The sequence below is a fragment of the Hypanus sabinus genome, chromosome 1 (assembly GCF_030144855.1).
Source record: "Hypanus sabinus isolate sHypSab1 chromosome 1, sHypSab1.hap1, whole genome shotgun sequence".
Lineage (NCBI taxonomy): Eukaryota > Metazoa > Chordata > Chondrichthyes > Myliobatiformes > Dasyatidae > Hypanus > Hypanus sabinus.
In genome coordinates this window covers 10,995,136-11,067,224 of record NC_082706.1, presented here as the reverse complement: position 1 = coordinate 11,067,224, position 72,089 = coordinate 10,995,136, and the positions used below count along the sequence as shown (strand labels likewise).

General features: G+C 42.1%; 1 protein-coding gene across 1 annotated transcript; it reads right to left on the bottom strand.

Annotated features, from left to right (window-relative positions):
• Window positions 1-22,658: 22,658 nt before the first annotated feature.
• LOC132402780 (cytoskeleton-associated protein 2-like) lies at window positions 22,659-64,761 on the bottom strand. Its single transcript, XM_059986148.1, has 9 exons — window positions 64,690-64,761; window positions 56,875-56,947; window positions 51,856-51,922; window positions 49,233-50,473; window positions 39,902-40,103; window positions 35,248-35,406; window positions 35,065-35,137; window positions 28,061-28,205; window positions 22,659-25,295 (listed from the first exon to the last, which is right to left on the bottom strand). The coding sequence occupies exons 1-9, from the start codon at window positions 64,733-64,735 to the stop codon at window positions 25,076-25,078; spliced, it is 2,226 nt and encodes a 741-aa protein (XP_059842131.1). The 5' UTR covers window positions 64,736-64,761; the 3' UTR covers window positions 22,659-25,075.
• Window positions 64,762-72,089: the final 7,328 nt, after the last annotated feature.

Here is a 72,089-nt window from a genome sequence, read left to right as displayed (position 1 = left end):
GCATCAGTCTTCACAGTGGAAGACATCTGCAGTATATCGGACATTCAAGAGTGTCAGGGAAATGAAGAACGTGCAGTGAAAATTACGACTGAGAAGGTGCTCAGAAAGCTTAATGGTCTGAGGGTGGATAAATCTGGACCTGATGGAATGTACCCGTGGGTTCTGAAAAAAGTAGCTGGACAGATTGCAGAGGTATTAACAGTGATCTTTCAAGCATCAATAGATTCTGGCATTGTACTGGGTGACTGGAAAATTGCAAATGTTACTCCACTATTTAAAAAGGATGGGGGCAGCAGAAAGGAAACTATAGACCTGTTAGCCTGACAGATTTCATTTGTTAGATTTGATTGTTAGGGATGAGATTACAGAGTACCTGGAGGCACATGACAAGTTAGGCCAAAACCAGCATGGTTTTCTGAAAGGAAAGTCCTGCCTGACAAACCTACTGCAACTTTTTGAGGAAATTACAAACAGGGTAGACATGGAGATGCAGTAGATGTGGTGTACTTGGATTTTAACAAGGTGCTGCACATGGTGCTGCTTAGCAAGATAAGGGCTGATATAATTACAGGGAAGTTACTAGCATGGGTGGAGCATTGGTTGAATGGTAGAAAACAGAGATTGGGAATAAAGGGATCCTATTCTGGCTGGCTGCCGTTTACCAGCGGAGTTCCACAGGGGTTGGTGTTGGGACCACTGCTTTTTACAATGTATGTCAATAATTTGGACTATGAGATAATGGATTTATGACTAAATTTGCCAATGATACAAAGATAGACGGAGGAGTGGGTAGTGTTGAGGAAACAGAGCCTGCAGAGAGATAGTTTTGGAGAATGGGCAAAGAAGTGGCAAATGAAATACAATGTTGGAAAATGTATGGTCATGAACTTTGGTGATAGAAATAAAAGAGTAGACTATTATTTAGATAGGGAGAGAATTCAAAATGCAGAGATGCAAAGGGACTTGGGAGTCCTTGTGCAGGATACCCTAAGTTTAACTTCCAGGTTGAGTTAGTGGTGAAGAAGGTGAATGCAATGTTGGCATTCATTTCTAGACATATAGAATATAAGAGCAGGGATGTGATGTTGAGGCTCTATAAGGCACTCGTGAGACCACACTTGGAGTATTGTGTGCTGTTTTAGCCTCCTTATTTTAGAACGGATATACTGACATTGGAGAGGGTTCAGAGAAGATTCACGAGAATGGCTAAAGAAACCAGGGGTTCCCAAACAATCTTTTTTATTCCATGGAGCCTTACCATTAACTGAAGGGTCTGTGGAACGCAGTTTGGGAACCCCTGCTCTAAACCTTTACTATCTTGTACCTGTTTAAATGTCCCTTAAAAGTTTTCATTGTATTCACCTCTACCACTTTCTCTGACAGCATATTCCATATATTCACCACCCTCTGTGTGAAAACCTTGTCCCTCAGGTCTGTTTTAAAATCTATTCCCTCTCATTTAAAATCTCCATCCCCTAGTTTTGGACTCCCCTTACTTACTGCCCATTACACCACTGGCATTTAGGGCAGCAATGAAGTTCCTCCATCTCTGGTTGTTTTCTTTCATCACGTCAGTAGCTTTCTGTCAGTCTTCACTACTGTCAGTCATGCAAGTCCTGGGTAGAGATTCGGTAATACCATCGCACTTATATATAGAAGGATTTTTCATTGCTGTTTCCAATACCATTTTGTTTTACCATTCAGGGTTGTTAGCCCTGAGCTGATCCTCCAAACTTGGAGGGCTGGTGGACCACTCTTAGTCTGTCCTCTACCTTTTGACCTGTTTAACATGGGTGACTCTACCAAGAGTCAAAGCATAAAACCGTGACTCCAGCCAACATAGCTCTCTGGGTGATTGAGGCACACAAGCCTCCAAGCACAATGACAAGGTTGTGGTCCTCTTGAGGTTAGACTCCCCTACAGTGGAAAAAAGATTGATCCTTCTTAAGGATCCTCATTCTCCTTCGCTCCATGGAAAACAGTCCCAGTTTGTTCATATAATTCAAGCCCTCAGTAAGCCAGGGCTGGCATGAGTTCCACCTTCACATTATTAGAGTGCTGCTGGGTTTTTAGCCTTCATGCTTAAAGATAAATGATGCATTTCAGGATGTTGACAAATGTTCCTAGTCAGCATTTTCCTCCATAATTTAGCCTATTTGTTAGCAAAAAACAAGCCATTTTAATTGTTTGATTATCACTTCCTGCTGCTTTTGACATAGCATCATATAAGCAGTGTTCTCAAAATAAACATTGGAAGCACTACATACAAAAGATGACCCAAACAGATTCACAGCTGAAGCATTGCCTCACCTGGAAGGACTGTTTGGGACCTGAATGGAGGAAAAGGTGAAGGTGAATAAGCAGACAAGGCACTTTGGCCACTTGCAAGGATAAACGCTGGGAGAGAGATTATTGTAGAAGGAGAATGGACCAGGGAATCATGGAGGGACTGATTCCTGTGGAAAGCAGAGAATGGCTACATAGATCGATAAGGTGGTTATGAAGGCTTATGGAATGCTTGCTTTTATTAGTCGAGGTATTGAGTTCAAAATTCAAGAGGTTGTGTTGCAACTTTATATAACTTTGGTTAGGCCACATCTGGAGTATTGCATAGAATTCTAGTTGCCCTACTATAGGAAAGATGTTGAGGCTTTGGAGAAGGTGCAGAATTTGTTTACCAGGATGCTGCCTGGTTTAGAGGGCATGTGCTATCATGAGAGGCTGGATAAATGTGCCGGAGGCTGAAGAGAGGACTGATGGACATTACAAGATAATGAGAAGTAGAGTAGACAGAGAGTATCTTTTAACCAGGTTTGAATGTCTAATACCAGAGAGCACTCATTGAAGGTGAGAAGGGATAGGTTCAAGGGAGATGTGAGGGGTAAGTTTTTTACTCAGAGAGTGGTGGGTGCCTGGGATGTTCTGACTGGTATGGTGGTAGAGGCAAAAACATTGGAGGCTTTTAAGAGATGTTTGGATATGCACATGGATGTGAGGAAGATGGAGAGGTATGGACATGGTGTAGGTAGGAGGGATTAATTTGGGTGATTTTGATTTGCTTTTTAGCTGCTTCGGTACAACATTGTGGGGAGAATGGCCTGTTCCTGTGTTCTATGTTTTTAACGTGTAGTCATTGTATGGTCTATTTAAATAAGATTATAAAGATTAACATGCCAGGACCACCAGACACAAAAATAGTTGCTTTCCCCAAGCAGTAAGGCTGATCAACACCTCCACCCAGTAATCTACTCCTCCACTGCTCCAAACACCACTACTTTGTCAGTTCCTGTCAAAGTTACATTATGTACAAATATTCCTGTGCCTGTGTCACTTCATGGACATTCAAACAATCTAAGATTCTAGTTTGTTTAATGTCATCTCCTTTACACTTATATTCTGGAAATGACATTAAACAAACTAGAATCTTGAATCTTCATTAGCTTTATTAGTCACATGTGCATTGAAACATCCAGCAGGTTTACACGTGATTTGTATCAAATCAAAGCAGCGATGGACAGCCTGCAAGTTTCACCATGCCAACAGAGTATGCTCACAACTCACTAATCCTGACCTGTATGCCTTTGGAGTGTGGGAAGAGGCCCACAAGATTATGAGGAGAGTGCACAAGTTCCTTATAGACAATATTGAATACCACTGGAAAGTGTTGCAACTCTACCACACCACCCCTACATTACTGCGCCAACCTTACACCACTGTTCACTATCTGCTGGGGTCGTCATTTGTAGGCGGTGTTCCCGATGCAGCCTACTGCGCGTTGGTGGGACTGCTTCGATCGGGACCTCCACTCCATTTGCCAAAAGCAGAACTTCCCAGTGGCCCAGCATCTTAATTCCAAATCCCATTCCTATTCCTACATGGTGCTCCATGGCCTCCTCTCGTGCCATGATGAGGCCACTGTCAAGGTATATTCTGTCTGGGCAACCTCCAACCTGATGGCATAAATTTCAATTTCTCTTTCTGTTTAAAAAAATATTCCCTCCCCCACCCCTCTTCTTCTATTACCCACTTTGTCTTCTCACCTCTTCTCACTTGTCTTTCACCTCCCCCTGGTGCCCCTCCTCTTCTTTTCTCCTTTGGTGCTTTTTCCTTTCCTATCAGATTTCTTCATCTCTAGCCCTTTCTCCTTCTAGCTATCCTCTTTTCCCTCCCCCATGTTTTTATTCTGGTATCTTCTCCCTTCCTTTCCAGTCCTGAAGAAGTGTCTCGTCCTGAAATGTCGACTGTTTTTAATGTCCGTTCAGAAATAGTGTGACAGAGGGGAAGAAGCTGTTTCTGTATTGTTGAGAGTGTGCCTTCAGGCTTCTGTACCTCCTCCCCGATGGTAGCGATGAGAACGGGGCATGTCTTGGGAGGTGGGAGTCCTTAATGACGGACGACACTTTTTTGAGACATCGCTCCTCGAAGATAACCTGGATACGATGGAGGCTGACCTGGATAATATGGAGTGCCCGTGAACTCTGCAGTGTACCTCGATTATGTGCAGTAGCCTACCACATCACTTCCCCCACCCCATGAATGCTCTTGGGGTGCTCTCCAGGGTACATTGTAGAATTTTTCATGTGGTTTAGCCTGAAACTCCTAACGGAATATAGCCGCTGACTTGCCTTCTTTATAGCTACATCGACTTGTTATAAATAAATAAACAAACAAACAAACAAACAAACAAACAGACAAAGAACATAAATTACACACAATTTTTACAGTACGTACTCGTTCAGGTACAGAATACATATGAGTGCAGGTGATACTTGTTCGGCCCGTTCCTAAAAATTTAACAGGCTTATATTATTGTCTTAAATTACGAAATTAGCTTCTTTCCTTAGATCGAGACTTGATGTGAGGTTATGAAAAGGTGAAGTGTGAGGATAATCCGTCTTGCCAATAGCAATGAGTAGTAACATCTTCAAATTAGAGATATTTCGCAACAGGAAATGTATAAGCGTCTCGGCACTATAAAGGGAGCAGAAATCAGGGGTCTGGCATTCGTAAGCCTGCGAACAAGACCATTCCACCAAAACTCAATACTCGTGGAAAACTTGTGAGTATATGATTGCTGCGCAAAAAAAAAATAACTTGTGTTGTACTGAATTGGGTTAATGTTGCAAATCGATGCATTAGCTGGAAAGCCCCATCAGAAAGTCGAATTTAGCTGCTCTCAGTGTTTTAATTTTGTGTCCCATTTATATATGATATCGTAGCGTTGCTTCAGAACATTATGCAGTCTAATCCGTTAGTGCTACCTTCCTGCAGGTTGCTGGTTCCGCTGAATGAATTTGATACTCCTCCAGAGAGAAATAAAATGTATTTTCTTTTTTGCTTCGGTTACAATATCTAGAGTGCTCAGTCTTATTTAAGAACGGCTTCTGCCGTTTTTATTTGCTGTGCATTGAGTGAGTGGGTCCTTTGTGAAATGGGGGTCTTTTAGGAACAAGAATGCTCTCAAGCAGTTCAAGATAACCGGCTGAGCAGAGTTATCAAACTCGGTAAAATAAACGGCATTGCCTCACAGTGCTAGAGATCCGGATTTAATCCTGACTGCGGACATGTTAAATTTTCTTCTCATAAACTCCAGGACAGAGGGCACAGCCTCAGAATACAAGGACATCCCTTTAGAACAGGGGTGTCAAACTCATTTTAGGTCACGGGCCGGATTGGGCAAAATGCAGCTTCATGCGGGCCGGATCAGTCGGGCGCGGGCGAACGCAGCTTTCATTGCCTCCGTTTTTTCAGCCTCTTCTCATGTGTCTCAGTCTCTGCTATAACTACAAAGTGTTTCACTTCACAAATTCCGTTTCTTATGAAGAAGACTGCTGAGCAAGCATTATTTTTATGATTGGTATTAACTTACAATCATAGGCTTCATATCGCCGGGCCATTAATAATTAAAATAATAGATCTATCTAAAATGATCTCGCGGGCCGGATATAATTGTACGCCGGGCTGGATATTGAGTTTGACAACTATGCTTTAGAAGAAGAGAGATGAGGAGGAATTTCTTTAGCCAGAGGGTGGTGAATCTGGAATTAATTGCTACAGACGACTGTGGAGGCTAAGTCATTGTGTATATTTAAAGCGGAGGTTGACAAGTTCCTCGTTAGTAAGCATAAACAAAGTTTTGGGGAGAAGGCAGGAGAATGGTGTTGAGAGGGACAAATTAGCCACCATGGAATAGCAGAGCAGACTCGATGGGACGAAGTCGCACAGATGAAGGGTCTGGGCCAGAAACGTGACTCTTTATTCCTCTGGGTAGACGCTGCCTAATCTGCTAAGTTCCTCCAGCATTTTGTGTGAGTTGCTCTGAAGCTTGCACCTTCACTCTGTCACTATGTAGGTTTCCTTTGGTTATTCCCATTTCTTCCCACATCCAAAACACACTATGAAGAATCTGAAGGGTTCATAGTACCCTGCAAAGTTCTTGGCACACGGGCGCGCGCGCGCGCACACACACACACACACACACACACACACACACACACACACACACACACACACACACACACACACACACACACACACACACACACACACACACACACACACACACACACACAGCTAGGATGCCTAAGCAACTTCTATGTGTATTGCATTGAAATGCTGGGACAAAACAAGTTTCACAAAGTATGTCAGTCCTGACCAGAGAATGGAACCATTGCCTTAATGGTATTGTTCAGGAAGGAGAGCTACTTTTTATGTGCCGTCCAGGCAGATCAAGAAGCCTCAGACACATGAAAATCAACAAAACATTTTTAGCTTAGTTGAACCATTGCAAAACAGCAGCATTGGCAGTTAAACACATTATATTCAATAAAAAAATTCTTGTTTCTCCAAATTTCCACGTGATGCAAGTAGTTAGAAACTATAATTGTGTTCAGATTCAAGTGGACTAGCCTAAAAAATTCTGAGGAAGTAACATTTTTGAAACAAAAGCTGTCCAATGTAATTTATACTGAAGTAGTAAGGATTAAAACAAAGCGGAGAATGCAGTATTGCAGTTACAGAAAAAGTGCAACCATAGAAATGTAAGAACCATGACAAGGTAAACTGGAACATCAAGAGTTCAAGAGGGCAGCATGGTGACATAGCGGTAAACATAACACAGTAACGGTGCCAGCGACCTGGGTTCAATTCCCGCCATTGGCTGTAAGGCATTTGTACATTCCTTCTGTGTTCATATGGTTTTATCCGGTTGTTCTGGTTTCCTTGCACATTCCAAAGATATATGGGTTAGCTGGTTAATTGGTCACTTGGATGTAATTTGGCAGCATGTTCTTATTGGAAAGGAAAGGTCTGTTAATGTGCTAGAGGTATAAATCAGTAAATAAATAGAACATAAAAATGTTGGAGGAACTCAGCAGGCCAGATAGCATCTATGGAAAAGAGTAGTCATTTCCAGTCCTGAAGAAGGGTCTCTGCTCGAAACATTTACTGTTTACTGTTTTCCATAGATGCTGCCTGACCTGCTGAGTTCCTCCTGCATTTTATGTGTGAAGCTCACTCAACTATTCTCATAAGATATGTTCTCTAATCCAGGCAGCATCCCAGTAAATCTCCTCTGCATCCCCTCTAAAGCTTCCACATCCTTCCTACAATGAGCTGACCAAACGTAAACACCATACTGCAAATACTGGGGTACTCTGGATACACCCTAGTATTGTAGCTGCATGGGGAGAAAATGGGTAGCTGGTTTTGCAGCATTTAACTTCAGCACAGTAGCCAAGGGTTTGCCTGAGGTGGTGCAAACCGTCTTTATTTTCAGCAGGAGATTTTGTTGTAAACTGAAAATTTAAAATGTAAGTAGAAGCATAGAGAGTACAATGTAGGCAAAGGTGTTACAAATGCTAGCTCTGTGCTTCTTTTGAATTCTCAAGAAAATGCAACTGATGACCACAGTGGTAATATTTTTTTCAGGTAGAAACGATGACAGCGAATGAAGAGTGTATCATTTATACATCAGATAACAAGATTCTGAGCATATACAAGATCTCTCAAAACAAGTTCAAGCTGAAACCCATAGATAGTCATAGCAAACATGGTAAGTCCTAGATTGTTGGTTATGTACACATTCTCAGCTGGCGCATGCAAGGTGGTGCCAACAAGTTATAAATTATAACTGGAAAAATCAGAGGCAAAATTTACAACCACTGTAATAAATAGTTGAGCAATTCTAAATAGAAAAGTCAGAAAGAAACAAATCATGGCCTCTGATGAAAGAACTTGAGGACTTAGAATTTTCTCCAGTGATAAAAGTGCAACATACAGGTAAGAAAGTGGTTGAGGTAATAGAACACAGATGAGCACAGCACAGGAACAGGCCTTTCAGCCCACAATGTTGTGTTGAACCAGCTAAAAAGTAAATCAAAACGCCCCCAGAAACTAATACCTCATACCTACACTATGTCCATATCCCTCCATCTTCACGTGCCTATCTAAACATCTCTTAAAAGCCTTTAATATATTTGCCTCTATTACCACTCCTGGCAGTGCATTCCAGGCATCCACCACTCTCTAAATAAAAAAAACTTACCTTTCACATCCTATTTGAGCCTACCCACCCCCACCTTGAATTCACGCCCTCACATTTCTATCCTGCAAAACAGATACTCCCTGTCTACTCTATCTATGCCTCTCATAACCTTATAAACTTCTGTCAAATCTCCCCTCAGGCTTCGCCACTCCAAAGAAAACTGCCCAAGTTTGTCCAGTCTCTCATGTTAGCACATGCCCTCAAAACCAGGCAGCGTTCTGATAAACCTCTTCTACTCCCTCTCCAAAGCCTTCCTATAGTAGGGCGTCAGGAACTCTATGCAATACTCCAGATGTGGCCTAACCAGAGTTCTATAAAGTTACAACATAATCTCTTGATTTTTGAACTCAATGCCTTGACTAATAAAAGCAAGCATTCCAAATAATTATAAATGGGCAAACTCAACAATATTAGTGATACAACCAACCCCTGGTTGTCTCAGTCTTTAAAAGTCCAGGGATATTGAAATCCCTTGGTGACATCTGCAACAACTCATTGCAGCAGACATTTGAAACTGGCACCAAGGTCAGTCACTCTGCAGGCTGTCCGTCGGTACCTAATACCTAACACCTGTTCATAGGACAGAAGTTCCTATAATGTCCAACATACATACTTACAAACACTCATTCCTATAAACTTCATAACTAGAACAAAGAAATTTACAGCACATTACAGGCCCTTCGGCCCACAATGTTGTGCTGACCATGTAACCTACTCTAGAGACGGTCTAGAATTTTACCTTTCCCTCTCATTTTGTCCTCTCATTCTAGTAATTGTTCTTGTCAGGCTTACAGATCGAGCGGACAGCAAAGGACTTTTCCCCAGGGCAGAAACAGCTAATTTTAAGGTGATTGGAGGAGAACTTAGGTGGTGGGGTGAAGTCAGAGGTAGTTTTTTTTACAGAGTGGTGGGTGCATGTAATGCCCTGCCAGGGGTGGCGGTAGAGGCAGATACATTAGGGACATTCGAGGGACTCTCAGATAGGCACATGGGGAGCAATGTGGGATGGAAGGGTTAGATCAGTCTTGGAGTAGATTAAAAATCAGCACAACATCATTGGCTGAATGGCCTGTACTGTCCTTTAGTATTCTATGTTCCATGTTCTAGTCAAGAGTGCTTTTGTTGCCATTCATTACAATATTATGGAGGGATGGCTACAATATTGTAAGGGTATGGCTGGCTGGTGGTGTAGCACCGGACTTCGAGGCAAACGGTCCTGGGTTCAAATCTAGCTGGCTCCTTGCACACCTTCAGTCTGTGTTGGGTTGAGTGTCAAGCTAACAACTTGGCCCTGTTAAAAAAAACAGTCAAATATAATGGAAGTTGCTAAAATGCCAACTGATGAGCCAGAAGGTGCAAAAAGGAACAATGGCTACAATATTGGGTAATTTTTGTGTAAGATCTGACAGAGGAACAATATTGATTTGTAGAGGACTGTAAAAGCAAAACGCTGAGACGAGTCTCTGAGCAGTGACTAACTACAGCTGTTGCCATTCTGCTGCCAATGACAAGCCAGCACCAAGATTTCATCTCTGTCTTGCAACACACACACAATGCTGGAAGAACTCAGCAGGCTAGGCAAAGAGTAAACATTCTGGGCTGAGACCCTTCATCAGGTCACTTCATCGTTCCATGCACCCGCCACTATGTGTAAAAGGGTCTCAGCTTGTTTCGACTGTTTACTCTTTTCCCTAGATGCTGCCTGGCCTGCTGAGTTCCTCCAACATTTTGAGTGTGTTGCTTGGATTTCCAGCATCTGTGGATTTTCTCTTAATTGTTATCTCTTTCTTGTTTGCTTTCCAGTCTTGGCACGCATCAAGACACACAAAGATGGGACTAAGTCTTTGCTTTATATCAGAGAAGGCAAGAAGTTCTCATGCTGCTGCGACAAGGTGGGACAGAAACTAACACTCAAACTGGTAAATGCACTTTTGTTCTAAATTTGTCTGACATATAGAGATATAAACCTTGATCTACTTTCCAAACCTTTCCCTTCCCCGCATCACTCCTGAAGTCTATTGTCTGGTGCAGCAATTTTACATATCATGCCTTTCTTGAATTTTAACCAGCTCATTTTGAGAAAGTCGCTTGAAGCCCAGAGAGGTAAAATAAAAGACCAACTATTCAGAGCGATTGACTGGGATAATATTCATAGAGAGGCGTGTATCCAAACTGTCCACTGGCAAAGTACTGAAGCTAAAAGCATTAAAAAGCACTTTTTCATGACCTAAACTGTGCCAAGAGGATTTCAATGTTAACTGAAGCCATCACTTTTAGATAAAGAATGAACCACAATGTACTCTTAACAGAGATCGGGTACAACAACATATTCTAAAGATAGAGGCAAAGGATTAGCTTTATCTGTCACATGTACATCAGAATCAGATTTAATATCACTGGTATATGTCGTGAACTTTGTTGTCTTTGCAGCAGCAATACAATGCAAAACACAATAATGGAGAAAATGTGAATTTTACTATACATGTATATATAAACCATCGTTACATTTATTAAGTACTGTAAAAATAGAAATAAAAAAGTAGTGAGGTAGTGTTCATGGGTTCAATGTCCATTCAGAAATCAGACGGAAGAGGAGAAGAAGCTGTTCCTGTATGGTTGAGAGTGTGCCTTCAGGCTTCTGTACCTCTTCCCTGATGGTAGCAATGAGAACAAGGGTGATGAGGGTCCTTAATGATGGATGCCACCTTTTTGAGGCATCACTTCTTGAAAATGTCTTGGATACTATGGAGGCTGGTGCCCATGATGCAGCTGACTGAATTTACAACTCTCTGCAACTTATCTTGATCACGTGCAGTAGAACCTCTATAGGACTGGAAAGGAAAGCAAAAGAAGCCAGAAGGAGAAGGCGGGGGGGGGGGGGTACAGAAGGAGTAAAAGCTGGCAGGTGACAGGTGAAACAAAACACACAAGATGCCAGAGGAACTCAGCATGCCAGGCAGCATCTACGCTGCCTGGCCAGCTGAGTTCCACCAACATTTTGTGTGTGTTGCTCCGATTTCCAGCATCTACAGATTTTCTCTTGTTTGTGAGATGATAGGTGAAGCCTGGTGTTGGGGAATGTGGATGGAAAAGGTGTGGGAAATGAGAGAGAAGCTGGAAGGTGATAGGTGGAAAAGATAAAGGGTTGAGGAAGGAATGGAGAAAACATTGGACCATGGGAGAAAGGGATAGAGGAAGGGCATGGGAGAGACGTTAGGCAGGTGAGAAAAGATCTGAGGGGAGCAAGAATCGAGAATGGTAAAAAAGGAGAAAAGAGGAGAAATGACCAGAAATTGATGACATTGATCAGAAATATTGGGAGGATCTGATAGACATAGCCATAGGGTACTACAGCAGAAAAACAGGTCCTTCTGCCCATCTAGTGTGTGCTGAACTATTATTCTGCCTAGACCCATTGACCTGTACCTGAAACGTAACCCTCCGTACCCATTCCATTGATGTACTTAAATGCTGCAATCAAATCTGCACCCAATACTTCTGCTGGCTTGTTCATAACCTAGAAATGATAAGCAGCAGTCACTTCTTAATCCTTCGTTATGCCCGGCGAGATTATTTCACTATAGCCCAACTCTTTGAATTACCTCTCCTTTGCCTGAAGGAACACATCAAAATCTTTTGCCCAATATATTAATTCTCCTGTTTAGACTGGTCCACTTGTTACAGTAGGTTACTCCTGTAAAGACCAAGTCATTGGGTATATTTATTTATTTAATGCTTATGAGATGCACCATTGCCTGTATTGTAAAGTATTGTGCTAATAACTATGCTACAGTGCTGCCCAAAGTGGAGGTTAAACTCCTTGATTATGTCAACGGTTACAGGGAGTTCTAACTGCTGCACTAATATGGAACCACTTTTCTACTGTAAATGATTTCCAAACATTTGGAAATAAGCTGTCAAAGCAGCAGAAACACTAATGACAGAAGGGAATCTGTCGAGACATCTGCCAGAGTATATCTGCATGTTCTACAAGTACAGTAAACAGGTGTTGATTCCTTCATTTTCTTCATTCCAGTGCAACAATAAACAGAAGAACTTTGACAGGAGCTTACGTTTCTTTCAGAAGGTGGGGTCAGATCAGCGGACCCGCTTTGAGTCATGTGTCATGCAAGGTTGGTTTATTCACAGTGAAAACAACAAGGTGACAATCAATAACAATGACATTGAAATGGAAGCCAAATATTTTAAAATTAAAGAAATCGGACAGTCGAAGTAGAAGATTGCCTGCCACTCTCCAAATACCATTATTGTTGAGACTGCAATCTGCCTTGCTCATTGTTCAGTGACTAGTGTGAAAAAGTGCCGTGCCATCTGTGTTTCATTTACATTTTTATTAATTTGAATCCATGTACTCTTTTACTAGCTACATCACTCTGTTTAAGGCATTGTTTTAAATCAGACTTTCCCATTCTTAGACTATAAATAATAGGACCAGAATTAGACCATTCAATCCATTAAGTCTTCTCTGCCATTCAGTCATGGCTGACTTATTTTTTCTTTTCTCAACCCCATTCTCTCCCCCATTCTCTCACCTTTTCCCCATTTCACTTATTTTAAGAGATTGAGATTACCACATAATTCCACACCCCACCTCCTGCCCTGTACCAATAAGCCTCTACCTTAAATGCGCTCAGTGACAGCTTCCACTGCTCTCTATGGTAGTGAATTCTTCAGGTTCACTACTCTCTGGTTGGAAAAAATTCCTCCTTATGTCAGTTTGAAACAAATACCCTTTATTCTGAGGCTTTGCCCATGGGTCCTGGAAACGAAAAGGTTAATGTATGAAGAGTGTTTTGATTACTCTGTGCCTGTACTTGCTGGAGTTTAGAAGAATAAGGAAGGCTCTCATTTAAACTACTGAATATTGAAATGCTTAGGTAGAGTGGGCATTGAGAGGATGCTTCCAATAGTGGGATGTCTAGGTCCAGAGGGCACAGCCTCAGAATACAAGGACGTCCCTTTAGAACAGAGATGAAAAGGAATTTCTTTAGCCAGAGGGTGGTCAGTCTGTGGAATTCATTGGCACAGACAGCTACAGAGACCATGTCATTGGGTGTATTTAAAATGGAGATTAAATAAGTTCTTGATTAGTGAGTATATCAAAGGTTACCAGGTGAAGACAGGGGAATGGGGCTGGGAGCCATAATAAATGATGGAATGGCAGAGCAGTCTCGATACATTCTGCTCTTAGGTCTTATGGTCTAATATGCATTTTAGTAATCGGTATAACATACTCAAAACTTACAACCTGAATTCATTGACAATTGTTATTGAAGCTTGGAACTGTTGCAACTTGCTATCGGTAATTTTCCTGATGTTGGTCAAATAGAATGGAAGGTCATGAAAAGCACAAATTGAAAGCCTAGAAGTCCTCCAAAATGTGGGAATAGATTTTATTTTGCTGTGTAAATAAATTGGACAGTGACCATTGTCATTGCATCTTCTGCTCAATTAGGCAGTTAGCATTAACTTTTTTGGAGCTTATTGGAACAGTCAGTTAATTAGTCACCTGATTAGAAAATTACTAATGCACTCTGTATTACTTATATTAAAACTGAAAGTTGATCTGACTTGTAATATTTTGTATTAATAACTTGTTAATAAAGATGTTGTTTGTACATCTATCTGTGCTGTTTGGTTGTTGTTAATTGAGTTTAGCAGACTTGATAATATTCCTTAGTGTTGATTCCCTTAAAATTCTTGAAGCCTTGAAATTATACTTCATAGTGGAACCTTATGGTCCTTAAGCATGGAATTTCGTCACATCCTCAATCACACTTACATACTTGAGGAGAGTCTTCAATGGGTAGGCATAGATGTCTTTAAATTGGTATGTTATGTAAAAGTGTGACTGGTGTCACTAATGAGTTTTCAACAAATACATGGTTCACAACCAGGTCTTGAATTCAAGTATGGGGAAGGCTAGGTATGTTATAAGAAAGTTGTTCCTGTCTGGGTATATTCTTTGTTAATATTCCACTTCATTTTTCCAGGATAACCCTTAGTCATCTTTCAGGATAAGTTCTCTATATATATGACCACCCTCCCACATAAATCTTTGCACCAGGCAATATAACTAAAGCCAACATATCAAAGACTACACTCGCACCAGATATTCTGCATCCCCCCCTTCCCATCAGGTGGAAGATTCCCCTGAAAGCACATATCACATCCCCTATTATAAGACTATTGACCATTCCCCTTGTACAATAACATGTTCTATTCACCTCACAACTTACCTCATTGTGGTAGTTAATTGCAGTATTCCTATGCCATTCGGTTAGCCGCTCCCACATGGGAGAGTTCACATATTGTACACAAAACACAAAAACATATTGTACAAGCAGCATTGTCAATATAGTTCATTCGAACACCCTGCATACTGGTGGTGTCCTTGTGTGCTCTGCACTCTCTCAATATCAAGCACAACAGCCTGCACTGCACTTTCTCTGTAACCCTATATTCTGCATTATTATTGCTTTCCTTTGTACTACCTCATTTCCCTGATCCGAGTGGATGGGAAGTTTTTCATTGTATCAGCACAATGACAATAATAAACACATGTACCAGATGCCCTGTCACATCTGGTTGGTACTTTTAAGAAATCTCACAGTGGAGCTGCGTACCAGTTAGTGCTGCCGCTACATAGCTCCAGGGATTAAGGTTTGATTCTGACTTCAGGTTCCATCTAAGTAGAGTTTGTAAATTCACCCAGTCACATGTACTAGTCCTGCCTCCTCCAGTTACCTCATATCCCAAAGGTGGCTGGTGGATTATTGAGTTAATGTAACTTACATTAACTCATTAACACATCCACTATATCCTGGCTTTTTCATTATTCAGGAGAGAGAATCCGGAAAGTGTGGCAAAAAATATTGTTTGGGTACATGAGAAGGATTTTAAGGAAATAAATGAGAGAATGGGGCTAAGTGGAATTCTTTGAGAGCTGACATAGACATGATTGATGTCATATGAAATTAAGAGACACGATCAAAGTGGTTTTACTACTTCAAGCAGAGATGTTAATTGGGAGCTGGTACTTAAAGAGCTTCCAGTATTCAGCAGATTAAAGGCAAGGCTGTACAAAGTGGGGACCTAAAGAGACATGGCTCAAGCTTTGCAGATTCCAACGTGTGAGATATTGCATCCAAGAACATCAACTCTTCCCACAATCAAAAATGGTTCAGGTCAAAGGAAACCTGGTTATTCAGAGACTATGTCCTTGGATCCTAGATTTTCCTACCACTAGAAACATGCTCTCCATGTCCACTATATCCTGGCTTTTTCAATACTTAGAAGATTTTAATGAATTCCTCACTCTCCTTCATCTTCCACTACATCAAGTTTAAGCCCAGAGATATCAACTGATCCTCTTATGTTAATTCTTTCATTCACAGGATCATTATTCAAGGGCACCACATCTTTTCTTAGATATACTGTAGGACCTAAACTTGTTCACAGAATTCTGACTTCATATAGAGCTTCAGCAGTGCATCCTTGCTTTTTATATTCTAGTCCTCTCTAAATATCTGTTAACATTGCATTTGACTCCTTCACGACTGAATTAACCTGGAGTTAACCTTAGGGAAATCCTGAACCAGGACTCCCAGATCCCTTTGGATCTTCAATCTCCAAATACTCTCCCCTGTTAGAAAATCCTTATCCCTCCTGCCAAAATGCATAATCCAACACTTCCTCATGCTATATTCTATTTGCCACTTCTTTCCCATCTCCTAATAAGTCCAAATTCTTCTATAGAGTTGCTGCCTCCCACATTACCTGTCTGCAGTCTTGGTCACAATGCCATCAATCCTTCATCCAGATCATTAACTGAAAATGAAATAGTGGTCCTAATACTGACTCCTCTATCCCCAGTTCCAGCCTTCTGCCAGTCAGACAATCTTCTATCCATACTAGTACCTTGTCTCTAACACCATGGGTTCTTTATTTAGCAGCCTCATGTCTGAAATTCCAAATGAATAAGACCATAGAATTAGGATGTTTGCCCCATTGAGTCTACTCCATCAGTTCACCAAGGCTGATTGATTTCCCTCTCAACCCCAGTCTCCTGACTTCATCCATATCTCTTCATGCCCTGACTAATCAAGAGTCTATCAAACTCTGCCTCAAGTATACCCAATGACTTGGCCTCCACAGCCAACTGTGGTAACAAATTCCACAGATTCACTACCCTAAAGAAATTCCTTTTCATTGCCATTTAGAAGGACATTATTGTAAACTGAGGCTCCCCCACCACAGGAAATATCCTCTCCACATTCATTCTATTGAGGCCTTTTAACATTCAATAGGTTTCAATGAGGACCCCACCCCCCCATTCTTCTGAACTCCAGTGAGTACAAGCGCAGAGCCATAAAATATTCCTCGTATATAATCTTTCCCGGAAACATTTTCGTGAAACTCCTTTGAATCCTTTCCAATGTTAGTGCATCCTTTCTTGGAAAAGGGGCTCATAAGGGAGAATGAGGCAGTCATAGATGAGAACTACAGGGAGGTAGTCACACCTAGGCTGCCGGAAGTAGGTCATTGGGTGACAGTCTGAGGGGGAAAGTGAAGGAGAGTAGACAGGTAGTGCAGAGCACCCCTGTAGCCATTCCCCTGAACAATAACACATCAGAACCCTCCTGATGAAGGGTTTCGGCCTGAAACGTCGTCACTACCTCCTCCCATAGATGCTGTCTGGCCTGCTGAGTTCTGCCAGCATTTTGTGTTTTTATTTATTTCCATCAGCTGCAGATTCACTCGTGTTGCCCCTGAATAATAAGTTTACCATCCCTGGATGCTGTTGGAGAGGTCGACCGACCAGGTGTGAGCCACAGTGGCAGGGTCTCTGGCACTGAATCTGACACCGTGGTGCAGAAGGATGGGACGGAGAAGAGGAGAGCTGTCGACATTGGAGATTCTATAGTCGGGGAGCAGACAGGAGATTTTGTGGACATGAGAAGGAAACCCACATGGTTTGTTGCCTCCTGGGTGCCAGGGTCTGGGATGTCTCTGACCTGGTGCATGACATCCTGGTACGAGAGGGAAAGCAACCAGAAGTCGTGATATATGTTGGGACCAACGACATAGGCAGGAAGAGAGATGAGGTCCTGAAGTGTGAGTTTCGGGAACTAGGCAGAAGGCTGAAGAACAGGAACTCAAGGGTGGCATTCTCAGGATTGCTGCGTACTATGTGAAAGTGATGTTAAGAATTGGAGGAGATGGCAGTTGAATACGTGGCTGAGGAGTTGGTGCAGGGGGCAAGGTTTTAGATTTTTGGACCATTTGGATCTCTTCTGGGGAAGGTGGGACCTGTACAGATTGGATGGGTTGCAATTGAACTCGAGGGGGAGCAATATCCTTGCTGGTAGGTTTGCCAGCATGGTTCAGGAGGGTTTAAACTAATTTGCAAGGGGGATGGGACCCGGAGCAATAGAGCAGTGAAAGAAGTACATGGAGTAAAGCCAGATCTAACATATAGAGAGGCTTTGAGGAGAGAGAAGCAGAATAAAGGGTGTAAAGGTATTAAGGTAGAAAGGCTAAAATGTGTGTTCTTCAATGCAAGAAGCATCAGGAACAAAGGTGATGAACTGAGAGCTTGGATACATACATGGAATTATGATGTAGTGGCCATTACGGAGACTTGGCTGGCACCAGGGAGGAATGGATTCTCAATATTTATGGAGTTCAGTGCTTTAAAAAGGATAGAGGGGGGGAAAAAGGGGAGGAGGGGTGGCATTACTGGTCAGGGATACTATTACAGCTGCAGAAAGGGTGGGTAATGTAGCAGGATCCTCTTTTGAGTCAGTATGGGTGGAAGTCAGGAACAGGAAGGGAGCAGTTACTCTATTGGGGGTTTTCTATGGGCCCCTTGGTAGCAGCAGAGATACCGAGGAGCAGATTGGGAGGCAGATTTTGGAAAAGTGCAAAAATAACAGGGTTGTTATGATTGGTGACATTAACTTCCCTAATATTGATTGGCATTTGATTAGTTCCTAGGGTTTAAATGGGGCAGAGTTTGTCAAGTGTATCCAGGATGGATTCCTGTCACAGTATGTTGACAGGTCGACTAGGGGGAATGCCATACTAGATCTAGTATTAGGTAACAAACCAGACAGGTCACAGATCTGACCGTGGGTGAGCATCTGGGGGACACTGATCACCGCTCCCTGACCTTTAGCATTATTATGGAAAAGAATAGAATCAGAGAGGACAGGAAAAATTTTAATTGGGGAAGGGCAAATTATGAGGCTATAAGGCTAGAACTTGCGGGTGTGAATTGGGATAATGTTTTTGCAGGGAAATGTACTATGGACAGGTGGTCGATGTTTAAGGATCTCTTGCAGGTTGTTATGGATAAATTTGTCCCGGTGAGGAAGATAAAGAATGGTAGGTTGAAGGAACCATGGGTGACAAGTGAAGTGGAAAATCTAATCAGGTGGAAGTCAGCAGCATACATGAGGTTTAGGAAGCAAGGATCAGATGGGTCTATTGAGGAATATAGGGTAGCAAGAAAGGAGCTTAAGAAGGGGCTGAGAAGAGCAAGAAGGGGGCATGAGAAGGCCTTGGCGAGTAGGGTAAAGGAAAACCCCAAGGCATTCTTCAATTATGTGAAGAACAAAAGGATGACAGGAGTAAAGGTAGGACCGTTTAGAGATAAAAGTGGGAAGATGTGCCTGGAGGCTGGAGGCGAGGTCCTCAGTGAATACTTCTCTTCGGTATTCACCACTAGAGGGAGCTTGATGAGGTTGAGGACAATATGAGTGAGGTTGATGTTCTGGAGCATGTTGATATTAAGGGAGAGGAGGTGTTGGAGTTGTTGAAATACATTAGGACAGGTAAGTCCCTGGGTCCTGATAGAATATTCCCCAGGCTGCTCCACGAGGCAAGGGAAGAGATTGCTGAACCTCTGGCTAGGATCTTTATGTCCTCGATGTCCACGGGAATGGTAGCAGAGGATTGGAGGGAGGTGAATGTTGTCCCCTTGTTCAAAAAAGATAGTAGGGATAGTCCAGGTAATTACAGACCAGTGAGCCTTACATCTTTGGTGGGAAAGCTGTTGGAAAAGATTCTTAAAGATAGGATCTATGGGCACTTAGAGAATCATGGTCTGCTCAGGGACATTCAGCATGGCTTTGTGAAGGGCAGATCGTGCCTAACAAGATAGAGTTCTTTGAGGAAGTGACCAGGCATATAGATGAGGGTGGTGCAGTGGATGTGATCTACATGGATTTTAGTAAGGCATTTGACAAGGTTCCACACAGTAGGCTTATTCAGAAAGTCAGAAGGCATGGGATCCGGGGAAATTTGTCCAGGTGGATCCAGAATTGGCTTGCCTGCAGAAGGCAGAGGGAGTACATTCAGATTGGAGGGTTGTGACTAGTGGTGTCCCACAAGGATCTGTTCTGGGACCTCTACTTTTTGTGATTTTTATTAACGACCAGGATGTTGGGGTAGAAGGGTGGGTTGGCAAGTTTGCAGACGACACAAAGGTTGGTGGTGATGTAGATAGTGTAGAGTATTGTCGAAGATCGCAGAGAGACATTGATAGGATGCAGAAGTGGGCTGAGAAGTGGCAGATGGAGTTCAACCCGGAGAAGTGTGAGGTGGTACAGTTTGGAAGGACGAACTCCAAGGCAGGGTACAAAGTAAATGGCAGGATACTTGGTAGTGTGGAGGAGCAGAGGGATCTGGGGGTACATGTCCACAGATCCCTGAAAGTTGCCTCACAGGTAGATAGGGTAGTTAAGAAAGCTTATGGGGTGTTAGCTTTCATAAGTCAAGGGGTAGAGTTTAAGAGACGCAATGTAATGATGCAGCTCTGTAAAACTCTAGTTAGGCCACGCATGGAGTACTGTGTCCAGTTCTGGTCGCCTCAGTATAGGACGGATGTGGAAGCATTGGAATGGGTACAGAGGAGATTTACCAGGATGCTGCCTGGTTTAGAGAGTATGAATTATGATCAGAGATTAAGGGAGCTAGGGCTTTACTCTTTGGAGAGAAGGAGGTTGAGAGGAGACATGATAGAGGTATACAAGATATTAAGAGGAATAGACAGAGTGGACAGCCAGTGCCTCTTCCCCAGGGCACCCCTGCTCAGTACAAGAGGCCATGGCTTTAAGGTAAGGGAGGGAAGTTCAAGGGGGATATTAGAGGAAGGTTTTTCACTCAGAGAGTGGTTGGGTCGTGGAGTGCACTGCCTGAGTCAGTGGTGGAGGCAGATACACTAGTGAAGTTTAAGAGATTACTAGACAGGTATATGGAGGAATTTAAGGTGGGGGTTATATGGGAGGCAGGCTTTGAGGGTCGACACGACATTGTGGGCTGAGGGGCCTGTAATAAGCTGTACTATTCTATGTTCTATGTTCTATGTTAAAACTGCTCACAATACTCCAAGAGAAGCCTCACCAGTGCCTTGTAAAGCCCGAGCATTATATTCTTGCTTTTATAATTTAATCCTCACAAAATGAATGTTAACATCGCTTTTGACTTCCTCACCACTCACCCTAACTGCAAATTAACCTTTTGGGAATCCTGCACAAGACTCCCAAGTCCCTTTGCACCTCAGATTTTTAAATGTTCTCTCCATTTAAAAAGTCTACTCTTTTATTCCTTCTAACAAAGTGCATAACTATACAATTCCTGACACTGTATTCCATTTCCCATGTTTTACCCATTCTCCTAATCTATCTAAGTCATTCTGTAGCCTCTCTGCTTCCTCAACACTACCTGCCCCCTCCACCTATCTTCATATCATTTGCAAACTTGGCCACAAAGCCATCAATTCTATCACCTAAATCATTGAAATATAACGTAAAAAGAACTGGTCCCAACACAGACCCTTGTGGAACACCACTAGTCACCAGAAGCCAACTAGAAAAGGCTCCTTTTATTCCTACTTTTTATCTCCTGCCAATCAGCCAACGCTCTATCCATGCTAGTTTTTCCTGTAGTTCCATGGGCTCTTATTTTGTTCAACAGCCTCATGTGTGACACCTTGTCAAAGGCCTTTTGAAAATCCAATCACATATGCACCATCTCTCCTTTCTCTATCCTGCTTGTTATTTCTTCAATGCATTCTAAAAGTTTTATCAAGCAAAATGTTCCCTTAAGAAAAGCATGCTGACTTCAGCCTATTTAATCAAATGCCTCCAAGTATCTCAAAATCACATCCCTAACAATCGACTCCAACATCTTCCCAAACCTCTGAGGTCACACTAACTGGCCTATAATTTCCTTACTTCTGCCTCTTCCTACTTGAAGGGTGGAGTGACATTTTGCAATTTTCCAGACCTCTGGAACCACAACAGAATCTATTGATCCTTGAAAGATCATTGCTAATGCCTCCACAATCTCTCCAGCCACCTCTTTCAGAACCCTGGAGGTGTAGTCCATCTGGTCCAAGTGACTTGTCTACCTTTAGACCTTTCAGTTTCCCAAGCACCTTCTCCCTAGTAATGGCAACTTCACTCACTTCTGTCCCCTAGTGTCTTCCATAGTGAAGACTGAGGCAGAACGCCTACTCACTTCATCCACCATTTTGTTGCCCCCCCCCCCCCCATTTACTATCTCTCCAGCATCACTGACTTTCCTTTATCTAACCTGCTTGTTTCCTCAAAGGAATTCTAACAGGTATATATACCTCCCATACTTAAATTTCCAGCACATAGTAGCTGCTCTTATTGTTGGGGCATGTGGGTGGCTCAAGCTAGCGCCTAAGAAATCATTGCATAAATGTGTTTAGACAGTCACCTTGCTACTAATCCACTTGAAATCAAATACCTCAGATTAGTCTTTTGTTATGGGTATTAACTGCTAGAAGTGGGAGTCTCATGCCTAAACAAACGTAGTTACGAAGTGTCTTGGCCCGAAACATTGACATTGCTTCTTCCTATAGATGCTGCCTAGCCTGCTGCGTTCTACCAGCATTTTGTGTGTTGCTTGAATTTCCAGCATCTGCAGGTTTCATCGTGTAAGTGTAGTTATATCATCATTCCAGAACGTTATCAGTATTCAAACATATTCACAAGGCATTTATTTCACCAAGGTGATTTCAGAAAGCAACATTTTATTTTTTAAGCACATGGTGGTACCTATACATAAGTTTATTATATACATGTTTAATTTTTATCACTTTAAAAACTTTACAGCAATTGTGCCATTCCTTCAATGGCAAGGTTACTAATTTCCTCCTTATTGCTGGGGTATAGACAATTCAAGTGGAACCAAATTAGCTTGAACTGCTTAGGATGTTCAAAGGGCAGTTAAGAATCAACTATGTGGATGTGTTGACAGTCGTACATGGGCTAGAGCTGGTAATGACAGAGGCAGCTGAAAGATCTGGTTACTTGTCACAGAAAGCAAGCCCTGTGAGGATTCTAGGTTTACTTAAGTACAGTCTTGTGTATACCATTCTCTCTACACTCAGTGGCCACTTTATTAGCACAGCTGGCAATTAGTGCAAATATCTAATCAGCCAATCATGTGGCAGCAACTTAATCCATTCAAACATGCAGAAATGATCAAGAGGCTCAGATATTATTCAGACGAAACATCAGAATGGGGAAGATATATGATCTAAGTGACTCTGACCATGGAATGACCATTGGTGCCTGACAAAGAAGTTCAAGCATCTGAGAAACAGCTGATCTCCTTGGATTTTTACGCACAGCAGTCTCAAGAGAAGGGGTTCCCAACCTGTGTTCCACGTAGCCTTTGGTTAGTGGTAAGGTTCCATGGCATTAAAAAAGGTTGGGAATCCCTGCACTAGAGTTTACAGAGAATACGAGAAACAAAAATCATACAGTGAGCACAGTCTGTGTGCGAAAATGCCTTGTTAATGAGAGTTCAAAGAATGGCCAGATGGGTTCAAGCTGACAGGAAGGCAACAGTAACTCAAATAAACACACTCTACAATAGTGGTGTGCAGAAGAACATCTTTGAATACACAAGACATCGAACCTTGAAGGGGCTACAGCAGCAGAAGACCAAACTGGGTTCTACTCCTACATAATAAAGTGCCACAGTGTGTACATATCATGTCCTGCCTAATATGCTCAGTAGGACAGCATGGTCACACAGCATTTAGTATTGCTGGCTCACAGTTCTAGTAATCTAGCTTTGATCCCATTTTCTAGTGCTGCCATGTGGAGCTTATGTATTGTCCCTCTGACCACCTGGGGAAATCATTTTTTTCCCATATCAGGCATGCTGGTTGATAGGTTCATTGTGGGCAAGTTGTATTGTTGGCACAGGAATGGGTAGCGAAATTTGCGGACTGCCCCAAGCATATTATCAATGTACATGTGATAAATAAATCTGAACTTGTAAACTGCCCTTATTTGTAGACATGGTGAGGGAAGCAATAAAAGACAATATCTTACAAAGTAATAAACAGATGAAATGGAATTAATTAGAGCTGACGTAGGCACAATGAGCCAAAAGGCAGCCTCCCATATAATAATGAAATATGAGAATAAGTTTAATAAGCAATGTTATTAATAAGCTCCTTTGGAACATGTTAAATAGTTGATGAAAGTACAAACTAATAAACCTTGCTTCACAGATTACATGCCACAGTGAACAGGTATGAGTTACTTCACACAAAAGACTACAGGAGGAACTCAGTAGGTCGGGCAACATTTATGGAGTCCTGGTGAAAGGTTTCAGCATGAAATATTGGCTCTTTATTCCTCTCCATAGATGTTTCATGACCTGCTGAGTTACTCCAGCACTTTGTGTTTGTGTTACTCTGGCTTTCCAACATCGGCAGAAGCTCTTGTGTTTACTTCATTTCCCTAAGTGATATCAATGACCCCAGAATTACGTAGAGCCCTTGGAAGTCATCCAATCAGATTTTAGCAAACTGTTATTGATGTAGGCAGGAAAAAATTGAGAAAAATAAAACAAGAAACGTAAAGGTATATTTACAGAGATGTGTGGAAGGGCAAAGAGAAACAATAGGACACAGAACTTGGAAGAAATATGAACTTACCACCCAGTAATTAGCTTTTCCCAGTAAAAATTCAAGCAGTAATAGAGTATTGGTACATTATTTGTGGAATCAGGAGATTGCTTAGCCAAGGAGATAAGTTAGCACTTCTAAAGGCAACAACAGTAGCTTGGCAGTTAGCATGACACTATTACAGCTAGGGGCATCAGGGTTTGGAGCTCAATTCCAATGTCATTTGTAAGGAGTTTGTATGTTCCTCCACGTGAATGCTCCGGTTTTCTCTCATATTCTAAAGATATATCAGTTAGTAGGTTGAATGGTCATTGGAACTGGCTTTGTGATTATGCTAGGGTTAAATAGATGGGTTGCTGGGTGGTGTGGCTCATTGGGCCAGAAGGATCTGTTCTGCATTGTATCTCTAAAATAAAAATAAAAATGAAGCTTATTTTTGAGATTATCAAATGCAATAGTTTATTCTATACAAAACGTACAAATAATCTGGTAGCTAATGTGAATGGTATGCACTAAACATCTGAAGCATATCAGTCACGATTCTGTTATTCTCCCAGCAGAGCTTGGTTTTCTCTATATACAAATGTTTCAGCCTCCTCCTCATCTAAAAGTTCATTCAGTGATGTCACACAGCAGTCATGTTCTCTTAGCATCTCAGGGTGTGAAGCAGAAACCTGCTCAATGCGAACTGAGCGTCGGACCGGGGTTAGAAACTTCAGATCTTGTTGACCTGTTGATCGGATTCTTCTCATAGATTCATTCATTCTGCAAAGGGATGCAATATGTGTTTGAAAAACATGTCACTTCTTTGATTTTGCTCTTTGCAGTTCCCCATCTTTGCAGGAACTGGTAAGATGGAAAGCCCCAAAACAAGACGCTGTAGGTGGATCATGTCAAAATGAAATACTAGATAGTTAAATTAATAATACCGACAGAACATGTAGGGAGCATCAGTACAGAAGCACACCATCCTCCCCTGGCCCAATTAAAAAGATAAATGTTTGGTAAGCACTTTCTGTAATCTGAAGGCTTTACAGTTATTTACTTATGACAACCAATGTGTAAGTGCTGTGCAAGGCATTACAAACAATAACAACTCAGGAACAGGAAATATGTCCATTCTTTGAGAAACTGACAACCAATTATTTTTATCATAATTTTTCTGATTACTCAAAATACTTGATAAAGTAAGAGCTTGGTAACTATTTAAGAATTCCAGAATGGTTTGGAAAACTTTCAAAAATAAAAAAAAAACATTACGAAACCCTTTTAATCGTTTTGGTAAGAAGCCAGGTTTAATCACCCAGAAGATAATTTGTAGTGCTGCATTACTTCTCGGAATTTACATAGGGACAAGTAACGACAGCACAGGGTCTCACTTCTGACAACAAGCTGAGGTAAATCAAATCTAAAAATACTCTAAAAGTTTATTGGCCAGGACAGATGTATCCACTGTTGATTCCAAAATCAGTCTGGTTTAGTGGTATTGCTTGAGTGATAGTGGCCAGAACACTAGGTCATAGTTCTTTGAGTTTTACTGTGGTTCTCTTGCATCTGATTCTAATTCTCCTCTTACCCTTGCACCCTATCCACCCCCTCTCCCTGCAGAAGACAGAACCTTCAATGTTACAGTATTCATCATGTGCCGTATCGTATCCTTATGTAGAGACATGTCTTCACCCGCCACCCAAAGGGTTCATCACTAACTCTGAACTAGATTATATGGTCAAATCTCGATTGAGATTGACATTTGAATTAATGATTTTAAGCCACACTTCCTATGTAAGTATTTTTATCTCACGCAACACAAGTTAGTATTTTGTAATAAGTCATCTCTGCGGTTTAAATTTTCTTGATATATTTAGATCACTGTTAAATATTTATTAATGTTAAAATGAGCTGCATCAGTTACCTATACCAATTATGCCCTTTCATTCAGAAAATAAAATGCTCACCTTTGGCATCCTTGCTATACTTTCCTCCAGTCACCTTAAAATTATGACTCCTCATTTAGCTATTTCTGCCCAGGGGAAAAGATCTCTAGCTATGCTCCCTCTCCATTTTTATAATTTCATGTTGTGTTTCATTGATATACAGCCTCCTGTGTATCAGTGAGACCTGACGTAGATTGGGAGACTGCTTCATTGAGCAGCTTCGCTCCAACTGGGTGGCCACACATTTCAATTCTGCTTCCTATTCCGACATGTCAGTCTTCGTCTACTGCCATTGTGAGGTCACACTCAGGGTGGAGGAGCAACAACTTATATTCCATCTAGGTAGAATCCAACCTGATGGCATGGGCATCAATTTCTCGAACTTCTGGTAATTGCTCCCCCTGCTCCCCTTCACCATTCCCCATTCTTGTTTCCCTCTCACACTTTCTCTTCTTACCTGCCCATCACCTCCCTCTGGTGCTCTTCCCCCTTCCCTTTCCTCCAAGGTTTTCTGTACTCTCCTGACAGATTCCCCCTTCTCCAGCCCTTTATCACTTTCACCAATCAACTTCCCAGCTCCTTACTTCACTCCGTCCCCCTCTTCTGGTTTCACCTATCACTTACCACCTTCTTCCTCCGCTCCCCCCACCTACCTACTATGACTCTTACTCTTACCCTTCCTTTCCAGTCCCAAAGAAGTGTCTCAGCCCGAAACTTTGACTATTTATTTCCATCCATAGCTGCTGCCTGACCTGCTGAGCTTCTCCAGCATGTTGTGTGTATTGCTCATAACATATACCCTTCTATCAAGTTCACGCTATCCGAGGCAAGCTACCAAAGTCAGCTTGATAATAAGAGTCAAATGCATGGTTGTGCATCTGTTTTTCTGATTGGAAGCCAGTGACCAGTGGAATATCATAAAGGTTGGTCCTGGGACCCGTGATGTTAGTGATTAACAACTTGTATGAGAATGTAGAGGTATAACTAGTGTCACTTGCAAACTGTGTTGTAATCACTGAGGATTGTCTTAGGCTACCATGGCATTGATCAGCTGGAAAGTTGGGCAGAATACTGGCACACCTGGAGGGCTATATGCAGATCTGGTTACCACACTTTGTAAAAAGGATGTGATTGCTTTAAAGAGTTCACCAAGGAGACTTAATCAGGGCATTCCTGGGATTGTAGCATTTAAGTTACAAGGGGAGATTGGATAGGCTGGGGCATAAGTAGCCAAACAATAACAGGTATACAAAATTAGAAAAGGAATAGATAGGGTTTATCTTTCTCCCCATGGTAGGGTGTGTCAAAACAAGAGGGCAAAGGAATAAGGATAAGGTAGAAGGCTTAGTGGGGATTCAAGGGGAATTTTCACCCTCTCCCCTCAACAAAGTGGCTGGCATCTACAATTCACTGCCTGACACGGTGGTGAAGGCGGGTATCCTCACAACCTTTAAGCAACATGTAGACAGTTGAATTGTCAACATATGGAAGGCTACAAATGCAAGTACAAGGGATCAATAGAGAGAAGTACATTGGTTGGCTCTCTTGCTTCTTTTCACTTTCATCAGTGGAAGTGGTTTGATTCTAAAGCCTTACCTGAGCACTTGAGGTGTTGCAGTGATTCTGTATTTGATCACAGATGAACCACGCTCATCTGTTTTGCCACACAAAAGCCTCACTTTTGTACAAGGTGTGACAACTGCAGTCTCTTCAAAACTTTCTGTTTTAGTATCTTCCTTTTCTGCCAGAATATAAACACAGACAAAACTGGGAATGATTTGGATGAAGGAATTGATGGCTTTGTGGCCAAGCCTGCAGAAGGACTTGACAGATTGGGGGAACAACAACCTCTGTCACTTCAGTTGCCTTACATTTAGAAAGAGTTGGCCCACTTCACAGATCAAAACATGGGTAAAAGGTGGAAGTGTCAAATGCCAGAGGGCACAGATTTAAGGGGATCTGCGAGGCAATTTTATTTTACATGAAGAGTAGGCATCTGGAATACACCACCAGGAGAGATGGTAGAAGCAGATGCGAGAGGAATATTTAAAAGGAATTTAGACAAATAGGGAACAAATACAGAGTGGCAAATCACTTATGTAGAAAAATTTGCCAAGAACAATGATGGTCATGGAAGACCATGATCGCCCACACCATACAACATGGCACGTAATGATGATGAGGGAACGGAGGGATGCAGACCACATGCACTCTGCTGGGATTAGATTTGCATCAAAGTTGGCACAGGCTTAGCCGGCTGACCAAGAATAGAGTTCCATTTTTGGTGATGTTTTCAGGACTTTGTTTTGGTAAAAAATATTTTCAACAATGAAAAATCCTCTTTTGGATATAGTCTGGAAATTACTATTAGAGGTGTTTTAAACAAAATCAGTAAGCACTTGGAAATTGGAAATGCACTTCAATAAATAATTGGCATGGGTATGGGTCAAAAGCAAAGAAATGGAACTTACAAAATTGCTCTGCTGGGACCTGGCAAAATCACAATAGATCAAATGTGTCTTAATTCTACAATTCTTTATCACAGCATATCATAAATGAAGTTATTCCATCCAAAATATAACAGATTAAGACTGCTATCTTCAAAATCATTTGTATTATATATTGCATTGAACTGCTATTGCTAAGTTAACAAATTTCACGTCACATGCCAGTGATAATAAACCTGATTCTGATTTGTAGTATTTAGGTTCTTAGGTATCTCCACAGAGGAGAGTGTTAATAATAAGGATTAGATTTCCCTTTGCCCATTAGGTTCTGTGTGCATGAAATTTATTTTGCAACAGCATTGTAAAACAGTATTTTGGTAGGAATAATCAAAATAGGACATACGTGGTAAATGGTAGGGCATTGAGGAATGCAGAGTGATCTAGGAATGGTACATAGTTCTCTGAAGGTAGAATCTCAGGTGGACAGGGTGTTGAAGAAAGCTTTTGGTATGCTGGCCTTTATAAATCAGAGCATTGAGTATAGGAGTTGGGATGTAATGTTAAAATTGTACAAGGCATTGGTGAGGCCAAACTTGGAGTACTGTGTACAGTTCTGGTCACCAAATTATAGGAAAGATGTCAACAAAATAGACAGAGTACAGAGGAGATTTACCAGAATGTTACCTGGGTTTCAGCACCTAAGTTACAGAGAAAGGTTGAACAAGTTAGGTCTTTATTCTTTGGAGCGTAGAAGGTTGAGGGGGGACTTGATAGAGGTATTTAAAATTATGAAGGGGATAGATAGAGTTGACATGGATAGGCTTTTTCCATTGAGAGTAGGGGAGATTCAAACAAAAGGACATGAGTTGAGAGTTAAGGGGCAAAAGTTTAGGGGTAACACGAAGGGGAACTTCTTTACTCAGAGAGTGGTAGCTGTGTGGAACAAGCTTCCAGTAGAAGTGGTAGAGGCAGGTTCGATTCTGTCATTAAAGAAAAAAATTGGATAGGTATATGGACAGGAAAGGAATGGAGGGTTATGGGCTGAGTGCAGGTAGGTGAGAGTAAGCGTTCGGCACGGACTAGAAGGGCCAAGATGGCCTGTGTTCCGTGCTGCAATTGTCATATGGTTATATAATGGGGAAAGAAGTGGCAAATGGAATGTAATATAGGAAACTGCATATTATGCATTTTGACAGAAGGAATAAAAGGTGGACAATTTTGTAAATGGGGAGCAAATTCAAAAATCAGAGGTGCAGAGGGACTTGAGAGCCCTTTAGCATAATTCCCTAAAGTTCAACTTGCAGGTAGAGTTGATGTTAAGAAAGACAAATGCAATGTTAGCATTTGTTTTGTGAGGACAAGAATACAAAAGCAAGGATGTAATTTTGAAGCTTTACAAGGCATTTGTCAGACGACACCTGGAGTATTAATTGCAGTTTTGGGCCCCCTATCTAGGAAACAATGCACTGGCATAGGACAGTCCAGAGAAGGTACCTGAGAATTACCTCAGGAATGAAAGGGTTAATATGAGGAGTGCTTGATGGCTCTGGTCCTGCACTCACTGGAGTTTAGAAAAATGAGGTGGTATGTCATTGAAACCTATTGAATATTGAAAGGTTTGGATAGGGTGGATGTGGAGAGGATGTTTCCTGTAGTGGGGGCAGTCTAGAATCAGAGAGCACAGCCTCAGAATTCAGCGATGTCCACTTAGAAGAGATGAGGAAAACTTTCTTCAGCCAGAGGTTGGTGAATCTGTGGAATTCATTGCCACAGATAGCTATGCAGTCCAAGTCAATGGGTATACTTAAGCCAGAGGTTCGTAGGTTCTAGATTAATCAGGGTGTCAAATGTTATGTGGAGAAGACAAGGAAATGGGGCTGAGAGGGACAATAAATCAGCCATGATGGAATGGCAGAGCAGACTCAATGGCCGATTGACCTAATTCTGCTCCAAGGTCATATAGTCTATAGTCTTAAGATTAAGATGCAGAAGATTCCTGGTGAATTGACCGCTTGGATTCAGAACTGGCTTACCCATAGAAGACACAGGGTAGTGGTTGAAAGGACTTATTCTAGCTAGATATTTTTGATCAGTGATGATCTGCAGATGTTGATGAGAAGAAGGACTTGGGAGCCCATGTTCATAGCTCCCTGTAAGTGCTTACAGAAGTTGATGGGGTGGAAGAAGGCACCTTAAATGCTTGCCTTTATTAGTCGAGGCATTGAGTTCAAATATCAGTAAGTTATGTGGCAGCTTTATAGGACTCTAGTTCAACTGCATCTGGGGTATTGCACGCCCTTACTAATCACAAACCTATCAACCTCTGTTTTAAATACGTATAGTGGATTCCGGTTAACTGGGCCATTAGTTAATCAAGGCAGCGACTTATTTGGGACAACACTTAAAGAACATAAACTAATGAAGAAAATTTCTTCAGGATTTTCCTCGTTTATTTAGGACACTATATTGCTTCATTGGGACAGGACACTTTTGCCAAATGTAGCCATTCTGCACTTCTGTAGCCATTAGACACGATACCGTGTTTAGAGTGAACAGTTTATAAATAGTGTCATTTTCATCTGTTTGTGTTCAAAAAGCAGTGATTTTTGTCACTGATAGGCAGTGAGAAATAAGTTGTAAGACTATTCAGAACAGTGGTTTAAGCATTTAGGCTTGGAGATGCCAGAAACGGCTGGGAGTGAAAATTAAATGATTTCACTACTTCAATAAGTTATAAACTACAAAGAATTTTAAGGTATTGACAATCATCTTGAATGTTACAATGAAAATGAAGATTTGGTTGATACAACAGTTGCTAACTAGCATCAGTCACATGCACTTGTGTGGCTATTAGACACAATACTGTACTTAAAGTGAACAGCTTTAAATAGTGTCTGTTGTGTATGCTTGTGTTATGTTATTCATTTAGGCCAAACAATGCTGAATTTTAAAAAAACATTGATTTTTCACACTACTTCATGCAGGAAGGCAATGAAGACAGCCCATTATCTGCACTAATGTTCATTTATAGTCAATCAAATAAAAACAGTAGTGTACACTGTATGAATTCCTCTGATGATAAATGTAGGAACTAATACAAAATTTTATAGTATTGTAGTAATACTGGTAGTGTTCTATTTTGTTTAATTTTTTACTTAAATATGTTACTTGTTACTCAGTTAAATGGTGGTTTGTCTTTCTTAAACTATTTCCATGAAACTTCAAATAATTAGGGCGGCAACAAAATTGGGTCAAATGTATTAGTCCCAATTAACCAGAATCCACTGTATGCTCTATTTAATTATCAGAATGGAAAACCATAACCAAAACAAATCTGCTTGAGAAAGTATGTTTAAAACAGTCCACACATACAAACAACCACCTTTTGAACCTAGAATAATTAACTTCCCATGGGTACATTTCCAAATGTGACATCAGTAACAGATGCAGAAAGCACTGTAAATACTCATGCAAGGCAGGCAACAGCTGCAGAAGCTCTGGTTAATTTCAGGATTATCAACCCAAACTGCTACCTCTGCTTTTTTTCTGCAAATGCTGCCTGACCACTGACTACTACCCATTTGACACACTTAAATAATTAGGCTACACAATAGAGGACGGGGGAAGCAACTACAGTTGGCCCTCCTTATCTGCGAATTCCACAAGCGCAAATTCAATCAACCATGAATCGCGAAAACCCGGAAGTGCTCTTCCAGCACTTGTTGTTTGAGCATGTACAGACTTTTTTTCTTGTCATTATTCCCTAAACAATGCAGTATAACAACTATTTTACATAGCATTTACATTGTATTAGGTATTAAAAGTAATCTAGAGATGATTTAAAGTATACAGGAAGATGAGTGTGGGTTATCTTGGATTGGGATAAAAAAAAAACCAGAAGTTCTCTTATTAAGCAAGTCGAAATAGGTACACCGGTATTATTTAGTGTCAGTTAGTCAAACATTTGTCTTAGTATATAGTATATAATTTACCTTTCTATGCATATAAAACACTTAAGAACGTATGTTTCAGCACTGGGCTTCAGTTCGATCCAGTGACAGACCGCTCCCGAGTGCACTCTCCCCCGTGCCAGGTTGATGTGGAGGATTGAAAACCCAAAACCCAAGAATTAAACCACTACATTGCTTAGTAATAATTGTAGCTTTCATTGGGCAGGGCCTTTCCCACTTTATCCTTTAAAATTGTTCCGATCGTTGACCGACTGTAGCCTAACCCTTTTCCAATGACTGATGGCGTTTTACCTCTTCCCAATCGCTTTATTATTTCCACTTTATTTTTAATCATGATCGTGATTATTTTCAAGAACAGAAACACTGCGGATTCAGAACTCTGACACTGGGTCCTAAAGTTCACCGCGTTGAGACAGGTTGAATAAGGGACTTGAGCATCCACGAATTTTGGTATCCACGAGGGGTCCCGGAACCAATCCCTTGCGGATAAGGATGGCCGACTGTACACAAAATGCTAGAGGAACTCAGCAGACCAGGCAGCATCTATGGAAAAGAATAGAAAAGATAACGTTTTGGGCCAAGACCCTTCATCAGTCCTAAGGGCTGCTGAGTTCCTCCAGTATTTTGTGTGTGTTGCTTGGATTTCCAGCATTTACAGATTTTCTCGTGCAAGTTAAACTTGGTTCTATCCTCACTCACTATCCAGTTGAATTTGTGAACAAGCATACCAAATGCAGGTGGGAATAGAAACCTAGCACCTCTTATACAAGTCCAAGATGGTCCACATGGCCATAAGATATAGGAGCAGAACTAAGTCATTTGGCCCATTGAATCCACTCTGCCATTTCATCACGGCTGGTCAATTTCCCTCTCAGCTCCAATCTCCTGCCATCTTCCCATACCCCTTCCAGCCCTGACCAATCAAGAATCTATCAACTGCTCTCTTGAATATACATAAAGACGTGAGCTCCAGAGCCAGCTCTGGCAACGAATTCCACAGATTCACCAATCTCTGGCTGAAGAACTTCTTCCTCATCTCTGTTCTAAAAGGATGGCCCTCTATTCTGAGGACGTGCCTTCCAGTCCTAGATTCTCCCACCACAGGAAACATCCTCTTACAACCGCTCTATCAAGGCCTTTCAACATTCCATAGGTTTCAATTAGGTCACTCCTCATTCTTCTGAATTCCAGTGAAAATAGGCCCAGAGCCATCAAATGCTCTTCATATGACAATCCTTTCATTCTTGGTCAGCATGGAAAAACGTCAAATCAGGAACCACTCTGATCTAAATGGCTGAGTTTCATACTACTTTGGCGTGTGCGTGTGTGGGGGGGGGGGGGGGGGTGGCAGTTGTGGAGTGATCCTAATTTAGAATATCAATCATGAACATACAGCATAAAACAGGAAGAAATCAATGCCTGAACAATCTGCTCTAACATACTAAAACAAAATCAGAATCTGAACCACAAAATGTGAAGAACCCTGGGTACAACATTATAGCTTCTTCACAAATTTAATTTATAAGTATTATTTCAATAAGATAGACAGAGTGCAGAGAAAATTTACAAGGATGTTGCCGGGACTTAAGAAACTGAGATATAGCAGAAAGGTTGAGTTGGTTAGGACATTATTCCCTACAGCATAGGAGTTGGAGGGGAGATTTGATACAGGTATACAAAATTAGGAGGGGTACCGACAGGGTAAATGCAGGCAGGCTTTTTCCACTGAGGTTGGGTGAGACTAAAATTAGAGGTGATAGGTTAAGGGTGAAAGGTGAAATATTTAAGGGGAACCTAAGGTGGAAACTTCTTCACTCAGAGTGTGGTGAGGGGGTGGAACATATTGCCAAGGTAAATGGTGGACGTGAGTTCAATTTCAACATTTAAGAGAAATTTGGATAGATACATGGATAGGAGGGATATGGAGGGGTATGGTCCAGGTGCAGGTCAATGAGATTAGGCAGAAGAGGTTGGCATGGACTAGATGGGCTGATGGGCCTGTATCTGTGCTGTACTGTTCTATGGTTCTAGGTACACCATTGAAAAACTTGAATTTCTTTTTTTAAACGGCCTTGATGGTTTAAAACTGATGACATTAATTTAGCACAAGAACATCATTTAGACATAATTTTATAAAAAATCATTATAAATCTAAAGGAAATGCTTAAAGCTACAGATTTACCTGTACAGGCTGTGTGAGAGTTTGCATTTCTCATGATGGTTTCCACAAGTGCAGACCGCAGCTCTTCAACAGGCTATGAAAGAGTTAAGAGTTTCTCATTGCAAAAGACAAAACCTAAAAAATTTAAACCTGCTATTTTCAATAATTCAAATGCGTTTTAGTGTTTTCCCCAAATATTTTTACCTGTGCGCCACTGTGAACAGCCTTCTCAAAAAGGGCAATGACAGCCTCCATTGTGCCTGTTAATTCCAGCAGACGTGCTTGGCAAATCCAGTACTTGGCAAACTTTTCACCTTCTGGAACATTCTTCAGTGCTTCATATATGTGTTTAGGAGAGGAACCCTAGGGAAATCGAAGTTTCCAGTTAAAGACAATAGGAGAAGGGTGGACCTGAATAGTGATACAAGACTGCACTATCTATCCTAAAATCCAGCCAAAATCTGGTGAATTTATCAGTGATTGAACCCACTGACAGACAGTAACTGGTAAACAATTAAGTACAATCAATTATTTTAAATACCAATTTAGTTTACAAAAAAAGGAATGAAGTTGAGCAATCAGTTCTGCTACTTTGCAGCTAAATCAGAAGTATCAAGTGGATGTCAATAGAAGAATGAAGAAAACCCCTGCTCCAAATTCTTAACAGACTGTATTACTTTCTTAAAAGCAGCGACACTGTAGCTTAGTTGGTTAGCACAATGCTTTACAGTACCAGTGATTCACTGTTGCCTGTAAGGAGTTTACGCATTCTCCCTGTGACCGCTTGAGTTTCCTCTGGGTGCTCTGGTTCCCTCCCACAGACCAAAGACTGGTTGGTAGGTTAATTGGTCATTGTAAATTATCCTATAATTACTCTAAGATTAAATTAGGGGATTGCTGGGCAGTGTGGTTCGAGGGCTGGAAGATCCTATTCCACGCTGTATTTCAATAAATAATTGCATTTTACGCATTTACGACATTATTAATTTCAAGATAGTTTATCATTCTTCAGTACACAAGTGTAACGGACAAAACAGTTACTATTACTCTGGATCTGATGAAGTATTAACAAAACAATTAAAAATAAAACAAAAGATTAACTTCTATTTTATTAAAAGATTAAATTGTATGTACATAAAGTATTGATAGATACAGAAGTGCCTGTACGCAAAGTGATTCTGGCACAGAAGACGATAAAGTAATGGTGATGGGGGTGTGTGGTGGGTGGGCGTTGACCAGCCTGACAGCTTTGTGGAAGTAAATGTTTTTAAGTCCGGTGGTCCTCTTTTGGTAAGACCATAAGGTATAGGAGCAGAAGTAGGCAATTTAGCCCATAGAGTCTGCTCTGCCATTCAATCATGGGCTGATCCAATTCTTCCAGTCATCTCCACTCCCCTGCCTTCTCTCCATACCCTTTGATGCCCTGGCTAATCAAGAACCTATCTATCTCTGCCTTAAATACACCCAATGACCTGGCCTCCACAGCCTCTTGCGAAAACAAATTCCACAGATTTACCACCCTCTGTCTAAAATAATTTCTCCGCACCTCTGTTCTAAAAGGACGTCCTTCAATTCTGAAGTCGTGCTCTCTTGTCCTAGATTCCCCTACCATGAGAAATAACTTTGCCATATCTAATCTGTTCAGGCCATTTAATATTCAGAATTTTCCTATGAGAAACCCCCCACCCCCATTCTCCTGAACCCCAGGGAATACAGCCCAAGAGCTGCTAGACATTCCTCATACAGTAACCTTTTCACTCCTGGAATCATTCTCGTGAACCTTCTCTTAACCCTCTCCAATGTCAGTATATCCTTTCGAAAATAAGGAGCCAAAACTTCACACAATACTCCAAGTGTGATCTCACAAGTGCCTTATAGAACCTCAACATCACACCCCTGCTCTTATATTCTATACCTCTAGAAATGAATGCCAACAATGCATTCACCTTCTTCACCACCGACCTAATCTGGACGTTAACCTTTATGGTATTCTGCACAAGGACTCCCAAGTCCCTTTGCAACTCTGCATTTTGAATTCTGTTCCCATCTAAATAATAGTCTGCCTGTTTATTTCTTCCACCAAAGCGCATGACCATACACTTTCCAACATTGTATTTCATTGCCACTTCTTTGCCCATTTCCCTAAACTATCTAAGTCTCTCTGCAGACCCCGTTTCTTCAACACTACCCAATCCTCCAGCTACATTTGTATCATCAGCAAATTTAGCCACAAATCCATTAATCCCATTGTCCAAATCATTGACCTACATTGTAAAAAGCAGCAGTCCCAACACTAACCCCTATGGAACTCCACTGGTAACCAACAGTCAGCAGAAGAGGATCCCTTTACTCCCACTCTGTTTTCTGCTGATCAGCCGACTCTCCATCCATGCTAGTAACTTCCCTGTAATTCCATGGGTTCTTATCTTGCTAAGCAGCCTCATGTGCAGTACCTTGTCAAAGGCCTTCTGAAAATCTAATCTACTGCATCTCCTTTGTCTACCCTGCTTGTAATTTCCTCAAAAAATTGCAGTAAGTCTGTCAGGCAGGATTTTCCTTTCAGGAAACCATGCTGACTTTGGCCTATCTTGTCATGTGCCTCCAGGTACTCTTTAATCTCATCCCTAACAATTAAATCTAACAACTTTCCAACCACTGATGTCAGGCTAAGAGGTCTATAGCTTCCTTTCTGCTGCCCCCACCCTTTTTAAATAGCGGAGTAACATTTGCAATTTTCTAGTCACCCAGTACAATGCCAGAATCTATGGATTCTTGAAGGATCTTTGTTGATGCCTCCACAATCTCTCCAGCTACTTCCTTCAGAACCCAAGGGTGCATTGCAACAGGTCCAGGATATTTATCCACCTTCAGACCATTAAGCTTTCTGAGCACCTTCTCAGTCGTAATTTTCACTGCACATACTTCACTTCTCTGACACTCTGGAATGTCCAGGATACTGCACATCTTCCACTATGAAGCCTGATGTAAATACACATTCAGTTCCTCTACCATTTCTGCATCACTCATTATAATATCTTCAGTATCATTTTCTGATGGGCCTATATCTACCCTCAACTCTTTTGCCCTTTATATATTTAAAAAAGCTTTTAGTACCTTCTTTAATATTAGTCACCAGCTTCCTTCCATAATTCATCTATTCCTTCCTAATGACCTTCTTAGTTTCCTTCTGCAAGCTTTTAAAACCTTCCCAATCCTCTATCTTCCCACTAGTTCTGGCTTCCTTGTATGCCCTCTCTTTTGCTTTTAAGTTCGGCTCTGACTTCACTTGTCAGCCATGGTGGTGCCCTTCTTCCATTCAAAAATTTCTTATTTGGAATATATCTGTCTTGCATTTTCCTAATTTTTCACAGAAAATCCAGCCATTGCTGCTCTGCCGACCTTCCTGCTAGTGTCCCTTTCCAGTCAATTTTGGCCAGTTCCTCTCTCATGCCATTGTAATTTCCTTTATTCCACTGAAATACCAACACATTGAATTTAGCATCTCCTTCTCAAATTTCAAAGTGAACTCTATCATATTGTGATCACTGTTCCCCAAGGGTTCCTTAACCTTAAGCTTTCTTATCACCTCTGGATCATTGCACAACACCCAATCCAGCACAGCCAGTCCCCTAGTGGGCTCAACAAAAGCTGTTCTAAAAAGCCACCCCTTAGACATACTGCAAATTCTCTCTCTTGAGGTCCAGTACTGGCCTGGTTTTCCCGATCCACTTTCATGTTAAAATCCCCAACGATTCTCATGACATTGCCCTTCTGACATGGCTTTTCTATCTCTTGCTGTAATTTGTAATCTTCAACCCGGCTGTTGTTTGGAGGCCTGTATACAACTACCATTAGGGTCCTTTTACCCTTGTCATTTTTTAACTCAACACAGAGACTCTACACTTTTCAATTGATTCTATGTCATCCCTTTCTAATGATTTATTATTTCTTATAGCCACACCACCCCCTGTGCCTACTAACCTATCTTTCCGATACACCGTATGTCCTTGGATATTCAGTTCAGCTGCCAATGGCAGCCATCCTTTAGCCAAGTTTCAGAAATGGCCCTAATGTCATACTTGCCACACTGTAGCTGTATTTCAAGATACAGTACTCCATTTTCTTTCTCATGCTGCATGCATTCAAATATACCACTTTCAGTCCAGTATTTGTTGCTTTCTGTTTTAACTGCACCATGTCTCTATTGCCCTGTAACTCATCCCACTAGTTGTGATTCTGCCTCATCTCCTGCCTGTCCTTTCTATGATGTCAGTTGCACTCTATCTTTGATTTATTTCTGTTTTCCCCTTCCTCAGCCCTATCAGTCCAGTTCCCATCCCCTTGCCAAATTAGTTTAAACCCTCCCAACAGCTCTATTAAACCTGTCTGCTATGATATTGGACCCCTTTGGGTCCCTTTAATCCCTTTAAAGTAAAGTGTAACCTGTCCTTTTTGTACAGGTCACATCTCCCTATATAGGCCCCAGTGATCCAGGAATCTGAAGCCCTGCCTGCTATGCATTAATACTGTCATTCTAGGTAAACCACAGGAAATGTATTTTAAGGTGAGGGAGGAATGTTTAAAGAAAATGTGTTGGACTTGTTTTGTTTGTATTTATTTACACATAGAGATTGGTAGGTGTTTGGAATTGGCTGCCAGGGTGGGGATCATTGGAAGCAGATACAATCACAGCATTAAAAGTCTGTAAGATAGATAGTGTTAGGGAATGAAGAGATGTGGACCAGATACAGATAGAAGAGAATTAGCTTAATTTGGCATTGTGTTCAGTGCAGACATTGTAGAATGTAGAGCCTGTTCCTGTGCTTTACAATCTTGTGTTCTAAAAAATCTTCCATACCCTTTCAAGTAACTTCATGCAGTCATCCAACATGTCCTGTACCCCATCTGCCAGGTCTTTCTGTTCTTCTCTTTCCATTACTTCCAAGAAAGAATGCTCCAAATTCTTCTTAACAGACTTTATTACTTTCTTAAAAGGAGTTGGCATGGGAGGGCGTTTGTAGGTCTTCCCTTTGGAAGTCAACCACTCTTCAAGCTGCTTCCTGAAGCAAAACATAGGCAAAGGTCAAAGGAACCACGATGAAAAGAACCACGATAGCATTGTAATGGCACAAAAAAACTTGTGGAGTGCAAAGCAATGCAGTCAGTCCCATAAAAATTCAATATAACCACCAAACATTTACAGGTGCCCCCTGCTTTACAAATGTTTGCTTTACGCCACCTCGCTTTTACAAAAGACCTATATTAGTAACCTGTTTTTGCATTACAGAGCGGATGTTTGCTTTTACGAAAATTTTTCCCATGTAAATTACTGGTTCTTCACTTTACTTTTCAAGAAGGGAGGGAAGGAGAAAACGGAGAACTATCGCCCTGTTAGCCTAACGTCAGTCGCGGGGAAGATGCTTGAGTCCATCATTAAGGACGAAATAGTGGCACATCTTGATGGCAGTAATAGGATTAGGCCGAGCCAGCATGGATTTACCAAGGGCAAATCATGCTTGACTAATCTGTTGGAGTTTTTGAGGGTGTAACAAGGATGTTAGACGAGGGTAAGCCACTGGATGTTGTGTACCTAGATTTTCAGAAGGCATTCGATAAGGTGCCACATAGGAGATTGATGAGTAAAATCAGAGCTCATGGCATTGGGGGCAGGGTTTCAACATGGATAGAAAACTGGTTGGCAGATAGAAAGCAAAGGGTAGCAGTGAATGGGTGTTTCTCGGACTGGCTGGAGGTGACTAGTGGGGTACCACAGGGCTCTGTATTGGGACCACAGCTCTTTACGATTTATGTCAACGATTTAGATGAGGGCATTGAAAACTATATCAGCAAGTTTGCTGACGATACTAAACTGGGTGGCAGTGTGACATGCGAAGAGGACGTTAGGAGAATACAGGGAGACTTGGACAGGCTGGATGAGTGGGCAGATACTTGGCAGATGTCATTCAATGTGAATAAATGTGAAGTTATCCACTTTGGAAGCAGGAACAAGAGGGCAGAGTATTGTCTGAACGGTGTAGAGTTAGGTAAGGGAGAAATGCAAAGAGACCTAGGAGTCCTAGTTCATCAGTCAATGATGGTGAATGAGCAAGTGCAACAGGCAGTGAAGAGGGCAAATGGAATGTTGGCCTTTATTACATGGGGAATTGAGTACAAGAGCAAGGATGTCCTTTTGCATTTGTACAGGGCCCTGGTGAGACCACACCTGGAATATTATGTACAGTTTTGGTCTCCAGGTTTAAGGAAGGACATTCTGGCAATTGAGGAAGTGCAGCGTAGATTCACTAGGTTGATTCCTGGGATGGCAGGGCTGTCTTACGCAGAGAGATTGGAGAGATTGGGCTTGTACACACTGGAATTGAGGAGATTGAGAGGGGATCTGATTGAAACATTTAAGATAATTAAAGGATTTGATAGGATTGAGGCAGGAAACATGTTCCAGATGTTGGGAGAGTCCAGTACCAGAGGGCATGGATTGAGAATAAGAGGTCAGTTATTTAAAACAGAGTTGAGGAAGAACTTCTTCTCCCAGAGAGTTGTGGAGCTGCCTCAGAAGACGGTGGAGGCCAATTCTCTGGATGCTTTCAAGAAGGAGCTAGATAGATATCTGATGGATAGGGGAATCAAGGGATATGGGGACAAGGCAGGGACTGGGTATTGATAGTGAATGATCAGCCATGATCTCAGAATGGTGGTGCAGACTCGAGGGGCCGAATGGTCTACTTCTGCACCTATTGTCTATTAATGGGAAATAACAAAAAAGAATAAATTATCTTCTAGATTGGAAGAATATGGGAAAATATCAGGTTACAAAATAAATTGGGATAAGAGTGAAATTCTACCTCTTACTAAAGGAGATTATAGTCAATGTCGATTAATAACTGAATTTAGATGGCCGATAAATGGTATAAAATATTTAGGTATAAGAGTTGATAATGATATAAAGAACTTATATAAATTAAATTATTTACCATTATTGAAAAAAATTAAAGAAGATCTTGATAAATGGATGATATTACCAATAACATTAGTAGGTAGAGTAAATGCCATAAAAATGAATATATTCCCTAGATTACAATACTTATTCCAATCACTAACAATACAACTACCCCAGAAGTTTTTTTCCAAGAGTTAAAAAAATATGTTGAAATCCATCTTAAACAAACAGGCTCCCCATGGGAAATATTGGTCCTTCCTCCTTGAAGCCATTCATTAGCACAAAGCTCCTTGTGCAACAGGGATGGCATCCTCACTCATCTTCCCTCCTATCTTCTCCCAGTTCCTGCCAAAAAGACATCGCCCCACCACCAGTGTCCATCACAATGACCTCTCTGCTTAGCATTCTCTAGAACCATTTCCCATTTCCACCATCCTGATTGGCTGACACAATATTCCTAAGTTGAACAACAAAGTCCCTTATCTTAGCTCAAACCCAAACAGGTTGAAAGCAGAACAGAACTGCTAAAATGAAATACCTACAGCAGAGCAGTAAAAACTTTAACCAGGATGTTACACTCTCTCCCTAACCAAAAAGTCATATGCTCATGACTTTGAAGCTTATCAACTCATCACTAATAACACAGCTTTCAAAGGAATTTCATGATGTCAGGATCTCCAAACCATTTGTAAATGGTAGTGACATAGCTCATATCTACACTCTGTTCCCCTGGTGTGTCATCAGCCAGCCTATCTGGGGGTGTCTTAACTCCTTGAGACTTCCTTATCCCATCTTCAACTCCTCCAGCTTCAACCACCGCTTGGGACCCTCCCTATCTACTAGAGGGTGCCTCCCCCTACTTAACGCTCGTGTCCTCCGGCGGCTCAGGTCCCCCTTCTCCATGAACAAATTTAACTACCATTAGTTTAAGCTGGTGTTGCCTAACTACTTCAAACTCCGCTGGTGCTAACAGGTGAGACCTCTCTCAGAAAGCGGTACCCTCGGTCGCTCCAATAGTGTGGCAAGTACTCCTGGCTCCATTCATAGAAACATAGAAAACCTACAGCACAATATAGGCCCTTTGGCACACAATGCTGTGCCAAACATGTACTTACTTTAGAAACTATCTCTGGGTATCCATAGTCCTCTACTTTTCTAAGCTCTGTGTACCTACCCAGGAGCCTCTTAAAAGACCCTATTGTATCTGCCTCCACCACCATCACCAGCAGCCCATTCCACACACTCACCATTCTCTGCGTAAAAAAACGTACCCTTGACATCTCCTCTGTACCTACCTCCAAGTAACTTAAAACTGTATCCTCTCGTGTTTGCCATTTCAGCCTTTGACTATCCACACGATCAATGTCTCTCATCAGCTTATACACCTCTATCAGGTCACCTCTTATCCTACGTCATTCCAAGGAGAAAAGACCAAGTTTACTCAACCTATTCTCATAAGGCATGCTCCCCAATCCAGGCAACATCCTTGTAACTCTCCTCTGCACCCTTTCTATAGTTTCCACACCATTCCTGTAGTGAGGAAACCAGAACTGAGCACAGTACTCCAAGTGGGATCTGACCAGAGTCCTACATAGCTGTAACATTACCTCTTGGCTCTTGAACTCAATCCCACGGTTGATGAAGGCCAATATGTCGTATGCCTTCTTAACCACAGAGCAACCTGCACAGCAGCTTTGAGTGTCCTATGAACTCTGACCCCAAGATCCCTCTGATCCTCCACACTGCCAAGAGTCTTACCATTAATACTATATTCTGCCATCATATTTGACCTACCAAAATGATCCACCCCACACTTATCTGGGTTGAACTCTATCTGCCACTTCTCAGCCCAGTTTTGCATCCTATCAATGTCCCACTGTAACCCCTGAGAGCCTTCTGCACTATCCACAACATATCCAACCTTTGTGGCATCAACAAATTTACTAACCCATCCCTCCATTTCCTTATTCAGGTCATTTATAAAAATCAAAAGAGAAGGGGTCCCAGAGCAGATCCCTGAGGCACACCACTGGTCACCAACCTCTATGCAGAATATGACCTGTCTATAACCACTCTTTGCCTTCTGTGGGCAAGCCAGTTCTGGATCCACAATGCAATGTCCCCTTGGATCCCATGCTTCCATACTTATCAATACAGCATGGGGTACCTTATCAAATGCCTTGCTGAAATCCATATATTACTACATCTACTGCTCTATCTTCATCAATGTGTTTAGTCGCATCATCAAAAAATTTAATCAGGCTCATAAGGCACGACCCTCCTTTGACAAAGCCAAGCTAACTATTCCTAATCATATTGTGCCTCACCAAACATTCATAAATGCTGTCTCTCAGAATCCTCTCCATCAGCTTACCAACCCTTGAAGTAAGATTCACAGGTCTGTAATTTTCTGGGTTATCTCTACTCCCTTTCTTGAATAAGGGAACAACATCTGCAACTCCCCAATCCTCTGGAACCTCTCCCATCCCAGTGATGATGCAAAGATCATTGTCAGAGGCTCAGCAATCTCCTCCCTCGCTTCCCACAGTAGCCTGGGGTATATCACTGTCTGGTCCCGGTGACTTACCCAACTTGATGCTTCCCAAAAATTCCAGCATGTCCTCTTTCTTAACGTCTATATGCTCAAGCTTTTCAGTCAGCTGTAAGCCATCCCTACAATCACCAAGGCCTTTTTCCATAGTAAATACTGAAGGAAAGTATTCATTAAGTACCTCCGCTACTTCCTCCAATTCCATACACACTTTTCCACTGTCACAGTTGATAGTCCTATTCTCTCACGTCTTATCCTCTTGCTCTTCACATACTTGTAGAATGCCTTGGTTTTCCTTAATCCTGTTCACCAAGGCCTTCTCATGGTCCCTTCTGGCTTTCCTATTTTCATTCTTAAGCCTCTTCCTGCTAGCCTTATAATTTTTTAGATCACTATCATTACCTAGTTATTTGAACCTTTCATAAGCTATTCTTTTCTTCTTGACTAGATTTTCATCTGCCTTTATACACTATGGTTCCTGTACCCTACCATCCTTTCCCTCTCACATTGGAACGTACCTGTGCAGAACTTCATGCAAATATCCCCTGAACATTTGCCATATTTCTGACGTACATTTCTCTGAGAACATCCTTATGCTTCCAAGTTCTTGCCTGATAGCTTCATATTTCCCCTTACTCTAATTAAACACTTTCTGAATGTCTGTTCCTATCCCTCTCCAATGCTATGGTAAAACAGATAGTGATCCTATTTCTATCTCCAAAATGCCCTCCCACTGAGAGACCTGACTTCTGACCAGGTTCATTTCCCAACACCAGATCAAGTACGGCCTCTCCTCTTGTAGGCTTATCTAAATACTGTGTCAGGAAACCTTCTTGAACATACCTAACAAACTCTACTGCATCTAAACCCCTTGGTCTCGGGAGATACTAATCAATATCAGGGAAATTAAAATCCCCCATCATGATAACCCTATTATTACTGCACCATTCCAGAATTTGTCTCCCTATCTGCTCCTCAATGTCCCTGTTACCATTGGGTGGTCTATAAAAAACACCCAGCAGACTTATTGACCCCTTCCTGTTTCTAACTTCCACCCACACAGACTCAGTAGACAATCTCTCCATGACTTCTTTCTTTTCTGCAGCTGTGACACTATCTCTGATCAGCCGGGTTTTGCCTCCCTCCCTGTCCTTTCTGAAACATCTAAAGCCTGGCACTCTAAGCAGCCAATCCTGCCCCTGAGCTATTCAAGTCTCTGTCATGGCCACATCATCATAGCTCCATGCTCATCTGCTTTGTTCATGATACTCCTAGCATTAAAATAGACACATCTCAAACAATCAGCCTGAGCCCATCCCTTCTCTATCACCTACCTATCCTCCCTCTCACACTGCCTACAAGCTTTCTCAATTTGTGAGCCAACAGCCCCTTCCTCTGTCTCTTCAGTTTGGTTCCCACCCCCCAATAATTCTAGTTTAAACTCTCCCCAGTAGCCTTAGTAAACCTCCCTGCCAGGATATTGGTCCCCCTTGGATTCATGAGCAACCCATCCATTTTGTACAGGTCACGCCTGTCCCAAAAAACGTCCCAATGATCCAGAAATCTGAATCCCTGACGCCTGCTCCAATCCTTCAGCCATGCATTTATCCTCCACCTCATTCCATTCCTATACTCACTGTTGCATGATACAGGCAGTAATCCCAAGATTCCTTGGACATTCTGTCAAATTTGTGAATTCCTGTCATTCTATCTACTCCTCCAGGATGTAACACGACAGGTTTAGACTAGGTGTACCACAGTTACTCATTCTTGATCATCTTCCCACTAAGGAGGCACCTTCTCAAAAGCAGCTCTGAACACAGGGTGAATGGACAAGGTTTTCAAGAAGTTCTCTCTATTTCTCTCCTTGCATGTTCCTAAGAGCCTTCTTACAATGGCAGTATTTGTTCCCACAAGAATGGAAGCTCCACCCTTTACAACCGGTTCTGGGCAGACCAACACTGGTGCATCAATAGTCTCAGTTACTCCAACATCTGCTTCCGAAAACTCCAACTTCAACGATGTAACCATCGTAAGAGTATCCATCAGTACTAAGCCCCTTAATCTCAAGGGCACTGAGTGGCGTCAATGGCAAATCTGTCAAATACCAGTTGTAAAAGGATCTATAAGCAAAGGAGCTTCAGAACCTGTGTCAAGTATGGCTCTATCATAAACACCTTCAATCCATATGGATACAGCAGAGCTTGGTCCCAGTAAACCTTCAGGAATAGTTATTTGTACTTTAGTATTTCCCTTTGTACACTGATAGGAATGCAGCCTCTCTAAAACACCTGCCTGTTCCTTCACTGAGTCCCTCCTTAACATTTCAATGCTCCCCCCCCTTCCCCGCTTATATCATTCCAATGCCATGTCCGAAGATTCTGTGGCATGGAATGTTGAGTTATCAATTCTGCCCTCCTTTCTTCCCAGATGCTGCACACTCATCTCTTCCACTCGGCACTATGTACCTATCATCTTAAATCTCTCCTCAGTCAATTAATTACCTCGGAATCTTTTCTCACCTTTCCACTCTCAGTTTAAGTAGGGAAGTTACTGCAGAAAACTTCTGAAGGACAAATTAATGCACACGTAGAAAAGAAGGTATTAATCCAACAAAGTCATCATGAATTTGTAATGGAGAGATCTTATCTGACCAATTCTGTAATTTTTCAATAGGTAATAAGGACCCACCAGCAAGGTCATGCTCTCTTCTTCCTACTGCCGTCAAGGTGGCAGTAAAGGAACCTCAGATCTTCATCACCAGCCTATGGAACAGTTATTACCCCTCAGCCATCAGGCTCTTGAGCCAAAGGGGATAACTTCACTTGCCTCATCACCGAAATTTACCACAACTGATAGACTCACTTTCATCTCATGTTCTTGATATTTATTGTGTATTTATTTATTTATTATTATATATTGCATTGATTCTATAATGTATGGCCATTATCCTATTATGGATTTATTGAGTATGCCCACAAGAAAATGAACTTCAGGGTTGTATCTGGTGACATACATGTACAGTCAGCCCTCCTTGTATGCAGGTTCCCCATGCACAGATTCAACCAACCATGGATTGGGAAACCCGGAAGTTCTCCCTTCAGCACTCATTATTTGAGCGTGTGCAGACTATTTTTTCTTGTCATTATCCCCTAAACAATACAGTATAACAACTATTTACATAGCATTTACATTGTATTAGATATTATAAGTAATCTAGAAATGACTTAAAAGTACAGGCAGTCCCCAGGTTATGAATGAGATCCATTCATGAGTCCGTCTTTAAGCTGGATTTGAAGTTGGAACAGGTATATCCGGTATTATTTAGTGCCAGTTAGTCAAATGTTTGTCTTAGTACATAATATATATTTTACCTTTCTATGCATATAAAACACTTAAGAAACGTATGTATTTCAATAATTAAACCACTGCGTTGCTTAGTAATAATTGTAGCTTTCATCGGGGCAGGGCCTTTCACACGCTCCGTTAAAATTGTTCTGATTGTTGACTGACTGTAGCCTAACGTTTTTCCAATGACCGATGGCATTTCACCTCTTTCAGATTGCTTTATTACTTCCATTTTATTTTCCAGTTGTGATCGTGATTATTTCAGTGAACAGAAACACTGCAGATTCAGAGCTCCACCAGGTCCTAAAGTCCACCACACTGAGACAGGTTAAATAAGGGACTTGAGCATCTGCATTTTATGGTATCTGCGGGGGGTCCCAGAACCAATCTCCCGTGGATAAGGAGAACTTTTGATAATAAATTTACTTTGAACTATTGATAAGGGCAATGGAACTGATGTAGTCTACGTCAACCAGCAGGAAATTGAGAAGGTTCTATAATGGCAGAACAGTACAGGATCTGATGCAGGGTTCAAACCAGATAGCCCATTTCTTTCCTCCTACAGTAGGTGTGTGACTCACTGAGTTCCTCCAGCCCACTGAATATTGCTTTAAGGATGACAGACTTGCAAGACATGTTCCTCCAGGTTAAAGGATATTTTGGTGGACAAACCTATTCCAGCTTTCAGAGGGCAAGGTGCCTCTGAACCCCACTGCATGACTGTGAAATAAATTCAGTTAGCAAAAGAACTAATTCTCGTGATAAGTACACATAGTGGCTACTTATGAGGTAACTCCTGTACTTAATAAAGTGGCCACTGAATGTTTGTGATCTGCCGCTGTAGCGCATCCACTTCAAGGTTCGACATGCTGTGCATTCAGAGATGCTCTTCTGCACACCATTGTTGTAATGCTTGGCTATTTGAGTTACCGTCACCTTGAACCAGTCTGGCCACTCTTCTCTAACCTCCCTCATTAACAAAGTATTTTTCCCCACAGAAATGCTGCTCACTAGATGTTGTTTTGTCTCTGTGAGCTCTAGAGCCTGTTGTGTGCAAAAATCCCAGTTTCCAAGGTACTCACACCCTGTCTGGCACCAACAATCATTCCACAGTCAAAGTCACTTAGATCATGTCTTCTCCATTCTGATGTTTGTTCTGAACAACAAATACACCCCTTGACCATGTCTGCATGCTTTGATGCATTGAGTTGCTATTACGCTTGGCCAATTGGATATTTGTGTTAACAAGGTGTCCATGTGTAGATTTTGAAAAAAAAACCCTCAAGAACAAAACAAGTTAAAAAGGAGTCAGCTTCAAATAGAAATTTTGTTTACCTTCTTTCATCTTTTCCTCTCAGTGTCTTGATGATAGAGCTTTTGACATCTTGCCGCTTAACTGTGCTCATTACTGTTTTTGTAGATCCACTTATGTTCTGTAATGCTCCTTTACTTTTTATATTTCTTGTAGGAGACTCCAAAGTCAAATGCAACTTTTGAGCAGATCTTGCAAAAGGTTTCCATATTGTCACTGGTCTACTGGTAGCAGAATTAGATCCATTCTGTATGCTTGCACTGTTCGAAGATTTCCCTGCTTTGACCCTTGCAAGCTCTTGTTCTCTCTTGCTTAATTTCCCACAGATCTTTTCCGTCTTCTCTTTTGGAATTGTCACCATACCTGTAGATTTAGCTGCTGCTGAGGTTGTCTTAACCACTCTGGGAGCTCCTACAGGCTTGGGCACACCCACGGGCCTGGCTGCTCCGGGGGCGGCCCTGGGCGCATCCACGGGCCTGGCTGCTCCGGGGGCGGCCCTGGGCGCACCCACGGGCCTGGCTGCTCCGGGGGCGGCCCTGGGCGCACCCACGGGCCTGGCTGCTCCGGGGGCGGCCCTGGGCGCACCCACGGGCCTGGCTGCTCCGGGGGCGGCCCTGGGCGCACCCACGGGCCTGGCTGCTCCGGGGGCGGCCCTGGGCGCACCCACGGGCCTGGCTGCTCCGGGGGCGGCCCTGGGCGCACCCACGGGCCTGGCTGCTCCGGGGGCGGCCCTGGGCGCACCCACGGGCCTGGCTGCTCCGGGGGCGGCCCTGGGCGCACCCACGGGCCTGGCTGCTCCGGGGGCGGCCCTGGCTATATTGTCAGTACCAATTGCCCATGATTGATTGTCTGAAGCAGTATTCTTTAATTTGCTGTCTTGAATATTATTTGACCGTAAAGTAAACTGCTTCATTAAAGCACTGTTTGTAGACTGTCCCACAATTTGAGCTGTACCAACTGTGAGTTTATTTTCCTTTTCTTGATCTCTTGAATTATGATTAAATTCACCAGATGCTGAAGCTTCAGGAAGCAAATCCCCCACACATTGTCTGGATTGGGCCATTGGATCAGTGACAGATTCCTTTTCTGTATTTGAATCCACAGTGAATAGAACAGTCATAACTTGTTTAGTGAGTGTGGTTTTTGAATCACTCTGAACTTGATTCCTAGAAGCTACTGATTTGAAATGATTCATGCATGTTGGGTTCTTCACACTGTTAAGTTTGGATGGTTTTGTGCGAGCATCACACTTCTGATTTTCTCCCTGAAACAGCAGACAAAGTTCATGCAACATTAGTCAAAGCAATGATTAAACTAAGTTTTTTTAAAAAATCCTTTCATTTCACAAATGTTTCTCTGATGATTTGGAAAATTTTAAATGTTTTACCCTCCTAACCTATTAACCTCTCCCCTTATCCATTCACTATAAAAATTGTACTTGAGCATATCACTTTCTCATTTGTCATTTATTCGACCAGATATTTCACAACTTCTGCATTTTTTTTTTAAACCTTCCAAACTCATCTCAGAATCACTTAAATTTAAGTCATCTTCAATCTCCTACAATTTAGGCCTCCACTTCCTGGCTTTTCTAGCTCCAAACTCAACTTCTGCAAACTCCACAGTATGCTCACATGTACCACTGTAAACCAGCATACTAACTAATGCTGTACTGATTAAAATACAGAGCTTTTACAAAACTATTCAGTGCTTCATATCAAATTCTCACCCCAAAACCACCTTTGAAAGACTTATTTGCTGATCCCCATCTTCCCTCCCTCGGAAACCAATAAACCCTGTTGTTATTCTTTATAAGGAAATGTTCAATTACCAATTGCTTCCCAAGCTTATTTAGTTTTTCCTCACATCTCTTTTTAAACAAAAATTAAAAACAATTTAAGGAACAGAGAAGAGATTACCAACTACTAAACCAGTGTTTTAAGATATTAAATTTTGCCCCGTGGGTTTTGAACACAATAGTTCCCAATTCTTATTCTATACAGAACTTGAGAAAATGAAAAGATAATTTAAGACATATTCAATGATCCCTCCTACAAATGCCAAATTAATAAGCCTCATCTACTACAACCTGGAATAGCTTAATGAAAAGAAAATACACATCAAGATACTGCTTTGACATATCAATTTGAGTGAAGCACAGACACTCTGATGAAAGATTTTTGACTCAAAACAGCAACTACATCCACCACAACTGATGTTAACCCAAGTATTTCTAGCATTTCCCCATATGCCCTCTTCTTATTGTTACTGTTAGAAAGGAGTTACAGAAGCCTGAATGCACATGCTCAGCAATTCAGGAACAGCTTCTTCCCCTCTTCCATCTGAATCCATCTGATTTCTAAATGGACATTTAACCCATGAACACTACCTCACTTTTGAAAATTACTTCTGTTTTTTGCAATATTTTTGATTTAACTATGTAACACACACACACACACACACACACTTGTGGGATTGGCAAGAAATTGTCATTATCAGTAGGTAAACCGGTAAAACAAGTTCTAGATTAAGCCCAGTCAAGTTCATCCAAACCAGAAACAGTGTTGTACTACAAACTTAATGCCCTTCAGTAAAAATTAGCCATGCTTAGTTACTTAGTCTGAAATGGATCAGTTTCTGACTTACCAAGGCAGCTTTGAATGCAGCAGTTTGTCGCTGTAGCTTCCGATTAGTTTTGTCCCCCAAATAGTATCTGAAAAGAAATATTTTAATATGAAAACAATATACATGGACATCAAAGCAGAATACTGACCCCAAAGAATCAATTGCAGAAAAAAAGTGGGGGTCAGGCAGAGAAGAGTGAAAAGTGTGGACTTAAAAAGCACATTGCAATATCTGCCAACTTAATAGCTAAGATCCTAGATACTCATATTTTCAGCTTTTACATTTTTTTCTTAAACCCTGGTTCTCCATGTGCCATGTTTGTTTCCTCCTTTACCCTCACCTTCAAGTTTTCAGTAATTATATTGATATTCTTCTGAATATTTGAGTATATTAATGCCAATATATGTGAGCTGTAATTTTTGGAGCATAAAAAAATGCACTTCCATTTATCAAACACTTCATCCGAAGAAATTTTTAAAAAGCAGTAATGAAATCTGGTTGAATAGACAGTGCCTAAGCAGCAGGTTAGGGCAGTGGTTGTCACTGGAAGAAGGCAGCATAAAAGTTTGGTACATACTATATGGGTCAATATACCTGCTTTTGTGTTGTGTTCTTGTGGTGAACTACATATACCTGTCTGGACACGCCCCCACTGCTGACTGCTCCTGTGGCTCCTCCCACAGACCCCTGTATAAAGGCGATTGGAGGCACTGCTCCTCCCTCAGTCTCCAGGATGTTGTGTGATGGTCTCTTGCTGCTGATAGTGCTTTCTCTTCCAGCTAATAAAAGCCTATCTCTTGCCTCACATCTCCGAGAGTTATTGATGGTTCATCAGTTCTATAACTCTAAGTCTGCTTGCTTGTTAGACCACAGTCTGTGCAGACTGGTGATAACGTATCTTCATCATTGACGATCAACACTCATGCACCTCGGGGTGTGCTTAGCTCACTGCTCTACTCTTTGTATATACATGACTGTGTGGCTAGGTATAGCTCAAATACCATCTACAAATTTGCTGACGATACAACCATTGTTGGTAGAGTCGCAGGTGGTGACAAGAGGGCATACAGGACTGAGATATGCCAACTTGTGGAATGGTGCCTCAGCAACAACCTGGCACTCAGCGTCCATTTGGGAATCAAATGGCAGAGGGCAAGACAAAAGAGCCGATTGTGGACTTCAGGAAGAGTAAGACGAAGGAACACATACCAATCCACATATAGAGGGATCAGAAATGGTGAGAGTGAACAGCTTCAAGTTCCACAGTGCACAGGGCTGAAAGAAGCTGCAGAAGGTTGTAAATCAAGTCAGCTCCATCCTGGGTACTAGCCTACAAAGTACCCAGGACATCTTCAGGAAGTGGTGTCTCAGAAAGGGAGCGTCCATTATTAAGAACCTCCAGCACCCAGTGCATGCCCTTTTCTCACTGTTACTATCAGGTAGGAGGTACAGAAGCCTGAAGGCACACACTCAGCGATTCAGGAACAGCTTCTTGCCCTCTGTCATCCAATTCCTAAATGCACATTGAAGCTTTAGACATTACCTCACTGTCTGTGAAGTCACCTCCAGACATTGGTTAAAACTAAACAAACAGTCTATTTTTCTATTTTGTGATTGCTGTTTCAATCCTTTGACTCTTTGCAGGATGAGGAAACTAACACCAATATCCCTCGCGTGCCAGCATCTCAAGCACTGAGGTCCTAATTACATTTCGTTTGTTTTGTTTGGACAGAACATATTGTTCACATGCCTGATTTCTGACCTGATAAACAAATAAAAGGTCCAAGATTGAAATATTCCAAATAAAAACAAGAAAAAAGCATTGAAAGGTTATTGACTTGAAACGTTAACTGATTAACCTCCCACAGATGCGACCTGACCTTGTGAGCATCTCTAGCGATTTCTGAGCATCTGTAATTTTTTCTTTTCATTCTTTGATGCATCAAAAGAGTAGATGATGAGACATTCCTTTACACAAAGTCCTGTGGAAGTAGTGTTGTGTGATAGGATATTTAGTCAGTTGTACTGGCTCCATCAAATACTTCTCAGAAAAACAAGACTGAACCCAATAATTGTATCAAGTGTTTATTATTCCATTGGATAATTAAACCTTTGTACTCTCTCTAAACCAGAACCTACATGAGAACTTGCTGAACTGCATATTCAGCTCCAAACATGTACGGGTTACTAGGTTAATTGGTCATATGTAAATAATTAGACAGCAGGGGCTCATAGGGCCACAAGGGCCTGTTACTATGCTGCATCTCTAAATAATTGTTTTAGAAACAGTGTTTCTCTTGTGCTCTTTCACATTGGAAGGGTCTGTTGCATCCTTGTCTTTTTTTGGGATCAACGATTTTAATGCTTCATTAAATGTATTAGGTAAAGATTCCAAATTAAATGCTTCTGAATAGATTTTTGTTAGAATAGGAGCCAATATGTCCAGAAATTTCTTATAACATTCAACTGGGAAGCCATCCATACCTGGAGATTTCCCTACTTTCATAGCCGCAATAGCCCGTCTGACCTCATCCTCAGTAATTGGGGATAAAATCTTTTTCCTCTTGATTGGGTTTCCACACCCATTAATATTCCATGATATGAAATTAACCATTTTCATGTCTTAAACTTCATACACTCATGTGCAAAAATATACATTTTCCCAGATGACTGAGTCTGGAGTGCAATAATTCCAGAAAAAAATTCAAAGAAAAACCTGCTGTACTCTATCCACATGCTCAATTATTATCAACACTGCAAATGCTGCGCTTTCAAACAATTAAATAACCAACATATCCCAAAAACATAGCGATAATATATTTCTGCCGGATTAACTAACAAATAAATGCAAACAGGCAGGATAAACTCTACAAAGAAACAGAAAAGAAAAAGACACATGATATGGTCCACGAAGTACCGTGCCAGCTAGTAAGCCTAGCACTTAACAGACTGCTTTATCCAACTCCCCACCAACCCTGTTGTACCCACCTTGTCGTACCTATTACTGTCTCTCAGTCAATGCCAGCGCCGTACTTTTCCTGAATGAATTTCACTGCTTCTGCAACAGTAGTAAAGAACTTGTTCTTTCCTTTCCATGTGAAGTGTCGAACTGCCGGATAAGTGAGTGTATACCTCACGTTGACTCTTTGCAGCATTTTCCAAGCCATAGCAAATGCCCTCTATTTTTCAGCCAATTCTCTGGACATATCTGGAAAGGAGACTTTGCATCCCTCCCAGTCATCTCCTCTTTTTGCTTTGGCTGCTTGCAGCACTTTTTCTCTGGCTGAAGAGGCAAGAATCATATTAAGACCAGCCTGGGGTGGTGGGGGGGTGGTGTGATCCTTGCCCGGCCTCGCAGCCGGGACCCGGTGCACCTTCTCAATCTCAAACTCCGCATTCAGTTCGATGCCAAATCCCTCGGACATGATTCTTTGCACACATTTAATCAGACTGCCTGTTTCCGCACCCTCCTTTAGACCAATCAGCCCGACGTTGTTGCGTCTGCTCCTGTTCTCAAGCTCCTTGACACAGTTCCACAGCAGGTCCAAGCATTTATTTATTCTGCTCGCTGGCACTAACTTCAGTTGCACAGTGGTGTCCTCCACACTGGAGAGGTGACCCTCGGCTTCTGTCAGCCTCTCTTGAATGGCATTGACGGGAGTTCTTCAACTCCATTGTCGTTTCTTTAATTGTAGATACATCGGTAGCCACCCTGAGCAGAATGGAACTTACACGACGAACCTCAGCCAGTAAATACTCCATGTTGGAGCCTTGGTCCGTCAGTGTCGTTAGCATGCCTTGACCTTCGGATTGCGGGCTGTCTTGTAGCCACGTGGCTCGCTGTAGCGCTCTTCAAAGGTCTTGGCATTGTACCAAATTATCTCGCAAAGTTGTTATTTTTTAGTGGAAAAAAAAGTTTTTAACTGTAGAACAGCTGTATCTGAATAAGGTGGGATAAATATGCTCTAATTGATAGAATTTTATGGTGGGTTGTCAGAGCTCCACTAACATGCAGCCATCTTGCCTGGCATCCACGTGACGTCCCCCCTCTAGGCCCCTTCTAACCTTCTGCAAACCTGCTATTTTACATAATAAACAGCTTCTTATCTGAGAATGGTCTCAAGTTTAGCAGATCATTAGCAGAGAGAAGAGAGAAAAGTGTGGACTAAAAAAACACACCTAAAAATCTGCACTTTGAAATATCTGCTAATTTAATAGCTATGTTCCAATGAAATTAATATGTAAAAGTTTTGAACACCATACTTCCTACCATTAAATTTAATGGCTGAAACGAAAACAATTACACCTAATATATGTATCAATGCTAGTTACTTCCGTATCCTTCAGCTCTAAAAGATGATAGCACATGGAATTTGTGCTAACTTCAGCAAGAAATAAATTCAACAGCAATTGATTTTAGTTATTTGTAAATTATGCAAAATTAATCTTATAATAAAGTTGTTTAAAATTGGCACATCATTAAAGGAGACTCACCAAGTGTTCATGTCAGATAATGGTGGGGACATGGAGACAGTTTACTAGGTTGAGTGAAAGCTAGAAGAGCAGGAAGACCTTGGGTTAAATTGAAATTAGTCATTCAATCAAACCACTTTAGAACAGAAATAATATAAAATTAACCTTTGAGAAAAATTATTATCAAATATGTATCAAATTGTGGAATGAGCTTCCTGTAGAAGTAGTAGAGGCCAGTTCAGTTGTGTCATTTAAGGTAAAATTGGATAGGTATATGGACAGGAAAGGAGTAGAGGGTTATGGGCTGAGTGTGGGTAGGTGGGACTAGGTGAGATTAAGATTTCGGCATGGACTAGGAGGGCCGAGATGGCCTGTTTCCGTGCTGAGATTGTTATATGGTTACGTAGCTTATGCCAGAAACAGGAGTATGTAGTTTTCAAAAAGAAAAAACCATCCAACAATACTACGGGGGTAAAAGGGACAAATCTCTCAGATAATTGCCACACTCATGCAATGTAACACATGCGTTTATGACTAGAATGTTTTCCTGAACTAATGCAGACAAACCTGTCATTAGGACCTGGAATCTTCAGTTTCCCCTTTCTCTGAAGATAGGCTTCAAGCTGTTGCCTTCGGCATTCTGTTTCAGAAGGGGAAAGAGTTGTTACGGGTTAAACTTGTAATCATCATTTAATTAAATCTAAAAATGCACTGAAATCACAGAACTTTCACAGGATAAAGAGTTTGAAAATACAACTGCTGAAAATCACAAACTGCGTAATACATAAGTACTGTATGTAGGTAACCAATAAAAATCTGTTGCAAGTTGCTCATAATCAAGAAACCACAATTTACTTCTCATAAATCCTTGGCAACTTGGCTCAAACCTTTTCAAGCTGTTTTGTTGTACAGCTTTTGTTATAGATTCCAAAAATTTTTCTACCATCTGCATTAGATGAACAGGTTGATAATTCTCCATTTTATTCTTTCCTTATTTCTTTAATATACGTTTGTCGTTCACATTTGTAATGCTCCTACAGAAATTATTCCAAAATGTATGGGAATCCCAGAAAGTGACAACCAGAGATCCACTATTGTTAAAATACTTTCCTTCGAAACTCTGGGATGTAGTTCATCAAGTCCTTGGTATGTATCAGCTTTCACTCACCAACTTTTCTAATCCTTTATTTGGTCAACAGATAAATCCTGCATTTCCTCATTCTCACTACATCCTTGGTTCTCTAATATTGCTTGTCTTCCATAATTGTTTAATTTCACTGCTATTTTCCATTATAATTTTTAATGTCTGTGCCCTTGCTAGTCTTGCTAGAAGTACATGGAAATACCCTTCAAGGCAAACACCATCCTAACTTAGCAAACATACACAAAACAATGGAGGAACTCAGCATCTGTGGAAAAGAATAAACAGTCGACAGGTGGAGGGAGGGAAAAGAGACTAGTTGGAATGTGAATGTGAAGCCAGCTAAGTGGGAAAGGTCATGGAGAAAAAAGAATTTAACAGGAGTGGAGAATGGACCATGGGACAAAAGGAAAGAGAAGGAGACCCAGGAAGGAATAATAGGAAGGTAAGAAGTACAAGGTCTGAGTGCGGAACTTGTACACCAGAAGCAGAAATCTATATTCATGCATTTAAGATGGAGAGTATCCAGATGGAATATAAAGTGTTAATCCTCCACTGGAGGGTGGCCTCCTCTTGACACAAGAAGCCACCATGCATTGACATGTCGGAACGGGAATGGGAATCAGAATTAAAATGTTTGGGCACAGGAAAGTCCCGCTTGTGGCAGATGGTGTGAAGGTGCACTGACTTAAATGATGGGTCAAATTCCTGGGACTACACACCTTTTAAAAATAAATTGGTAAATTGGTTTTTTAATGTCACATGTAACAAGATTTTGCATCCATCCATACTGATCATTAGATTGATTGTGAGGACACTCAGTCCTCGTTTATTGTCATTTAATAATGCATGCATTAAGAAATGATACAATGTTCCTCCAGTATGATATCACAAAAACACAAGACAGACCAAGACTAACTTACAAATGTACAAAAACCACATAATTATAACATATTTACAATAGTGCAAATCAATGCCGTAATTTGATAAGGGCAGACCATGGACACGGTAATAAAAAGTCTCGGTCCTCGATAGCCCATCATCTCAAGTAGACGGTAGAAGGAAGAAGAACCCTTCCTGCCATGAACCTCCAGCGCCGCAAAGCTTCCCGATGCCGCTCTGGAAACATCCGATCACAGCCAACTCTGAGTCCGTCCAAAACACTTTGAGCCTCTGACCAACCCTCCGACACCGAGCATCATCTCTGCCGAGCGCTTCGACCCCTGCCCCGACCACCAAGCAATAGGCAAAGCCAAGGATTCGGGGCCTTCCTCTCTGGAGATTTTTTGATCGCACTGTAGCAGCGGCAGCGAAACAGGCATGTCAGAAGTTTCACCAGATGTTCCTCCATGCTGCTCACGTCCGTCCCCATCAAATCAGGATTGTGCACAGCCCCTACTTACAGATATTTATTCCTGGAGTGGCCACGCGCTGCCATTTTCTCATTACAACAGTACATTGAGGTGATGCAAGGGAAAACAATAACAGAATGCACCAAAAGTGTAGTGCTAGTCAATCATAAGGTGCTAGTCCATAACGAGGTAGTTTATGAGGTTAAAAGTCCATTTTATCATATTGTGGATTGTTCAATAGTTAGTGGTTCAGAAGCTGTTCTTGAGCCTGCTGACAGGTGCTTTCAGGCTTTTAGTTTCTATTTGGCAGAAGATGACAGAATGTCGAGGTTGTCTTACATTGGCTGCTTTACCAAGGCAGCAAGAAATGATGAGCCCACAGAGAAAAGTTGTCTATCTATTCATTTCTATAAATGTGGCCTGATCTGCTGGTTCCTCCAGTATTCTGTGTCTCCACGGAGAGCCTCTTGAAAAACACCCTCTAATGGACATTCTGATGCAAAAGCACTACATCAGGTTTTGAAAGATTAGCAGGCTCACATTACAGCAATATTAATCACAGCAAAACCACTGGAAGAACTTAGTGGGTCAAGCAGGAGGTAAAAGGATGGTCAGCAATTCAGATTGAGGGTCTACATCGAGAATCAACACGGCAGCAGACCTCTGCCATCTCTTCCTATAGGAGATATGAAAGGTGCACATGCCAGTAGACTGGTAGAGCAAAAACTGTGTTTTATTGTAGCGCAAACACAAGGAAATCTGCAGATGCTGGAAATTCAAGCAACACACACAAAATACTGGTGGAATGCAGCAAGCCAGGCAGCATCCATAGGAAGAAGTACAGTCAACATTTTGGGCCGTGACCCTTCGTCAGGACTTGCGTGTTTTATTGTAGGTTTTGATATAGTCCACGCTGGATGTTGACAGAGCCAGGTATCTTATCCTGCCCTTTAAATTCTTCATCTCCTATCATCTAGCAAACCAAACTGCCCTGGAAGAAACCCAGTTCATGGTTCATGCTCTAATTTGGAGAGGCTAAACTCAGATTGTATCATGACTTGCAAAACACTACGATAAGGTCAGTTAGGTCAACTCTGAGCTTCCAGTTGCCTCTTACTTTAATACTCCATCACATTCATCCTTTAATGTTTCTCCTACAGCATCAGGTACAAGAGGTTGTATCGCATGTTCATGCTTTTTGTGTTTAACGATTTCAAAGCCAAAGTCAAGTTTATTATTATTTACACAAGTACATGTATGCACCTTATTATTCTTCACCAACCTTCTTTGTTCCATCAGATCTAAAATTTCTTGGGTTATCCACCCAATTGCTGCTCAAGTATGCTATCATTTCTAAGTTCTCCCAGCATATACTTCTTTCTCTTTTTTCAAGTTTCAGGTTCTTTAATTTAGCTTTAATGGTAGCTATTACTGGATGGTGATCTGAACCACAGTCTGTTCCTGGGTAGGCTTTAGAATTTGTGATATTTCTAAAGTGTTCATTGATAGTAATGAAATCTATTTGATTCCTTGTCCTATCTCCAGGGCTAATCCAAGTACACAATCTACATGGATAGTTTTTATACCAAGTATTGGTGATCACACGGTTGTTTCTGACATACCTATCAGTAAACCTTTCTCCATTTTAATTTTTTTTCCCTAATTCGAAAGGTCCTATGACGTTATCAACTCTTTCCTGTCCAACTTTGGAGTTAAAATCTCCCGAGACTAGTTTTATATCCTGAGATTTACATTGCTCATAAGCATTGTCGAGATCTTCATAAAACTTCTTGATATCTTCTTCGTCCGCATCATTTGTTGATGCATAGGCTTGGGTTATGCTAATGTTAAAAGGGTTACCCCTTAATTTAATAAAAGCAGCTGGTCGGATATCGCCCAATATCCCATAAGACATTTTGATACTTGTTTGTTTAAAATAATTCCAACTCCATACATATGATGTCGATTTTCAGAATACATTCTCAGAGAACTATTCTCAGTGAATTTGCCACTATCAGTCCATCTAATTTCTGACAGGTGTAAGATATCAACTTCCTACCTTTTCATTTCATTTAATGTGTTGTCCAGTTTCCTTCTTTTGTTTCTCTTGATGATTGACTAGGCAGAAATTACAACAGTAGTTTGCCATTGCCTTTGGTTGCCGCAGTCCTCTTCTAACTAGAGCATTTGACCTCTACTGGTGTTCCCAATTAGGAATCATACGCTAGACATTATTTCAGATTCTTGCTAAACTAAACATAGACGGAAGGGACCAACAACTGCTTCAAAATTGATATTGGAATCAAACGGCAGTGGTAAAAATTGATGATAATATTAGCAGTTGAACTAAAATTCAAAGAGGAGTTAGACAGGGATGCATTGCCTCACCGGAATTATTTAATATCTGTAGTGAGAAATAGAAGACCTAGATGGGATAAAAATTGGAGGTGTTAACATCAACAAGATATGCAGACGATACCACCCTAATAGCAAGTGCTGCAGAAGACCTACAAATCCTCCTAGACAAAGTAGTACAAACAAGTACAGATATTGGTCTAACCATCAACTGTAAAAAAAATGAAATGTATGGTAATATCAAAACAGCAGGCTACTCTCTACTGCCAATTGTACATCGGTAACCAAGAGATTGAACAAAAGACCAGCTTTAATTACCTTGGTAGCTTTATATCACAAGATGCTAGAAGTAGAAATAAAAATAATTGCTATTGCCAAAAACCAATTTCCAAATAATGAAACCCATTTTTACCAACAGACACATTTCTATGACAACAAGGCTTAGGCTACTAAAAGGTTACATCTGGTCAATCTTGCCATAGGGACTGAAACATGGACTAGAATTCCAGAGAAACTTAGAAGCAACAGAAATGTGGTTTCTTAGAAGAATGCTGAAAATATCATATGGAGACAGAGTAACTAATGAGACAGTACTCCAACGTGCCCATACAAAAAGATCTTTAATGAGAACATTAAATGAGAGGAAACTTAAATTCCTGGGCCATGTCATCAGAAAGGGAGAAATAGAATGCCTTATATTACAGAAGCCATGGATGTCCACGGAGGTGCGTGCACTACTGAGGACCCGTGACTCCGCCTTCAGAGCAGGCGACAAGGTAGCCCTAACAACAGCAAGGGCCACACTGTCCTGGGCCATCAGAGGGGCTAAGTGTGCACACACCCAACGAATCCACAGCCACTTCCAGGACAGTGGTGACACACGGCATCCAGGACATCACCAATTACAGGACATCACCTGACTGTGAGGGTGATACCTCCCTCCCAGATGCACTGAATAACTTCTACGCCCATTTTGAGGCAGAGAATGATGTGGCGGTGAGGAAGTCCACCCCCCCCCCCCATACAAATGGCCAGGTGCTGTGTCTCACCGTGGCCGATGTGAGAAGGACCCTGTGCAGGATCAACCCACGGAAGGCTGCTGGACCAGACAACATTCCTGGTAGAGTGCTCAGAGGATGTGCAGACCAGCTAGCAGATGTTCTCACTGACATCTTCAACATTTCACTGAGCAGCGCCACCATTCCAACATGCTTCAAGGCTGCTGCCATCGTCCCCATGACAAAGAAGTCTTCAGTGTCCTGCCTAAATGACTACCGTCCCATTGCACTCACATCCATCATCATGAAGTGTTTTGAGAGGCTCGTCATGAGGCATATCAAGACCCTGCTGCCCCCCTCACTGGACCCCCTGCAGTTTGCGTACAGTCCCAACCGCTCAACAGATGACACCATTGCCACCACCCTCCACCTGGCCCTAACCCACCTGGACAAAAAAGACACATACACTCGAATGTTGTTCATATCGACTACAGTTCAGCATTCAACACATTCATTCTCTCAGAAACTGATTGGGAAGCTGGGAGCCTACAGGGCCTGAACACCTCCCTCTGCAACTGGATCCTAGACTTCCTGACTGGGAGACCTCAGTCAGTCCGGATCGGGAGCAGCATCTCCAACACCATCACAATAAGCACGGGGCCCACCAGGACTGTGTGCTCAGTCCACTGCTGTTCACTCTGCTGACCCATGACTGTGCAGCAACACACAGCCTCGAACCACATCATCAAGTTCGCTGATGACACGACTGTGGTGGGTCTCATCAGCAAGAATGACAAGTCAGCTTACAGAGAGGAGGTGCAGCGGCTAACAAACTGGTGCAGAGCCAATAACCTGTCACTGAATGTGAACAAAAAAGAGATGATTGTTGACTTCAGGAGGGCATGGAGCGACCACACCCATTGAACATCGACAGCTCCTCGGTAGAGATCGTTAAGAGCAGCAGATTTCATGGTGTTCACCTGACAGAGAATCTCATCTGGTCCCTCAACAACAGCTCCATAGCAAAGAAAGCCCAGCAGCCTCTCTACTTTCAGCGAAGCTGAGGAAAGTCCATCTCCCACCCCCCCATCCGAATCACATTCTACAGGGGTTGTATTGAGAGTATCCTGAGCAGCTGCATCACTGCCTGGTTCGGAAATTGCACCAACTCGGCTCACAAGACCCTGCAGCGGATAGTGAGATCATCTGAGAAGATCATTGGGGTCTCTCTTCCCACTATTACAGACATTTACACTACACACTGCATCCACAAAGCAAACAGCATCATGAAGGACCCCATGCACCCCTCATACAAACTCTTCTCCCTCCTGCTGTCTGGGAAAAGGCACCAAAGCATTCGGGCTCTCACAACCAAAGTAACAGTTCCTTCCCCCAAGCTATCAGACTCCTCAATACCCAGAGCCTGGACTGACACCTTTGATGCACCATCAATAACTCTCGGAGATGGGAGGTGAACGATAGGCTTTTATTAGCTGCAAGAGACCACGATTAGCAGCAAGAGAACACCACAAAACATCCTGGAGACTGAGGGAGGAGCAGTGCCTCCAATCGCCTTTATACAGGGGTCTGTGGGAGGAGCCACAGGAGCAGTCAGCAGAGGGGCGTGTCCCGACAAGTATATGTAGTTCACCACAACCTTACTGGCCTCTACTGCGCCTATTGTCTTGATAATTATTTATTGTAATGCCTGCACTGTTTTGTGCACTTTATGCAGTCCTGAGTAGGTCTGTGGTCTAGTGTAGTTTTTGTACTGTGTCATGTAACACCATGGTCCTGAAAAGACGTTGTCTCATTTTTACTATGTACTGTACCAGCAGTTATGGTCGAAATGGCAATAAAAGTGACTTGACTTGACAAGGCCGTACGCCTGGGAAACGCGGTAGAGTAAGGCAAAGAAGAAAATATGTGGACACAGTGAAAGAACTAATAGATCTAAATGTGCGAAATATCATTGATGCTGCGAGTTCGATGTGGAGAGCCATGATAGCCCATGCGGGTAACGCGCAAGGCACATGAAGAAAAAGACATGTATACACAGGGGCAAAGAAGAGCTTACTTGTAGCAGCATCACAGACTCCACCCCTCACGCATACTGCTCCAACTCCCGGTTCGTAAAAGCTATCCCTACCTTGACAACTTCGTTCTGCACTTAAGAGACATTCATTGCTCTCCCTACTCCCTCCACCAAAAACACTTGTTTGCTCGCTATTCAAGTACTGATTGAGATGTCAAGGGCTGTTTCTTTCCCCAAAGATGTACTTTCACCTTCTGGGGCGCTTCCGGTATTCTTGTTTTGTTTTTGTCATTATGTCAGTAACTCCATCTAAAATTAAAGGCCCAAGGCAGATCAGGCCTGAAAGGATGGATGTCAGTACTAAACAGACGCCTACTCCCCACCCATATTGACCACGGGCACCCGCAGTCCTCAGCTGGGCAACGATTCATGCACGAAAAGGTGGGCAAACAACGTGCGCCTTATTGAGTCGCTGCCGGATCCTCCTCACCCCACCTTTACCTGATTCGGCGATCCGAGCGCTGTCACACCGCCCTCTCGTCGCCATGTCGCCGCTCACCGCACAACAACCGTCGTGGCGTTCAAACCAGCCGCCTCACCCTGATGGGCGGAGCCAACATCGACGTAATTCAAATTCGGCCAATCGCAGCCCCGATGCTGGGCGTGCCCTTTGACGCAGTCAGCGAGCGGCTCGGGAGCAGTCCGCCCTGAAGGGCGGGAACTTCATCCTAGCAAGTTCTACGCCTGCCCACTCACCTCCATTCAGAGCCCCAAACAACGCTTCCAGGTGAGGTAACACTTCGCACACAAAAGATTCCCCTGCGAATCTGCTGGGGCCCTCTGCTCCCTCTTCTACTTTGGTGACACCCGTGGTAAATTGGAGGACCGCTTAGTCGAGCGCCTCCGTACTATCCGCCACAAGCGGGGCTTCTCGATAGCCAATTATTTATATTCCCATTTCCATTCCCGTTTCGACGTGTCGGGCTATGCCCCCTCGTGCCAAGATGTGTTCACCCTCAGGGTGAAGGAGCAACACCTTATATTACGTCTAGGTAGCCTCCAGCCTGATGGCATAAATATCAGTTTCTCCTTGCGGTGAACAAATTCCCCACTCTGACCTTTCACTTCTTCTCACCTGCCTCTTCTGACCCCCTAGGTCCACTCTCCCTTCCCTTTTTCCCGCGGTCCATTCTTTTCTCTCCAGCCCTTTACCTTTCCTATCTACTTGTCCTCACCTATCACGTTCCAGCTCTCCTCGTTTCCCCTCCCTCCACCCTTTTATTCTCACATATTTCCTCTTCCTTCTCAGTCCTGAAGTAGGGTCTCGGCCCAAAACGCCGATTATCTATTAGATGTTGCCTGACCTGCTGAGTTCATCCAGTATTTTGTGTGTGTTCTGTTGTTAGCTAGTATAGGAAGGATGTGGATGAAAGACATGGCTTATGATGTAAACTAGCATAAGTGGTAACATCTGCCTGAGACAGTGCTAAAGAAGTTGCTTGAGTTTTATAATTAGGTCTGGGAGCACGGAATACCTCCAGGAGACTGGAAAAGAATCAAAATCATGTTTATTATCACCAGCATTTGACATGAAATTTGTTAACTTAGCAGCAGTTCAATGCAATACATAATCTAGCAGAGAGAGAGAAAAAAATAATAAATAAAATAAAACATAAATAAATAAGTAAATTAAAATAGATTATTTAAAAATGTGCAAAACAGACTGTATATTAAAAATAAAGTAAGGTAATGTCCAAAGCTTCAAAGTCTATTTAGGAATTGGATGGCAGAGGGGAAGAAGCTGTTCCTGAATCACTGAGTGCGTGCCTTCAGGCTTCTGTACCTCCTCCCTGATGGTAACAGTGAGAAAAATACATGTCCTGGGTGCTGGAGGTCTTTAGTAATGGACGCTGCCCTTCTGAGACACCGTTTCCTAAAAACAGCAACACACACAAAATGCTGGTGGAACACAGCAGGCCAGGCGGCATCTATAGGGAGAAGCGCTGTTGACATTTCGGGTCGAGACCCTTCATCACGACTAACCGAAAGAAAAGATAGTAAGAGATTTGAAAGTAGTGGGGGGAGGGGGAAATGCGAAATGGTAGGAGAAGATCGGAGGGGGTGGGATGAAGCTAAGAGCTGGAAAGGTGATTGACGAAAGTGATACAGAGCTGGAGAAGGGAAAGGATCATGGGATGGGAGGCCTCAGGAGAAAGAAAGGGGGGGGGGAAGCACCAGAGGGAGATGGAGAACAGGCAAACAACTAAATATGTCAGGGATGGGGTAAGAAGGGGAGGAGGGGCATTAACGGAAGTTAGAGAAATCAACGTTTATGCCATCAGGTTGGAGGCTACCCAGCCGGTATATAAGGTGTTGTTCCTCCAACCTGAGCTTGGATTCATTTTGACAATAGAGGAGACCATGAATAGACATATCAGAATGGGAAAAGGAAGTGGAATTAAAATGTGTGGCCACTGGGAGATCCTGCTTTTTCTGGCGGACCGAGCGTAGGTGTTCAGCGAAACGGTCTCCCAGTCTGCGTTGGGTCTCACCAATATATAAAAGGCCACACCGGGAGCACCGGACACAGTATACCACACCAGCCGACTCACAGGTGAAGTGTCGCCTCACCTGGTAGGACTGTCTGGGGCCCTGAATGGTGGTGAGGGAGGAAGTGTAAGGGCAGGTGTAGCACTTGTTCAGTTTACAAGGATAAGTGCCAGCAGGGAGATTGGTGGGAAGGGATGGGGGGGGGGGACGAGTGGACAAGGGAGTCGCATACGGAGCGATCCCTGTGAAAAGCAGAAAGGGGGGGGAGGGAAAAATGTGCTTGGTAGTGGGATCCCACTCGTCCCCCCCCCCCATCCCTTCCCACCGATCTCCCTGCTGGCACTTATTTAAGAGGAAGTTAGATATGGCCCTTGTGGCTAAAGGGATCAGGGGATATGGAGAGAAAGCAGGTACAGGGTTTTGAGTTGGATGATCAGCCATGATCATACTGAATGGCGGTATGGCGGTGCAGGCTCGAAGGGCCAAATGGCCTACTCCTGCACCTATTTTCTATGTTTCTATGTTTACAGATGGTTCTAAAAACCCAGTTAGTAACCAGGTAGGCTCAGGGATATTTATCCCCTGGTTTAATTTTGAGGTGGGGAAAAGGCTGACAGTCTATCAACTATGGGTTGTCCCATCTATACAGCAGAAGTTATGGCCATTATCATTAGTCTGCGATAGGTTGAAGCAGTTAAGCCAAACAGAGTTGCGATGTGCTCAGACTCTGCCTCAGTACTGCAGAGTTTGGAACTGAAGCATTCAAGGAGTTTTGTTGTGTACCTGCACATATGGGTGTATTAGGTGATGGGAGGACAGATGTTACAGCAAACCAGGCACTTACTAAGTTTTTCAATCCTGGAATCATTTTTGTGAAGTTCCTTTGAACCCTCTGTAGTTTCAGCACACTTCCTTAAATGAGCGGCCCAAAACTGCTCACCATACTCCAGTGAGGCCTCACCAGTGTTCTGTAAAGCCTCAACATTACATCCTTGCTTTTATGTTCTGCTCCTCTGAAAATAAACCTTAACATCACATTTGCCTTGCTCACCACTGACTCAACCTGCAAATTAAGCTTTAGAGAATCCTGCATGAGAACTCCCAAGTCCCATCACATATCAGATTTTTGAATTTTCTCTCTATTTATAAAACACTTCCTGCCTATTTGAGGGTTGCAGGGTGGAGATGCATCCCTACCAAAGGACGTGTAAGGTGCGCCTTCCCTCTGTTAGACCCCACCCCCCCATATCAGAGTCATGTGAAGCCATGGGAGCAGGTGCTGGATGGTCATATACGCAGGTGGTGCATATCACAAGCCCTGGTTATGTGTCCACTGATGCCACACAGACAAATACATGAAGAGTATTGGTAATGGCTGGGGTTACCCAGAAAAAGGCAATGGCAAACCAATTCTGTAGAAAAATTTGCCAAGAACAGTGATGATCACAGGACCATGATCACCTATGTCATTTGACACAGCACATGATGATGACGAATTTTAAGGTGATTGGAGGAAAGTATAGGGGGATATCAGAGGTAGATGTTTTATATGGAGGTGGGTGTATGGAATGCCCTGCCAGGAATGGCGGTAGGCACAGATACATTAAGGATATTTTAAGAGACTTTTAGATAGTTAAAAGTTCAAAGTAAATTTTATTATAAACATACATATATGTCACCATATGCAACCCTAAGATTTATCTTCTTGAGGGCATACTCAACAAATTAATAATTATGGACTACCATCATGCTAGGGCTTTCAACCAGTGTGTAGAAAACAACTAACTGAAAATGCAAAAATAAGAAAAAATATATAAATAAATATGTAATAAATATTGAGAACATGAGTTGAAGAGTCCTTGAAAGTGAGTCCATCGGTTGTGGGAACATTTCAGAGATGGGGCAAGTAACGTGGATTGAAGTTATCCTCTTTGTTCAAGAGTCTGATGGTTGAGGGGGCAGCAACTGTTTCAAAACCAGGTGGTGAGAGTACTCAGGCTCTTGTACCTTCTTGATGGCAGCAGAGAGAAGAGAGCATATCCAAGGTGGTGGGTGTCAGTGACGATGGATGCTGCTTTCCTGCATATAAATGAAAGAAAAATGGTGGGAGTAGGATAAAAGGTCGACACGCAATTCTTCTGTTTTCTAAAAACACCTTTCCTTTGTTTCAACATCAGTTGCCCAGTCTGAAATTCTGTGGTAGGAATACTGGTCTCGCCTATGAACCCGAAGGACTGGTATTGGCAGCAAATTGTCCTCAATCCTCCATAACTGTCTAAAACAGTTGCAAGGAGTAGTTTTAGGTTTTAGGGAGGTATCAAAATTTAGTGAGGGAAGTAACTAGACCCAGCTATCAATACTAGTGACATAAAATTAAGGCTGGGGGTGTGAAAGAGGTCATAATTAAAGTGCAGCTATTTAGAAGAATGTTTAGACTGCAACAGCTTGTAGTATTGGGAGCAGTGAAGCCATGAAGGAATTTGAAAATGCCTAACTGGGGGCTAATGTGAATTAATAGGAATGATTTTATTAACTAAAACATGAGTTAAAAACCAACTTAGCAAAACCATACAAAATTAAGACTGATTTTAATGTGTAAATTTTTTAACCTTATATAGACATTGATTTAAGTTTTGAGGAAAAGGTACAGTACATTACTCATATTTTCTGCTTTTAAATTTTTTATTAAACCCTGGTTCTCCAGCTGCCATTTTTTTCCTCCTTTACCTTGGCCTTCAAGTTTTCAATAATTATATTGAAATTCTCAGGAATATTTGAGTACGTTTATGTCTCTATGTGTGTTGTAATTTTTGGAGGATAAAAAAAAAACACCCTTCCATTTATCAAACACTTAATCTGAAGAAATTTTTAGAATGTAGCAATGAGATCTAGTTGAATAGACAATACCTAAGTGGCATGTTAGGGTAGTGGTTGTCAATGGAACTAGGCAGCATAATAGTTTGACACGTACTATATGCGCCAAAGGGCCTGTTTCTGTGTAGTAGTGTTCTATAACTAAATCTGCTTGCTCGTACTTCACATTCTCAAAGAACCTCGGACTTCTGTGTGGTTTTGCCGCCCAGTACTAAAGAGAATCTCAATTGTCTGTGAAGTCACCTCCAGACATTGGTTAAAACTAAACAAATTGTCCCTTCTTCTATTTTGTGATGGCTGTTTCAACCCTTTGACTACTAGCAGGATAAGGAAACTAACACCAATATCCCTCTCATGCCAGCATCTCAAGCACTGAGGTCCTAATTACATTAGTTGGTTTTGCTGGGCAGAACACATTGTACATATGCCTGATTTCTGACCTGATAAACAGATAAAAGGACCAAGGTAGAAGACCACACTTAATAAGTTCCTCTGACCATGAATCATCAAAGATTAGAAAAGTATTAACTTGGGACAAAGTTTTCACTGGCCAGGCAGTTCTCATGGTTCTGATGTAATCTCCAGGTTTCCGATGTGGCAGTATCCACTTCCATGACGGGTGGTCTCCAGAGAGTTGTTGCTGCCTGTGCTCCCACTATCCTCCATTTTTATTCCTTTCCTTATCAGATCAATCTACAGTGTTTCAATTTCATTGGCTCAAGGTCACTTAACTGAGCTGTGTCAAACCTCATTGGACTACAAGCAGTACCGCTTTATGGGTGTTTCCTTCAGCCTTGTGCCTTTATTGATTATGTCCAACTCAGACTGATTTAAACTGGTTTAGCCAGGTCACCTTAACTCTACGCCCCTTCCAACTAGATTACAGGCTGATCTCAGTGAACTAGATCACTTCTTCTGCAAACCTGCTAATTTACATAATAAACAGCTTCTTACCTGAGAATGGTCTCAGGTTTCGCCTATCATGAGCAGAACCTCCGTGCGCCCATGTTCAGTTGCTCTGATTGAGTTGTCTTGGAGCAAGAATCAATTCACCAAATAGTTCACAAAATGGCAGCTGCAAGGGCTGTGTCACAAATGAGCCACCTCCATTCCTGCCATCACATGGCAAGAACAAAGGCTTTTACTTCATCTGTTTCCACCACCCTTTCCTCATTCCTGTGCACTTATTTGTAGATAGTAGTTCTTTCTGGCCAACAACTCACCAGCAGATATAACCTGCCTAAAGGTCATAAAGCAGATTGGTGGCCCTGCTAATATTGTAAACAATTAAATTTCAAATGAGAAAGCTGTAAATAATATTACTTCAGGTCCAATTTCTGTACAAATAAAAATACACTCTGTCTATTTTATTAGGTACTTCATAGACATAATAAAAGTGGCCAGTGAGGTGTACGTTTGTCATTTTCTGCTATTGTTATATTTAATGATTTGAAGTGTTGTGCATTCAGAGGTGCACTTCTGCACACAACTGCCGTCTTAAATTGAATTGAATTTATTTAAATCTTAAGTCCATCCCACGACGTGAGGGAGTAAAATCTTTGCTTTATGACTCCCTTGAAGTGTACAGACATGTGAATATATAAGTCTAATGGCTTGTAGAAAGAAACTGGCCTGTAACCTGTTGTCCCTGAGTTTTATGCTGTGGTATCATTTGTCAGACGGAAGCAGCTGAAACAGATTATGGTTGGGAGTGACCTGTGTCCGCAATGCTCTTCTAGGCCTTCTTTATGCACCAGCACCTCTAAATGTCCCCAGTGGAGGGAAGTTCACGTCCACAGATGCGTAGAATGGGCTGTCCAAACCACTCTCTACAGTGCCCAGCACTGCAATTCCCATTCCAGGCAGTGATATGGCCGGTCAAGATGCTCTCAATGGTGCACCTGTAGAGGGTCTTGAGGATTTGGGGGTGGCCCATACAGAACTTTTTCAGTCGCCAGAGGTGGAAGAGACATTGTTGTGCTTTTTTTTGCCACACAGCCGGTGTGTACAGTCCAAATGAGATCTTTGGTGATGTGCATACTGAATAATTTGAAACTACTCACCCTCTCAACTGCAGTCCCATTGATGTTGATCGAGACAAGCCTGTCTCCATTCCTCCTAAAATCCACAGTAAGCTCTTTTGTTTTTTTGAACATTGAGGAAGAGGTTGTTATCTTGGCACCACTGTTTCAGGGTGTTAACCCCTCCTCTGCAGGCTGTCTCATTACTGCTAGAAATAAGGCTGATCAATGTTGTGTTGTCTGCGAGTTCGATCAGCAGATTGGAGCTGTATGTGGCAGCACTGTCATGGGTGTAATGGAAGTAGAGGAGGCGACTCAGGATACACCCTGGCGGCACCTGTGTTAAAAGACAGAGGGGTAAAGTTGAGGTAGCCTATCCTTATCACTTGTTGACAATCTGATAGGAAGTCCAGGATCCAGCTACACAAGGTGGGGTGCAGGTCAAGGTCTTTGAGC

Excerpts from the sequence above, each read along its gene's own strand:
- LOC132402780 (XM_059986148.1), bottom strand. The coding sequence starts at position 64,735 with ATGGCGACGAGAGGGCGGTGTGACAGCGCTCGGATCGCCGAATCAG. Across the intron at positions 50,474-51,855 it reads CTGCATTCAAAGCTGCCTTG|GGAGAAAATCAGAAGTGTGA; the intron begins GTAAGTCAGAAA and ends CTGCTGTTTCAG. Across the intron at positions 28,206-35,064 it reads CTCTCACACAGCCTGTACAG|AAAAGGAAGATACTAAAACA; the intron begins GTAAATCTGTAG and ends ATATTCTGGCAG.